A 72,089-nucleotide genomic window follows, 5' to 3' on the forward strand; every position below is an offset into this window, starting at 1 on the left:
CACAGACATACAGGCGCACATATACAGGAAAATCACCACATTGGCATGAACTGAAGAAAAGGGAGTTCAGAATACTTTTCATAAATGCATTAGGTGACTGACGTGAAGGTGCTGTGTGTAGGATTCAGGGGAATATAATATGAATATAAGTATGTTTTCTTTGTGTATAATTACCTTAAAATTAGAATGGATGTGTTTTCGTTATCTTAAGACCCAGACACATCAAACTGATAAAAAAAAAATAGTGGCAGCAAAAGCCCCCTGCTGTATCGCCTGACGTCGCCTTTGTCTCAGCCAAAAAGTTGCACAAGAACACACCACAAAGACTTCAGCCGACAGCCATTCAGCACGTACATTCTGTGCTTGCATGAGAGAAAATAACTCTCCACACCAGCAGACAGCAGTAGTCTGTTGTGTCTGTCGGTAATCATTATTCAACAAAGGAAACCATTAAATCGTCTTTATGCTAGTTGGCTAGCTAATTAGCACATTAACAACACATCCAGTGTTGAAAGAACACAGCATATTTACCGTGTGACAGTGAACAATAACATAAACCACCACGAAAAGTTTCTCCTAAGGAGCTCATTGGCTAAAGAAAGATAATCTTAATGTATATTACAAGTTTGTTTTGATGCCCTCTTGACCGTAGCTGTTTACTTTCCTCACTTACGTTTCTCTTCTTTTACGCGGAGCTAAACTGCCAATCCGATTGGTCATTTTTATTCACCAACGGGTTTTGTTGTTGCTGACACTGATTCAACATGCTGAATTGACGAAAAAAAGCTGACGAGATCCTCAGTGCTAGATGCCACTAAATCCCCCTAAATCTTAGACACTGTTAAAAAGCACAATACAGAAATGGATGGACATTAACATTAACTTTGAAATCAACTTTTTGAATTGGCATTTGTCCAGTGCCGTGAAACGTGACTGTCATGCGATTTGTATGATAATGTCAAGAAGAGAAATGGCTTCATGAGGATGTAGAATAGCTGAGTTGTGTCTTGTTTTGACAAAGAAATCAAGAATGACAAAAAAAGAGCTGGACATTTTATCTAAAGTTCTCATACAGCAACATCCTGGAGGTTAACTGCTGGGTCTATCAGGTGGAAACTAATATATCAAGGGAAATATGTCATCACAATAGTGTGATATGTTGTCTTATCATACAGTGTAACAAGAATGCGAAGCAGATGTGAGTGAGACAATAACAGACGAACCAGTTACAATCAGAACTGACAGCAGTGTATGCATTATTTTGAAATTCAACCAGAGGGAATTCTTGATTTAATGCAGTTAATTTTTTTTTGCCAAGTACCGTAGGTTTTTCACATTAAATACTTGTGAAAGGCATCTGAAAACAGCACAAGAAAAGTAATGTTGCTCCAGGTTTCAAAGGGTTTAAAAATGTAGCTTTTTTATTGTTGTATAATAGCAAACATAGTAGGAGAACATAAAAATAAAAGCAAGTATTGAAAAAGTCAAGAAGCATAAATGTAGAAAGAAAAAAAAAAAACACAATATAAATGTGAAAAAATACCATAAAAATATGTACAATATATCAGTTGTAAAGTGAACGAGGCAGTTTTAGAAACAAAGTTTTGAGCAGATGTGTGAAATATCATCCAAGGGATGTACAAAAGTTCACGGTATGAGGTATAAATGAGTAATAAATATAGATAACATTATACCAGTGTTACCACTTTGTTTAAAGGTACTCTCGGTCAAAAGGTGGTCAGCTATATTTTTAAAATGTTTCCTGGTATCTGAACAATGATGCTTATTATATTTAAGGTTAAAGGTTGGACTTGTTTGGCAAGCAAAAGATTCCACTAAAACAAGAACAGCTTGAGATGGGTGTACACGGTGGCATCCAAATAAAGAAGTGCATCGTGTGTGTGTGTGTGTGTGTGTGTGTGTGTGTGTTCACAGGATGTTGACCTCTGTGGCCTCTGTTTTAGCCAGGAAAAGGTTCAAGGAATGGCCACCAGGACTTGGGGTTACTTTTAACACACAGTCACACACTAGTTGTTTCCTTCAGTCACAGGATACAAACACCGCAGAGGCAGCTGACCTGACACCAGTCCAAACAGCTTTTGAAATGTTATTCACTGTCTTTATTTTTGATAGCTTTAACCAGAATACTTTACAATTACATGTTATAAATTGTTTGACTGCAACTCTGCTTAAATGGGCAGCTGCCCGTCTTGGCGAGGCAACCAAAATGCCAGAAAAAAGGTTGGCACCGTGCAATTTAGTAAACAATGGATACGCTACGTTCAACAACACCGTGGTTAACATGGAGTAAGCTTTAGGCACAAAAACCACTTGACTATGGAAAGACAAAGATCATGTTTAGGTTTTTAAAATGTGGTCTGGGTGGCACAGTCACGGCTGGAGAGGTTGTCAGTGTCTCTGTAAGAAAAAGACAACTGCTTTTTGTGGCTTTATCTCCAGAAATGCAGAGATGTCTCTGTAAAAACAAATCCTTTTAGTGGCCTTAACCAGGCAGGAGACACAGCAGTGTCTCTATAAAAAAGTAACCGGTTATTATTGCACTATCCCCGCTGGAGAATCGGCTACAATTTGCCAAAGAAACACCATGTTTAGTGGCTGAAAAGCTGTTGAAAGAAGCAGCAACAACTTAATCACAAATGGTGTTGTTGTGTGTTAGTCTCAAACAGTGGTCTGCAGCCTGGCAAGTGTCTCGCCATCCACCATCCTCTCCAGCTCTTTATGACAGGTCAGTTCATACTATGTCACTTCAGAAATGTCGATATGAAACATATGAAATGTACAACTGTATTCATGGTTTGCAGAAACATACAGTGCCTGGTGACTGGGCTGTATGAGGTAGTGCTTATAAAGGAGATTTATAATCTCAATGAGGCCTTTCTTGGTTAAATAAATTGTAAATAAAAATTAAAAAGGATCTGATACCTGCACTCAGGTCAAAAAACTTTATAATTATTTATTGTTAGCTTTTTAGCTAGGTTCAAATCTGTAACATCTCTCAATTTAAACTTAATTTTCTTCCTAAAGTCACTTCACGATTTGATTAAATTTAGAGTTAATTTGAATGAACCCTGGTAGACACTTAACAGTAACAGTCATGTTGTTGTCACTGTTGAAATGTAAAGTACAGTCAGCTGTACTGAGCGAAGTGTGAGTGAAATAAATGTGTGTTTTGTTTGTTATCGTGCCTTGCTCTCACACCTTCTGTCACCATGGCGACAAGGGGGGCAATTAACAGTAAGGTGTCACCGCTCGGCCGACCTTGTGACCACTCCACCCTCGAGCACGCACACACTCATCAAAGCGGTGATGTGATGTGACTCAGTGAGAGTCACAAGTGGATGTGTCAGTGTACTCGACTTCTGGCTTGAGCCAGGTTCACTCTCCAGCAGAGGGTCCTCCTCGGTTTGGTGCGGGAACATGTCCTTGACCCTGCAATACCAACTCAGATTGGTTGTTTGAGCTGCTTGCACAGAGGGGATAAATCTGGGGGGTTAGTATGACCTTAACACAAGTAAATGTCCTTCTGCTGAAGCTCATGGCTGATCGGTGAAAAGAAGCAGCTGATGACGATTAAATGTCACAGAGGAAGAATGTCTGCCCACAGGCCCTCTCACGTTGGACTGCATGGCCTTGGAAATCAGCAGGACTGTAGATTTTTAAAAATGAGGGGAAAACATGAGGAAAAAGCCACTATAACTTTGGAATTTTGGTTTCAAAACAAAGAGGAACGTCTTTCTAACTCTAACAACAATACAGGCCTTCAATGCTAAAGGCGCGCTTTTGGCATCTTTGAGACACACAGGGGATTTACAGGTGGATGAATCAAACAAAACTACACTTTCACTGAGGAGACCACAGTTTATGTCCAACGTGAAATCAAAAGTCAGTAGTCACGTTTACATGCAGCTTGAGAAAATTGAATTATTGGCTTAGTCCGACTGAAACCAGACTTTTTTTTTAAGATATTTTTTTGGGCATTTTTGTGCCTTTAATTGATAGGACAGGTGAGCATGGGGGGGGGGGTGACATGCAGCAAAGGGCCACAGGCTGGAGTCGAACCCAACAGCCTTGTACATGGGGCACCTGCTCTACCACTAAGCCACCGACGCCCCGAAACCGGACTTTTAAATGCATGTAAACAGCTTAGTCCGACTGAAATTGGACGATTCGTAGCTCGACAAACACACCTAGATAATTCCATTGAAAATCAAACTATTGCTGCATGTATCCACTTAGTCCAACTGGAGTCGGACTCTTCGTTCTGCGCATGCACCACCTTTTCTTTTGCGGGCTTTCACCTGGAAGAAGAAGGAGATGATGTTGCAGCAGTCCAGTAACTCCCAGAAAAGCAAACAAACAAACACCATGGCGACCAAGAAGCAGAGAACGCACTTCTGGATTGACGAGGAAACTACATTCGTGCTCCAACAGCTAAAGGAGCTAAACATTTTGAAGTTTATGGATGGAAGGAACATGCGAAATGCAGATTTATTTTAAAAAGTTTCTGAACAAGAACTGGAACTAGTTCAATACGGACTATATTAAAAAGGACACAGCACAGCCTATTGAGGCGGAGTCTTGGTCTTGGTCAGAAATTCAATTTTCTCTTCTGTATGGATACTCAGACGAGAAGTCCGACTTGACTGATTAGCCAAGCGATGAGCTTAGCTCGACTACTGCGTGCATGTAAAAGTACTGACTGTTGTTTTAACGTAACGCTATGTTCTGTGTGAAACCAAAAGTCACTGTTGTTTTTACATAATGTTATGGAATTTTGTTTACGGTCAACATGCACTGACGTCACTCACATGATGTATTTACATAACGTTACGTTACGTTACTTTTGTCACTGGATCACATTATATCAACGTTGTTGTGAAAAAATCATGCGTTTTCCACAAAAATATTTGTATAGAATAGAAAAGGCGCTGAAATCCCTTAAGGAGGTGTGTCCTGTGTGTCTATGATGTCCATTATGGGTGTTTTTTGATAACTTTCTCTTGTTCCCTCCTTTATAACAACTTAACCCTCTTTGATGTGTGATGTAGTTTATAACTAAAAAAGCTAATAACAGGATATACAGCTGAGATTATTTTGTATTATTTAATCTTTTTAACCCATGGTTGCAAGATGACGTTAGCTTGTGTTTACTACAAACTCATGACAGTGACATATTGGTGTGTATTTGGGTGTGTGCGTGCTTGAGAGCATCATCCCCACCCAGTTTTCTCAGATACCAGTTCCCTCGTGTGTCCGGATGTATACGTATAATCCTGATGTATAGCTTCCTTGTGCCTGCCTCTCCACCACACAGACACACACAACTATCACACACATTCACTGCACGCAAACACACACAAACGTTCATATGTCACTGTTGACAGACGTCCCCACATCTGTTACCACGGACAAACCAGCTCAAGATACACTGTGTTTCACCCTGAAAAGATAAGAAACCAACCAAAACAAGAGACACACACGTTTCAGCTGACTCTGACTCCAAATTCTTTCTCCTCTCTCTGGTCTGTTTCCAGTCTCTCTCCATCGTTCTGTCTCCACAATTTCTCCACAATTTCCAGGAAAGACTAAAATACTCTTGTCCTGTTACTTTTTCCTATTTTCTATTTGTTTTTCCTATTACTAATTTTGGTTTTATGATCTTGGATCAGTTCCTGAACACTCACCACTACAATGCCAACGCTCACACGCACATACCAAACAAAACAAAGTTGCCCGCACGCTCTATGATTGCTATTAATAAGATAAGATAAGCAGAGAGATAGTGAAAACAGGAAGCATAAATAGAAAAGAAAAAAAAAGTATAATACAAGTACTTATTGATAAAAAGAAACACACAGGTTGGTGTAAGTAAATAAGTAAATTGTACAAACCAAGGAGAAATATAATGAGAAAACGGTAAACACAAAGCAATATAATAAGTAAGCAGCAAAAATAAGCAAAATATTCTTTAAAATTAATATTTAAAATGAAAAATCTGAAAAAGTGAAGGATTATGTTTTCACTAAATCACTAACAGCTGCAAATCCAGCTTGTTTTTTCACTAATTGAATCATTAAGACCTGAAAATCTGCCTCCGAAACTTTAATTCCTCTGGGTTCTCTCTGTTAGGTGGCCTTTCTGATATAAATAAAACAAATACAAAATTAAAGCTGACTCTTGCAAGACTAATCAACATATGTGTGGGTGTATGTTGGTGTGAGTGTGTGTAAGTGTCAAGGTGGGACAGACAGGAAATGGCGACAAGAACAGAACTTCCTGTGTGAGAGGAGAGAGTGCTGCATCTTCCCTGCATGTTTGTATCTGTATATATTTAAGGGGTCTCACAGTCCGAGGGGATGCTTTGACTTCCTGTCACATGCGCGCGCGCACACACAAACACACACACACACACACACACACACACACACACAGGGAACTCCCTAGATAATACAATAATGTCTCATATTTCATGCTGTTTCCTGTAATTTTTTAACTGTGTATCACTTTATGGTCGGTGTCAGTGACTCTTGATAATAATGTGCTGCCCTTTATGTACATAACAGAACATTTTAAAGGACCACTGCACAACACACGCTCACAATGCATTTAAAGCAGACTCACTGTAACATTGATAGAAAACTTCCCAACAATGAACCCCTGAGGTTTAGCACAAGTAAATTCACCTTTTCCCTTTAAGATACACCATATTTTTGATTAGTTGGAGCATCTCATTGATACTCTCTTGAAATAAAGAAACAACGTTTGCTCTGCTATCAGCTCTATTGTGCAGCTTCTTGGCTGCATCAGAGTTAGCTGTAAGCTAATTTACATCTGCGATCCCTGTGCAGGAAGCAGAGATTAACATCTCTGTCAGGAAAATCAAAACTGTAATATAAAAACACAATTATAAGACAGTATATTTTCACCATCACCAACATCAGCAGCAGCAAGCTTTCACAACATCAAGACACATTAAGTTTTTGTGTGCATGATAGGTACATGCTGAGGTGTAATGTCCACTAGGGATGGGAGTGGACATGCCCCCCTCTTTTTCAAAACTGTATTTGATTTCAAAATCCTATTATTTTTGAACTACAAAGATCGCGCTTAATATGCTACTGTTTGGCCAGCCAGCAGATTCTGACTAGGAGTGTGAATTGCTGCTTGTTTTGCTCTGATATACCCCACAAAAAACAAACAAACAAACAAAAAAAACATCAGCATATTTAGTACTATAATTGGGAATCACCAGAGTATTCACAATATGTTATTATCACGATACTTAAATCACGATACAGTATTATTGAGATTTTAGATATGTTGTGATATGCCGAGTATTGTGTTAAAATATATTGTGATATATCACGATTTATTACCTTCTTTCAACTGTAAATTATGTCCCCAAAAGAAAACCTTGTCAACATCTGTTTTATCTGATAAGATAAAGGTTTCAGTCTGTTTAAATGTATTTAGTGGACTGAAAAATCAATTTATCATATTATTCTAAGAGGCCACCAAAAGTTTGAAAGTGATTTGTATTTGTAATATTAATAACTTATATAATAAAACATTGATACTTGGCACTGTGTGACGAAAAATATCACGATACTGTGCTGTATTGATATTTCCCCCACCCCTATTTAGTACTATCCTGGCAGGATTTAGCATGATGTTTCTTTGATTTTGTTTTTGGTTACCGTAGTCCCTAAATGAATGCAGAAATGCAGGACATGGGATTTATATATTTATTACTTTGCTTGGGGAGGAACCCCAGATCCCCCATTTAATAGTGTCTTCCCCACCACTTCTCAAACTTAAGTTACACCCTTGGATACGAGATTTGGTTGATTTTAGCCATGATTTCATCTTGAACTTAAAATCAGTGACGTTGCAGCACTCTATTATGTAACTTGGTACTGAGCTCCAAAAGTTAGTTGCTCTAATAGAGAAGGATGATCTGCCAAACTCAGTGGGTCTGCGTTGTCTGCGTCACACAGTCACCTCATTTGCTCTTCTCTTAACACACAGTGTACAGACTGTTCATAGTTGACAACAAACTCATCGTGTGTCTGAAATTAAAATCCATTCTTTACATATGATGGAACTTATTTGCACCCCACATCATAGATAACAGTTTACTTGTCCCGTGTGAAACTCATGACTTGAACATAGAAATATTTCAGGCAGTTTAGGCTTCCAGTGTGAGTTTAGTCTAATAATGTCATTAAAATAATTTACAATTTATTGAATATTAAAACAAGTTAATATTCTTGTCACACAAGGCATCATCTTATTTGAGTGGAAAATACAAACTCTCAAACACAGTGCAGAAAAAAAAAAAACGCAAATATAGCGAGGCGAAATGCAAAACGAGAGTGAATGGGGCGGCAGTAGCTTCGTCCATAGGCACTTGCAATGGGAACTGGAGGGACGTCAGCTCAAGTCCCCCATCCACAGCCATTTTTAAGCATTTTTCTGTTGTTATAGCGCCACCCAGTTGCCAATTAGAGTTAAATTTCTCCAGTCACCTTGAGGCGTCCTGTTCTACATATCTACCAAGTTTAGTAAAAATCGATATGGTGGTTAGGCCTAGATAAGAAATGAGCTCTCTAGCGCCCCCATTTTGTTTGATGGGGTCAATAATGGAGGGGTCCCCTCAGATTATGTGTGGTCATATGCCTACAAAGTTGCGTGGTGATGGGTGAAACCCTTGAGATGTTATACACCTTTATGTGATGAGCCACGCCCTCCGCAATATTCATTGCCTTATAGAAGCTCAGTTTTAGAAAGTTTTCCAACTTTTGCCAAGAGGGAACTTTAGGTATTGGTCCCTAGATTATGTTCACAGAGTTTCATGCAGATCGGTCAAACTTCCTAGGAAGAGATTGATTTTAAGTGTTTTTCGAAAAATTCAAAATGGCGGAAAAATCTATATAACTGGAAGTTATGGGTTCTTGAGGCAAATTTGTTCCTCATGAGGAGAGGCATCTCTGTGCAAAGTTTCATGTCTCTACGACATACCCCATTGAGATATGCCCATTCAAAGTTTGCAATTTCAATCGGTTGCTATAGCGCCCCCCTTTGGCCAATTGATGTAATATTGCTTCATTCGCATCCTCCCATGACCCTCTACCACTGTGCCAAATTTCACATGGATTGACCACATCAGTGAGGAGAAAAACATGGAACAGACACAGAGACACACCCACAGACAGACAGAGTTTTCGTCATTACATAGTAAGATATCTTCTTGGCTTTTACTTTCTCTTTCGCTCGCGAGCGTGTTTACAAACAGTAACCAACAATCCTGCATACCATACCTTTAACTGTTTGCAGAATGGTTCTTATTCTCACAGTTTAATTAAGTATCACAGCTGACCAGGATTAAGGAATTCAGCTTTCTGAAAATAGAGTCACTAACCACTTTGATGGCTTTGAACACAAACAAAACAAGGCCAAACGAAAAGTTGAGTAAATTAATTTTTATTACACTGTTGGAACTGTTGTTTATGTTGACAGAAAAGCAGTGAAGTACAGATTTAGCAATGCATAAACCATCTTAAAACAGAAAAAATACCATAACGCCAGTGTTTCCACTTAATGTTTTCACCAGTACACAGGACTTCAAGTTGCAATCTGTCAGGGTATGAAAACAACTTGTGAAGCTCAAGGACTTTGTTTTGCAGAGAATACCACATTCAACAAGCATCTTTTTTTTTTATATTTACTCTGTTGATCCTGATCTGGCTCACTGATGAAATGTGAACAAGTGATGCATAAAGCACCCAAGATACTGTGGATGATTTCCCAATCTGTGTTCATGGAATGCAAACAGTCTTTTTTTATGTACAGTAGATTCACAGTAATTGCACAGAAACGAACAGGGAGGGGCACGCATGGGGGAAAACTGGAAATATTTCAGTTAAGTCAATTGTGTATACTGAATACTGCCCCACTCATAAAACACAGTGAACATTTCTTTTCATATGGGAACCCAAATTTACTTAGTTTGGTGTTTCATATTAAGATCAAGACTTACCAACCACAAACATAGTCCTAACGTGAAGTATAAATACATATATACTGGCATATCGCTACAGTAAATCAGATTATATTCATTACATGTATACAATTTAAAAACATAAAATGGAAAGCCAGATTTTCATTTGAACAATATGTCGATTAGTGTTTTGTTATCATCACAAAAGAAGCAAACAGCTGCGTGTTCACTCTGGACTGCCAGATTAGGTTAGATTAGATCACTTTGACAAGGTGAACAATGACTGAATCACACGTTCATCCGCTGACCCAGTCGCCTGTGAGATGCTTAAGACTTGATACATATATACGTTACAAATAATAACACTGATACATGTGGTCATATGCGTACATAGAATAGTCAGGATGTGCCCACACAGAACCGTGAACGTCTGCACATTCAACAATCAAATTCCAGAAAATACATTTATACTGAGAATGTCCGCACACTCGTTTGTACGGACAGTACTCGTTATATAGTTCCATGTTATAGTCACAGTATTTCCATACATGTTAAAGGAATACTTCAACCTTAAAATGATCATTCGTGTATCAGTTACTCAGCTTGTGTTACTTTGAGTTTGTGAAGAGAACTTTGATTTTCTCACATGCCTCCATGGTGAACGAAGAATCCAAAAAACTGAGAAAATTCTTGATAAGTTTAAGTCATAGGGGTCCAAGTTAAAACAACAGCAAAATTACATCAAAATATCTGTTTGCAAACTCTCACACAACTCATGCAGTATAATCCAGGTCTCATTTATGCAGTCGTATGCTCAGTGCTTCCCAAATAGACAACCCTTTCCGAGGGGGAACTGTACTGAAAGTGAAACATTTCTATGCTCTCCTCAAAGCCAAACTCCATTGACAAAACCCATAGTTTTACCTCACTGAGCACAGGAGCTGCTGGTCTACCACTGCTTAGATCAGTTAGTTTGTTTGTGTTATTGTGTGACTTTTGTGTTTTAAGTAATACGTCAGATTCACCAAAGTCACACAATAACACAAACAAACCAACTGATGGAGGCAGCTATAGACCAGCAGCTCCAGTGTTCAGTGAGGTAAAATTACTGTTTTTGTTGATGGAGTGTGGCTTTGAAGAGAACATTGAATTTGACTTTCAGTTCACTTCCCCATCCGATAGGGCTGTCTGTTTGTGAAGTACTGAGCATACAACTTCATAAATGAGGCTTGTATTATACTGCATGAGTTGTGTGAGTTTGTAGAGGGATGTTTTGATATAGTTTTGCTGTTGTGGAATGTGGTCACCTTAGACTTTGATTGGATTCTTTGTTCACTGGAGGCATGCAAGGAAAAACAAAGTTGTCTTCACAAATTCAACATAATGCAGGGTAAGTGACTGATATACAAATGGTAATTTGGGGGGATGAAGTATTCCTTTAATGAAATTTAGAATTATGTAAAAATCATAAAAAGGGACAAGCCACTTGTGATCCTTAGTTTTTCCCACGCTTGTTTCCCATCAGAGAAACTTTTTTCCTGCTTCTTTGCCATAGGCCAATCCAGGTGCTACAGCAAATGATGGCGATGTCATTGACACAAATATCAACATCTGCATAACACATTTAAAATTATAAAAAGTTGATGTGGGTCATTTTCTTTTTATAATGCACTCCTCTGGTTACAAATCACATTACCAGAATTGTTTTCATTTTCTGTGTGTGTGCGCTTCTACACATTTTGTGTGTATTCTCAAGCCACTCATCAGGAAATCCTTGTAGCTGTTTAATATGTCGCCATGAAACAAAAGCCAGAATACTCAGCCGTGCCAGGAGACCAAAAATAACACAGGAGCTCGAGGAGCAACAACTATGAAATGGTTTTGGCCACTGTGTGGAATAACGCAGTCAAATATGAGTTTTCTGTATTGACTACAGATGATAATACAATTATATTTTGCAGTTTCATATCCCAATCTTCCCTCTCCTTGAATGATCCTTCCAAGAAAATCTATTTCTGTTTGTCTTCACATTGTCACATCGCTCCCATTTTCCTCCAGTCGTTTGGATCACCTTACATTTGCTGTACTCCAGTGTTTCTTGTTGTAGATTTTTAAGTTGATTTTCTTTACCTATTACCATATCATCTGCCCTAACATCTTTAACACCTATCCTACCTACCAGCTCCCAATATATCAGCCTTAAAGTGATAGTTAAGATCTTTTGAAGTGGGGTTGTATGGAGTACTTATCTGGTCAGTGTATTACACACAGTAGTTGTCAGTCAGCACGCTCCCAAGTTGGAAAAGCAGGCTGGAATCCAACATGGAAACTAAGGGAGCAACCACACTGAGATGAAACGCTAGAAACGAGACGCCAGTAAAACCATTGTTTTTCTATGATACGGTGCGTCTGACTGGCATTTAAGCGTCTTTTTAGATGGCCGTTTTTCTGGCGTCTTTTTAGACGCGCGTTTTTGTAGACGCTTCTTTTTAGACGCACGTAGACGCTGAAAAGTTTAAATATTTTCAACTTTTTGAGCGTCAGACGCCAGTAGCTAGCATGCATTGAATAAGCGCTTCCAGCGTTTCAAGCGTCTTTGAAGCGTCCTCGTCTCTAGTGTCTCATTTCTGTGTGATCACCCCCTAAGCAATGTACTACTGTGGACGTGGGCATTAGCAGAAAGTATCTTAGCCACCTAAAAATATTTATCATTTTGAGAGTATGCTATAGTTAGAATATTTTCATCGCTTTACCTCGCCTTCAGACAGGAATTTAATTTTACTAACTGATCAAGGCAGCAGCAGACTAGCAGCTCAGTTTTCAGCAAGCCCAAATTACTGTTTGTTCAGTAGAGTCTGGTGGCTTTGATGAGAGGATAGATGGGAATTTGAAGCTGTTAATGGCATCTCTGTGAGGACGGGCTCCCTGATGGAAAGGTAGAGCCGTGGAAACACTCTCAGTGTAGTGTACACTTAAAATGTTAGATTTTTTTAGTTGGGACTTTTTTAAGTGGCTAAAATACATTTTGCTGCTGCCCTCATCCAAAGCAGCACATAGCTTAGTGCCTGTGACGGACTCCAGCCTGCTTCTCCAAAACTGGGTGTGTGTCAATCAACATCTACTGTATGTAATACACTGACTATGGATGAGTACCTCATACAACTTCACTTTAAAATATCCCTTTGAACACTGTACTAAAGACTTCACTTTAATGGGAGGACTCATAGAGATCCAGTTCCCTGGTACATGCCACTTCAGCACTGCTGAAATGTAGCATTTGAATCCACATGCCAACAGTCGAGCTGCGTTCATTCATTTTTATTTGAATGTAACTAAATATTTTGTTCTAATATTTGCCTCTTGAAGCTAAGGAAAGACTGCAGATGGGGGGTGACATCAGCAGAGCGGGACTGAGATTTGGAAATGGGTCTAATTTGTTCAAATTCTCTTCATTTGTATTTTTTTGCTATAATGCTATAGGAATATTCCTATTTTAATTGGGATACTTTTCTCTGGGTGGAGGGCATATGTCTACTTACAGGCTTTGGGACAGGGGGTTACGTTTACTCTGGTATTTTCCTCTTGGAAGGAGGCACCAGGTGTGCGGGCAGCTCTGATGGCAGTTCATGTCCCTCTAGTTTCACTTTTATCAGGTGGTTGGCCAACGCAAACTCCTCGTCATCAAGCATCCCGTCCTTATCGATGTCTGCCAGCTTCCAGATCTTTCCTAGCACCGTATTGGGCAGTTTTGACTTCACCATCTCTTTCTTGGCATTGGCTCCCGTCACCTTCCCATTGACAGGAGACAATGTGTAGAAAATCTCATCATAAGCAGGTTTATCACGTGCAACAACCCACTCTGCTTCATCAATGCCTTCACCCGCCCCTTCGCCATAACCATGGCCAAACGGGCCATCCAGAGTGCCATCAAAGGCACCACCCTTCACAACTGGGTTGGGACGCTGGGTTTCTTCTTGGCGGACCAGGACCATTAAGCTAGCAATGTCGTGGGCCAGCATGTCATCCACTGCCTCCAGGAGTTTGGGTTTCAGAGGCTGGAATTTGTTGAGATCCTGAGCTTGGAGTTGGTCCTGGAAGAGATAATACAGAAAAAAAACAAAACAAGTTTAGGTTTCATCTATCTAATCCTCTATCTCTACATCAACATTCCTTGTCTCTTTCCCGTTTACCTGCATCTTCTTCAGATTAGGAAAATCTCCAGGTGAAATCTGATGCTCTCGTTCGATGCGTTTGTAAATATCTCCCAGACTGGCAATCAGTTCTTTCTTCTTGTTCTCCTTCCCGAACACAGAGGGCATCTCTTTCTTCAGTGCACTGATGATGTAGGCATGGACCTGCATTGTGAGAGTGAAAGATTTACTCAACAGCAAATTTACTGGGACAGCATGTCAGCCTCTATAAAGTTAAAATCCTTAAGATTAACTTAAGGTTGTGGTTAAGTCTCAATAATACAAATATAAGAGTCACTTTTGAAATAACACATTTATTGATCACTTGGGGCAGGAAACACACATTGAGCAGCTATTCTGTCAGAAATACAACAGTAAATCTTGTCTATATATATATATTTTGATGTAGCTATGTTTGTGATTTTCAGTCCAGTGCATGCATACACCATTTCCTGTGATTCTCTCTCTCTCAAGTGTATGGTAACTGAATCCAGCCTGGGAATGTTGGACTTCACCACTGAATGCAAACTACTAAATAGAGAGCTGACTATATACAGCACTGTACCTTGTTGCAGACAGCCGCTGGGGATGCTGTTAATGGCTTCAGTTCTGCATCTATGCTGTCATCAAAGCCACCAGACTCCATTTACAACTAGAATTACCACCCTGTATGTCTGTGCCTCAGTGCACCAGTCAAGTTTCTCTTACAGTTTACACCCATGTCAGTGAAAACATGGATGCTTCACACACATCATTTGACCACAAAATTCTTCTCAGTTTATTCTTAAGTCCAAATGGATGTTTCTGTCAAATTTAAAGACATTTCTCTTTAGGTGTTTGTGAGATGCCGTGTTCACGAGAATGACACAGATGCAATTTCAAATTGACCTTGGCCTTTTACCACAGAAACCTAATTAGTTCATAGTTGAATCCAAGTGAACATTTTTGCCAAGTTTGAAGAAATTCCCTCAAGGTGTTCTTTTGATATCGCGTTCACAAGAATGAGACCAACAAGGTCACAAGGACCTTGGCTTATGACCACAGAAATCTAAACAGTTCATTGTTGAGTCCAAGTAGACATTTATGCCAATTTGAAGAAATCACCTTGAGGTGTTCTTGAGATACTGCGTTCACAAGGATCGGACAGACGGACAACCTGAAAACATACTGCCTCCAGCCATGGCTGTAGCCATTGTGAAATATTTGCAGGAACTTGTTGTGGAGGATTCAGTGACTGCCATAGTTTGCATGCGGTACTTCAAATGTAGTTCCTGCCATCTTGTGACACTTTTTATGTTGTTACAGTAACATTTAGGCTGGCACATGAACAGACACAGTGACTGAAATAATAGTAATAATATTCAAAATAGGACAAGAATAACCCGATGAAATCACACACGTCGTGAAAGACGACCAGGAATGATTGGTCGTCGACCATTGTGTAGTCTGTTGCACAATTTTATGACTCCACAATCGCCTCATCTGACATAGTGATTGTTGGAACAGACAAAAATGTCGTGTAGTGTGAACCCGGCGTGAGACAAAAAAAAAAGTCAACCATTAGCTCTCATGTTGACATCCCCTGTTGATTCAATGTTTTACAGAAACTGATTTAAAATAGGACCCTTAATTATTTACACTGCAACATGCCTGCAGACAAAATCAGATGTCTGCACAAACCATCTTTTAATGCTGCAAAAAGTAAGATTTCTTCAACAAACCATTAAGAATTTCTGAAAAGAATCCTTAAATTGACCAGTTTCACTTAACCATGCTTGTAGGTTCTTTTTGATTTATCATTGTCCTGTTCTTAACCTTCGTTGTTATATATTTTTTTTGGGATGGGACATTTGATAGATGGCTCACATGTAACATCATAAGCAGCAGACTGTTGCAACCCTGGTGTCTAGGGACACTTAATGCTGCTTTAACCAGATTAGTCATCAGTAAATCTCTCAGATTACCTTTGTTGACATTTGTTTTTAATATTCAGCACAAACTTAAAAGTAATGGGAAAACCCTTATTTATTAGGTTGCTGTGGTGATGTGTGTGTGTTTCCCTGTATCGACCCTTTGTCCTTGACGCTCATCACGAAACACACACACACCCTATCGGCTGTCAAACAGGAAAACTGCGCTCAGCTCTCAGTTTGATAAATCTGTGTGTGTTTGAGTGTCTGCACGCGAACATCCTCTGCCTTTCCTCGAACTACAACAGGCAGCATGGCTGTTGCCTCTTATACCTCACTTCCTCTCCGGAGAGGAAACAGGAAGCAATTCACTCAGAGGAAAATAGCCACATTTGTCTGGTTCTATTAGTTCTGTGACAGCGACAAGGTTTTTCTGTCAAGGTTAACAGCTGGACAGGGCGGGGAGGGCGAATGAGTGGTGGGAAGGATAAATAGGAAACTCACATGCAAACACACCTGTGCTTAAATCCTGAACACGTCACTGTCAAATAACATCCCCAGACAAAGCATCACCTCCTGCTCCTGTGAGCTGCAGCGGTGCCATAAGCAGATTCTCCATCACCGAGTATCTGTGTCTTTAACTTGTGCCTTACCTTGGCTAGTCTTGCCCTCTTGATCAGATCATTGAGTTTTCTGAGCGCTGCGTTTCTCGGCAAAGACTGAATGTCCTTGAATAAGTCCTGCTCCTCTGCTTCGAACAGCTTCCTGTTGTCTGGGATCAACAGAGGGTGGGACCAGAATGACCCGATGTAGACGCGGATCACCTGTCAGTGAGGGAAACAGATGGAAAATCAACAGGGGAAAGAACACAAAGAGGCACAACCCAGCTAAAAGCATCTCATTTTTGACAATTTAAGGCAATGAGCAAGAAACGTTATTGATCAGCTTGTCAGTTAATAACCAATTTTACACATACAGTCAGGTCCATAATTATTTGGACAATGATACAGTTGTCGTCATTTTGGCTCTGTACACCACCACAATGGGTTTTAAATGAAACAATGAATACCTGCTTAAAGTGCAGACTCTCAGCTTTCATTTAAGGCTTTTTTCAAAAATGTAGTATGAACCGTGTAGGAATTACAACCATTTCTTCACACAGTCCCCCAACTTTAAGGGCTCATAAGTATTTGGACAAACTAACATAATCATCAATTAAACAGTCAGTTTTAATACTTGGTTGCAAATCCTTTACAGTCAATGACTGCCTGAAGTGTTGGACACATAGGCATCATCAGATGCTGGGTTTCTTCCCTGGTGATGCTCTGCCAGCCCTTTACTGTAGCCGTCTGCACTTCCTGCTTGTGATTTGGGTGTTTTGCCCTCAGTTTTGGCTTCAGCAAGAGAAACACATGCTCAGTTGGATTCAGGTCAGATGATATGACTTGCAGAACATTCCACTTCTTTGCCTTAAAAATGTCTTTGGTTGCTTTTGCAGTATGCTTCAGGTCATTGTCCAACTGCACTGTGAAGCATCGTCCAATGAGTTTTGAAGCATTTGGTTGAATCTGAGCCGATAATGTAGCCCCAAACACTTCAGCTTTCATCCTGCTGCTCTTGTCAGCAGTCACATCATCAATAAATACAAGAGAACCAGTTCCACTGGCAGCCATACATGGCCATGACATAACAGTACCTCCACCATGCTTCACTGATGAGGTGGTGTGCTTTGGATCATGAGCAGTTCCTTCCCTTCTTCCTTCTCTTGTCTTCCCATCATTCTGGTAGTTGATCTTTGTTTTATCTGTCCATAGTATGCTGTTCCACAACTGTACAGGCTTTTTAGATGGTTTTTGACAAACTCTAATCTGGCATTCCATTTTTAAGGCTAACCAATGGTTTGCATCTTGTGATAAACCCTCTGTATTTATTCTAGTGAAGTCTTGTCTTGCTTACAAGAGCAGCAGGATGAAAACTGAAGTGTTTAGGGCACCATTATCTGCTCAGATTCAACCAAATGCTTCAAAACTCATTGGATGATGCTTCACAGTGCAGTTGGACAATGACCTGAAGCATACTGCAAAAGCAACCAAAGACATTTTTAAGGCAAAGAAGTGGAATGTTCTGCAACGGCCAAGTCATATCATCTGACCTGAATCCAACTGAGCATGCGTTTCTCTTGCTGAAGCCAAAACTGAGGGCAAAACACCCAAAACACAAGCAGGAAGTGCAGACGGCTGCAGTAAAGGGCTGGCAGAGCATCACCAGGGAAGAAACCCAGCATCTGATGATGCCTATGTGTCCAACACTTCAGGCAGTCATTGACTGCAAAGGATTTGCAACCAAGTATTAAAACTGACTGTTTAATTGATGATTATGTTAGTTTGTCCAAATACTTATGAGCCCTTAAAGTTGGGGGACTGTGTGAAGAAATGGCTGTAATTCCTACACGGTTCATACTACATTTTTGAAAAAAGCCTTAAATGAAAGCTGAGAGTCTGCACTTTAAGCAGGTATTCATTGTTTCATTTAAAACCCATTGTGGTGGTGTACAGAGCCAAAATGACGACAACTGTATCATTGTCCAAATAATTATGGACCTGACTGTAAGTGTTATTTATATAAGCCTTCAGATGACTACTAGACACCAACTCCAGTTTTTTCTTAAATTAGTCCAGTATTGAGCAAAACCACTGTCGCTGCAAAACAACCAATGTAACCACTTGGGGCATTCAGCACTGTCGATGTACATCCAATAAAAGTGGTTATTTTTGCCACTGACATGGTCCAAATATATCTGTAAGTGTCTGACAACATTATGGAAAGGATCCCTACAGTGGTCGACTTTTTGTTTAAGTGTAAGATTCTTTTTTTTATTAAACCAGAAACAGCCCTAAAATCATTATCACCAAACCCACCAGACTCCATTTCAATACAGTCATTGTAAAATACATTACATTCAAAGTTGACAGAAACAAAATAAAACTCACAAAAACCACCTTGGTCTGTCACTCCACTGTTCCAATAATCACCAACTCTGGTTTGGTTGAAATTAAATCTAAAGTCACCATGTCACATTCACCCAGTCACACCCACAGTCATGCACTGGTGGCTGAGGCTACCATACATGGTGCCACCTGCTACTCCGTAACCATTCACACACACTCACACACCGATGGAACAGCCATCGGGAGCAATTTGGGGTTCAGTATCTTGCTCAAGGATACTTCAACATGCAGACTGGGGGGGGGCGGTGATTGAGGCGCTAATCTTTCAATTAGTGGCCAATCCACTCTACCTCTGGGTGGCTTTGAAGAGCGATTTCTGGGCTGTTTTTGGTTTAACAAAAAGGATCTTACTTTTCACCAAAAAGGTCTATCTCCGTAGGGATCCTTTCCATTATGTTGTCAGACACTTAAAATAACAATCAGAGTCTGTCGGTGGCAAAAACAAACACTTTTAGTTGACTTTAATTGAGGGTGTGAACATGCCCCGAGTTGTTACACCGGTGCCCGTTTCACGGCTGCAGCACTTGCTGAATGCTGGACCAGTTTCAAAAATTGTTGTTCCCATTAAAACATGAGAAAACAGGGTCCACGCATAAAGAGAAGGGCATTATATACACAACAAGCCTGCTCATGCTTGTACCAGTACAGTGTTGACACTACCAGTAAAGCATGAGGGAGCTGTGGTTCCAGTGTTCGGGTATCTTGGCTCATGCTCTGCCTATGTCAGGTTTACCCAGGCTCTGACCTTCTGCCTAAATTTGGATTTTCTGGCAACAAATACGAGTCAAGATGGGGGAAAGCTTTAAACCCACATTCCTCATGTTTACAATACCTCTGGTGTGTTGACTATTTTTCCCAGTGACCACATCAGGGCACCGTACACTCTCATCAACTGCTGCGTCTCTATCTGGTCGGCCTTATTCAGCACAACCCTGGCAAAAAAGTGAGACAAGAGAACAGTGTTGACGTTGATTAAATTGTGAGCTGCTGACAATGTAGTGTTTGTTCTCTAGAATTAATTTTATCTATAAGTCAAGCAACCCCACAGTACCTGATCTTGTCCTCATGGTTCTTCAGGGCTTTTATGACCTCTGAGAACTCATCAGAGATGTCCAATTTGTGGGCATCAAACAGTAAAATGATCCTGTCCACTCGCTCTGCAAACCACTCCAAGACAGCTGCAAAGTCATAGCCTGAGGGGAGGAGAAAGAGGAGAAGGAGGAGAAGGAGAGGATCCACAAAAGTGGTTGGGGTACAAAATAATAGGAAAAGTAAATTAGGATTTCAGATGAGGGACAGGAGGGTTTAGATAAAAAGAGAAAGTGAGGAAAAGAGATAATTAAATTTGTATCCTTTTACTTCCTGTTTCTTTGCTCCCATCCCATATCAGTGTCAAAATAGCATTAAATAGAGGCACATAAAGGAACAGTTAGCCCTAAAATCATCTGACCTGTAGTGCTGTTTATCAGTCTAGATTGTTTTGCTGTGAGTTGCAGAGTGTTGGAGGTATCAGCTGTAGAGATGTCTGCCTTCTCTCCAATAAAATGGAACTAGATGGCACTCAGCTTGTGGTGCTCAAAGTGCCAAAAATACATTTGAAAATCATGATTGTTGTGAGCAGTTTCATGTAGGAACTGTTTTCTCTCTATTGAACTACACCCAACAACCGAATACAATCTACTGCTAGCTCACTTAGCACCACTGAGCTAGCTAACGTTACAGTTCAGCTGAAGCGGACGCCATTAATGTTTACATCTTCTCGTCCATGAGTAAATGCACGTTTCCTTCTGCGTGGTGATAGAAGTTGTGAGAGTGTAGTTTGGTAGAAAGAAAACAGTTCCTACATGAAACTGCTCACAACAAGGTCTGTGTCTCCAACACTCGGCAACTCACACCAAAACAATCAATCAACAAAGTTACTTTCGAGGCACAGGTCAGTCCACTGAGATTTTATTATGATGAACAGTTTGTATAATCCATGACCTGTGCCACGAACCCCAACTGTGATGCAATATTCCCAAAAGGAAACTATTGAAATGGCTTCAGGTCGTAGAGGAGGCAATAAGAAGGACGCCCACATTACAACATGCTGAGAGAAAAGAATGTCTGTTTACAGCTGGACGAGGTCCTGCCAGGGTTCAACTAAGTGGCTTTTTAAAACTAAATAATGAGGGGGGGAAACCAAAAACAATGATATTTTATTGTCTTATTTGGCTTAGATTTTTTGTGAAATGCAATCATGGCAGTAATGAGTGCATACGTGAGTGAATGAATGAGTTAATGCCTCCATAACGTATGAATAAATAAATGAGTGATGAGGTCTGTCAGCAGGAGTACATCATAGCCTCCTTTGACTTTCTTTCCTACTCAAGGACAAAACGGACCCTAGACTGGAGAAATTCCACAGTATATGAGAGGAGAACAAAGAACAAAAGGACAGGATGAAGGATTAGTGAGCTTGAGTTTCCGACCAACACTGAAGGACACATACGAGACACAGAGTCAGTGGTGAACCTGTTACAGCTGATGTTATGGAGTAGAAGGCATTTGCTGTGAATTGGTAGTGGGAGGAAGTTTTATGTTAATACAGGGGATGTCGAATGGATTTTCTGAAGAGCTATGTTTGTGAAAGATTGTCTCTTTATAAATTATAAACCACATCACTAAGCTTTGAAAGTGTTATCACTTTGTATCTAAATCTGACTCACTCTGGTCCGCCTTCCTTGTTTACACAAAGGCAGCCTCACTATACAGACATAGCTGTGATAGAAATCCCACTTTTCACATACTCACTGAAAAGCTGCTATTGCTACTGTGGCTGCACTGCTGCTCCTCCCAGCAGAGGAATAGTTTACACTCATAGTGAATGACTTCCACAGTGGCTACGTATATTTATCCGAATGTTAAACATATTGCTAAGGCTGCCCCCTGATAGTCGACCATAGTCTACCAGAAAGGTGCCATTTGTCGGCAAGATTTCATTGGTTAGTCACAGAGAAAAAACGTGACGCTCTATTAGAAGCTGTGCCTTGTCAGAATAAATCCAAACCTATATGACTGGACCATGTGGGAATTTAATTTGAAAGGACAGACACAGGAAGTGTCCACGCTCAGCAGTCAGACAGGAGTCAGGTTAATTTCCAGGGCTGGTACCTGCGGTTATTCCACAGGCTAGTTAATAACATGTCGGGCAGGAAATCCAAAGTGTGGGATCATTTTGAGAAGGTGAAGGACCAACCCCAGGTGATATGTAAACTCATCTTCATTGGTCGACTACAAACATGACGTATCATCTGAAACGTGGAAGTAGCTACATGCCCATTAGCCCACAGCGTCATTAACAGGCGGCTCGCTCAGTGTGTGACGTGCACTTGTAGATAAAATATAGGCCTATATTAATGAAGCTTCATTAGTACGGTTTTGTGTTTCTCTGTAATGTAGCACAGTGTTAACAATGTTACTGATACTATTCTTTCTCACACCTTCAACTCAAACCACCAAAATATATCATTTAATAATTATATTAATATCGTAAACATGCGGGTGACTAGTCGACTAATGGCCCTAAATGACGACTATTGGTAGACTAGGAAAATTCTTAGTCAGGGGCAGCCCTACATTTTGCTGACATGATGCCTCAAAGGCTCCTAACAATGAAAACCTGGTCATCTTTCAGAACAAAATGTTAAGTGTTCAATAATTCCTCACTGGGATGTGAGCAGGGTTTGGCAGCTGTAGCAATAAGTATGTAAAACATGAAAATTGGTTTCCTTTCTCTCCTGTATGAGCAGAGCTGAGAGGAGATAGAGGGCACACTGCTGCTTGAGCAAAGCTGTGGAGGGTTAAAAGAGAAATAGATACCTTGATATTTTGAATTTTAACGGATTATTCTTCACAGGACGCACTTTTCACATGATGTGGGGAAAAACAAGAATAAGTCTAAAGCTACACTATCACTAGAGCCTGCAATTTTCATAAGACTGTGAAAGCTGAAGATTTTCCTATCTTAGAGCCTCACCACAGAGACACGAAAAATATGAAGTCTGTCCTGACTGTGGGTAAGTAGAGTTAAGGGAATCACAAGTACACAATTAGGGTTCATTTTGTTAGGGGCTCATGAATATCTACAATTAATGTTTCAGTTTTACAACTTGTGTACAAAGCCAGTGTTTTCCACAAATGCATCAAACAACGCCCAGCTGGCTGAAAATGGCAGCCAGCTGTGTACCAAATAGGGTGGTGGATGGTGTTAATTGAACACATGAAGTGGTGTGTTAATTGACCACCACTGTTGTGTTAATTTTAGGGTTATAAGTCTTTTAGAAATCATTGTTTGGAAGGTCTGTAGTCAAAGCTAGATTATCTGCAGAGGTCGACTCCTGCTCCCCCAAACACACCTCATGATTAAAATGGATAAAAACACTGACTATCACGTAAAAAAATCAGGGTTTCTCTGACGTTCTTTGGCGGCCAGAGGATGTAAAGAGGGGCTGAGATGCTGCTAATATTACAGTATCTCTACCTGCTTCTACATGCTCAGCTTTTTTTTTTAGGTTAGGATTCCTTCAGTGTTCAACTTTCAAGAGGTTTTTACTGGGAGTCGAATTATGCATAAAGACTGAATAAAGCAGATTCATATAAAAACGTGTCTCTCCGACACTCTTAGGCTGGCTCAGGACATCCGGGAGGGGCAGGTGGGACTGTGAGGCAAACTGGCACTAATGTTAACTCAGCTTTTTTTTTGTCTCATAACTTAAGATCCAGACGTCTGATGACTAAAATTCTTCATCTGGTTAAAAGATACAGTTCAAAATGACCAAAAGGTGATGGTGACGTGACTGGAAACAGTGAGAAAGTAGTCCCCGGGAAATGTTTTAATGTCCCGCTATCCGGCATTCCTGGAAAACTCTACAAAGCTAACATTTCAACCTGAGGATGATACTAGTTCAGTGGTTCCCATCCTTTTTTGGGTCAAGAACCCCTTAATTTATACACATTAGGTCATGGAGTACCATTTGATAAGAGGTTACTTTAGGGACCTCCGTCTGCAAAGATTTTAGGTTGTTAGAATTCTATCGTTGTCTACTACAGTTAAGGGGAGAGAACGATAGAGGAAGTGAAACCTGTAGTCAGAATAGTCGATTTTATGACTCTTTCACACATTGAGCTAACTTCTACAGTGAATTCAATAATGGAAATTAACATCCCCTATATTCTAGGGATCTCCTGGTAATCCATCAAGGATTCATGGGGAATCTTTTGACCCCTGATTAAGAACTACTACACTAGGGTAAATGCTCTTGGAGTATGAATGTTAGCAAATTGGGAGGACTTACTAAGAAATTTTGTTCCAATTTGTCCACCAAATTATACTGTTTTCTTTTGAGGGAAAGTGGAATTCTTGAATTGATTGTGGCAGAGTGCTCAGAGCTAAAAACTCAGGGATTCCTCCTCTAATGTCACTAAAATACATCCAGTAGTTCTTGAGATCTGTCATGAACAAAAGTGTTGGTCGATGGGGAATTCATGAGATGGTGGCAAAAGACGAAAGGCCAGAGAATCACCAAAAACAAACTGATTTCTCTTCTCAGGATCATGAGTATTAAGTTCACAGCATCTGACAGTAATTCTTGAAATATTCCGCAGAGAAAAACCTGAAATAAGGAAAACTACATTTGACACATCTGACTTAAATGTCCAACTAGCTACCCAACAAAGTAAATTTCGGGACAAAGATATTTTTTCCCCTCAAACCATGTGACAAGAGTCTGGTGAAGAACATCTAACAGTCTATAAATTCTTCAAAATATCACTTTAATTAGCCTTTCTGCTACTGGGTGATGCCCAAGTTTATCTACAATACCTCCATAAGGACATCTATGTAGGCAGCTATAGCCTGACTCCTCATCTGGACACACGCACACAAATAAATAAATACAGACAGTGATGAAAACAATGCAACAGGGTGAAAGAAAAGTGAAGAAAAGAATGAGACACAACATACAGATATACAAACAAATGAAACATGAAAACGTGACATGCAATGGACAAAAGGATGGAACTGAAAGGAAATGAAAATGAACACATTAAGAAAACACTCTCACATGCACTCTGTCCCCAGAGAAAACACAGCTGTGCTGACTCAGAGAAGTTTAACCTGTATTTTTTTTATATCCAACACACAACAGCAGGGTCACACCTCACTGTGCTGTTTATTTGGTTTGACAACACGTTCATGGGACACTTTGACCGAAGAACCAGAAAGTAGAACAGACTGGATGAGGGTCTGCTTCAATTAAAATACTTTCAGCTGTAAACAAAGTGAAATTCTGTCGGTGCTGACAGACTGCCGACTCTTTGTTGTTTCTCAACAGAAGAGCTGCAGAAGGAAACGTTCTCATGACAAACATTAATCCAGACCCAACCCTGCTATGAAGTAATGTGCTGAACTCAGTGACCAGATTATGCTCCTTGTACTTATTTAGCCTTTGAAACTTCATGAATTTGTTCATATATTTTATAATGTCAGCACTATGAATTTCATATTATTGTCCATTCACAATGCTTTTGGCACAACAAAGGAAATACTGCCTCATTATGAAAGCAGGAGAAATCACTTCATAACCATTACTAAAATGGTAATAATGATGCCCATAATGGAGTTCACACCTGAACTCATATTAAAGGATTATCTCTTTTGAGTGCAGATAAATGACAGTGAAGTGTGAAAAAGGTTTCTATTGAATCAGGATCTGCTCTACCTTCAGTACTAATCTACTGATACTGCTGCAGTATTGTGTTCTGACAAAAGCATCATTATAACACAACATATTTAGTGTTCAACAGTAGGAACGAGCATGAATGGCACCCCTTTGTTAAGTTTGTGTTGTTAAAGGGAACCTATTATGCTCATTTTCAGGTTCATGTTTTAATGTTCATAAAACCCTTTATTTTCCTCATACTGTCTGTGCTGGATCACCTGTATTCACCCTCTGTCTAAGATGCTCCATTTTAGCGCCTGTCTCTTTAAGCCTCCGTCCTGAAAAAGCTCAATCTGCTCTAAATGGTCAGTGTTTCCAGGTCTTATGTATCTGTTAAAGCTTCTAAACCATAATCTTCACAACCGGACATGGTCCTACAGAAAAATGATCTGAAATCAGGGAGAAATTAACAACATCAACAACCAAGATTACATGTTTCCCTGAAATTAGCATGAAGCAACATGTAGCCCCGTCCTTGCAGCGAGGGAATAAGTGTTATGGAGTAAAGCGGGACTTTGCATCGTGAAAAATCACTAATAAAAGCTTCTCAACCAAAATCTCTAAAATTGGACGATCCAAAATCAGGGAGAAATTAACAACATCAGTAACCAGGATAACATATTTCCCCAACATTAGCATGTAGCAACCAGTAGCCCTGTCCTTGCAGCAGGCGAATGACTCTTAAAATGACTTTTTACACTTAAAATCAGCAATAAAAGCTTCTAAACCAAAATCTTTACAAGTGGACATGTTCCAGCAGGAATATGATCCAAAATCAGGGAGAAATTAACAACACCAGCAACCAAGATTACATAATTTCCTAATGTTAGCATGTAGCTACATGTAGCAGTGTACATAATGTAAAAACTTGCAGTAGAGAGCAGTAGAGTGCCTGGAGCCAATGACATATCAAGAGATGTCTGTCATCACGGACTGAAAACACTGCAAACAGTATTCATAACGCTCTGAGGCCTGAGGTTTTTGCTCACAGGGATTACTTTTACATACATTTACCTCATAATTTGAATCTTGGCTGCATTTAATACAACCATTCAACATTCTAATATTGTACATATGACAGAAAAAAGGAAAAGCATAATAGGTCCCCTTAATTCCTTCAACATACAAAACCTACTTCTATTTTGTGGCAGTGTGCATTCAGTGATTAATGTACTGTGGTGAAGGCCATTACCAAGAGTTTTGGTAGAAGAGACACAATCAGTATGGGCCGTATTTGGCATAAGAAACCTCTAGACAGTGCAAAATTAAGACTGGAGTACAAACAAGGGGAGAGAGTGGACAGACAGAAGAATGGAGGGAGTAAAAATGGACAGTGAAAGAGTGGGTGAATGTGGGACAGACTAAATTATAGCTGTCTTTCATTATCTGAGATCTTTTGTTCATGTTAGCAGTTGGTATGGCAATACCACCGTTCAGCGCTGGGAATGCCAGCCATGCCAGACACATATCAAACTGTAAGAAAGCCCTGAGGAATTCTTGTGAGCCGTTCACACCTAAACTTCTCTCAGTTCAACACCATGGTTGAGATCTGTTCAGTTCACATCTTAAAATGTAGATAAGAAGTACATTAAGGATTAAAGAGCTTTTTGTTTTTGCTTTACTTGCAAAAAATGTCCAGTTTTATAAAATTCCCATGAGCTGACCTTGGTATTCAGAGATAAGCACCAATGGATAAGCAAAGAGCAGCATGCCCTAGAGATTAATGAGTTTTTGTGTAAACAGATGGGATGAATCAAGAAAAAATGTCATAATTAAATGAAAAGACCATGTAACGCTCTTTAATTTAAACTGGCCCTTAGCTTGCAGATTCTTAAATTTCCATTTAAAGGAGGATACAAGACTTGAAAGAGTGGCTACATGTTACAAGCCATGAGAATTAGACGTCATTAAAAACATCTGTATTTACTCTAACTGCAATAAATGCACACATGCATCACACTCTTTATCTGGTATTTTTGTTGCTTTCATGTTGTAAAATTATTATTATTATTTTTTTTTTTTTTTTTTTAAAAAGTGGTTCCTCCAATATAATCTGAATAAATGTCTCAGCCCCCTAATTCTTTTCACAACAAGACCGTTGTTTTTATGTTGTACCCTCACCACAGTAGGAACGAAGTATAAATAGAATCCTTAAACAGATTTTATGGTTCTCTGGTTACATTTTGTTTTAACTTATTCCCACAAATACTGAAATTTCATTCCGAGCCAAAGCTAAAACATATGTAACTACTTCGACTACACTGCAAGTCCTCTTAAATGTACAACTTTGTTTGTTGACCATAAAAGTTTAAAAGGATAGTCTAGATTTTTTTAAGTGAGGTTTTATAAGATATTTATGCATAGTTAGTTTATAGCTTACAGTAGATGGTGGTCAACACGACCCTTGTTTAGAGAAATAGGCAGTAGTGCCACCATGGAAGCTGAGCAATGTACTGCTGTGGATGAGTCAACAACAAAACTTATTTTAGCCAACTAAAAGTCCGACCTGAAAAAATCAATATCAGTTTAAGGGTGCTTTCAGACCTAGAGTTATCTCCTTTGGTCTGAATCAGGGACTAATTTTGTCACAAAGTTGTATAATTGCCGAGTTGGTTTGTATTCTCACGGCAGCATTTACAAGAGGACCAGATCAGATGCCTTGTGTGAGAAAGCTGCTCTTGATTGGTCAGAATTTCCATGTGGGAAAAATTCAGGAAGTAAACAAAACGTTGAAGAAGAATACACTTGCAAGATAAATGTGACACTTTCTAATGTCACAATGGAGGGACAACTACGCAGGTTGATTTTAGCGCTGCTCATCGTGGACTATATTGCTGTCATTGTTCATTTTAGTCAAACCATACAGTTTGAAAATCTGGACCATCCCTTTAACACACGAACAAGCAAATGTACGTCAAAATGAGTACTGAACTTTACAGTGTTCAAAATGTGTGCATGCATTTGTGTGTGTGTCTTGTGGATGTGTGTATAAGAGAGCACATTCAGAGCTCATCTTTTTGTCGCTGCTTCCTGTTCTTTGAAATGAATGAAGCATAATCCTCCTGATAGCTAAAAGCTAAAATAAACACACACGCGTACACATCCAAAGGAAATGCTGACATTGTGGTTCAGAGTTCAGTGGGACTAGATGGGGGCTGCAGCTGAATGGGTCCAGTGAACGAATACTGACACACACATACACACACACACTCATTACCATAAACAGAGGGAGATAAGAGTGTGTGTGTCTTACCTCGACTGATTCTCTGTTTCTCTCCTGACAGAATTCCTGGTGTGTCAATCACACTGATGCTTTCCAGCACTGGGTTTGGGAGCTGGGCACACACAAACCTAGAACACACACACAAGGAAAGGAAAGAAGGAGAGGAGAGGAGAGGAGAGGAGAGTTAAAAGAAACTGGACAGAAGTGTAAAATGTTTAAACAACAAACATCATCCTACACCAGACCTCTGCCTCCCTCTCTCCTTCTTCTCCTCTATCTCTCCGTCTCCAGCTGTATAAATACTAACAGGTTAGCGGTCGTCCTCACTGTGAACCCCCCTAATCCCCACTGATAGTCAGCGATTCTTCTGTCTCCTTTCAGCAGCGGTGGGCCCTCACAGCAAGGACACTACCGTGAGAGTAAAGCGTTTTTGGCACTTTTTCTTTTTCCAGAAGGATGACTCTGCAAAGACGACTGGCTGTCTGTCTCTCCCTGTCTGTCTCTCACACACAGACAGCCATTAAAAGAGAAAAGCCTGACCAGTGAGCAGAGGGAAATTCAATCACGCAGGAATGTAGAGCTGTAGCGTGGACTCTCTTTCTCACTCTCCCTTTATTTTCCACTAATTTCCCCGTGCGTCCACACACTCCACCTTGGTACACCACTCTGTGTTTTCACTACACACACCTCCACAGGTATCTGACAGCTTCTGCCATCAGTGCATATCATCTGGTGCTTCGTGAAAGTGTGTTTACCTGTTGAGGAAGGCGTTTCCGAACGCGTTCAGCTTTCTGAAGGGCTTCTTGGGGTCAACCACCAAAGCGTTACCGGGGATGACTCCCTCTGTGTCGCCATGCATCACCGCGATGAAGGAATCCGTGGTGGGTTCAGGGCCGATCCGCATTCCGGGAAAATCCTGCTCCAGCAGGTAGCTGTAGGGGAGATGGTATTACATGGCGTTACAGAAAACAAGACGAGATGTTTTTGATAATGATAATAAGTAATAGTGCAGAGGGCATTGTGTAGATAGCATACTATGAGGCGACAAGAGTATATAATACAACTTCATAAGATAACAGCATGTATTACTTTGATTTTTTTAAAGCCCCTCCCCCCACACTTAAAAATGTAATTTTCTTTTGTTTATGTCCCCTAAAATGTCTGACCTTGACTATACTGACTTCTTATCTGTGCAAAGTTTGTTACTTTCCTCTACAGAAGGGGGTGACATCTGTGACCATCTCTAAAATCTCAGTTTCAAGCAAGCTAGATTAGGTACGTAAGCAAATCGCTGTCTAATACTGTTGACCAGGAAGAGACACTAAACCGACAAATAAACCTGAAACCTCCAGCGCAGAGCGGACTTGTCAGTACAGAGAGCAGTTAGCATTAGCATAGTGAAAGTTTTGACAGTAGACATGTTAGAGTGTGCAGTTTCTGGATATAAACAGGACCCATGTGAACACACTGTACCATCAGAGCAGATATTACTAGGGTTTCACAACCATTAACGCTGAGTCAGCCGCTGCCATTTAGCCTACATGCTAACAAGCTAAAAAACAGCATAAACATATAAAAGATGCTAACTAACACTTAGCATTCTGATACGACTGCTAGTCACCGATTTTGGTGCACACCAGACTCCTCATCTGACTCTGACTCTGACTGAGGCTCAAATATGTACGGCTGAATCTCTCCCGTGTTTCCTCGAAAGGTAACGTTGGTTATCTTGCTGTGCACTGCTCTAGCCGTAGCTAGACCTTTCTCCACACCTAATTTTAAGTGAACTTAAAAAGCAAAACCTTCTGGTGGGCAGGGTGGAGGCCAGACCCAGAGTCTCTCGCCCCTTTTTAGAGTTTTTAAAAACTTTTTATGTGGGAAAACCTTGTTAAACAAAATATTAATCACAGCAGAGTATTTTACACACTTAAAACATGTCTTGTCTTAGAGTTAAATTATGTTTCTGTGAATGCATGTACAAGTTCTCCAACCATGGGTTACTGAGTCAACCCCTTACACAACTGCTTGTAGTTGACCTTTCATCATTTCTATCATTCCAATGAGTTGACTGAATCCCCACGGTCAACTTCAGGCAGCAGGGCAGATGTGCGTTACATCTGCAGGCTCTAATTTGAAAGAAGCGCTGCAAGACCTTTTGGTCAGGATGATAAGAAGCTATTCAAAAATCAACAGAAACCAAGTCTGTCTTGAATTAGAAGCTGCTGGAACGAAAAATGGGGGAATTTGACATCATCCTGGGCTGGATAGCTGCTGAGCACAAAGTAAACCACTGCTCCAAATTCAGCAGCATTAAGTTTGAAACAAGTTTGTTTTGTGGTTAGATAAGACAGAGATGGAGGTATTTGGCCAAAAGTGGGGTTAAATGAGCGAAACCCTGTTGCAGGAGAGATGGTGAGGTATTTAAACCCAAGAGCATGGTGACTACTGTCAGGAGAAGATGACAGCATCACACTCTGGGAACGACATGCTAGATAAACAGATAAAAGTGGGCACAATAACAGAGAAGAAAGCATAGCTATCAGCTACAGCTGGAAATTTAGGCCTCACTTAAGTGTTCCTACAGGAAAAGTCCACTTAGAAGCATCAAAATTCTTTTTGGAGTTGCTAAATATGTTTAAAATTAAGAATACTCTGACTGAAGTAGGAAGCTGAGTCTGTACAAGAATTTGGTTGAGCTCTACCATTGCTGAGAAAAGGAGTGGTCATATACACCACCCTGCCAGGCGCTTGTTTTGCTGACAGATGATGAAAAACAGCTGAATGAGGTGAGAAAGGTTAAAACAAGATGGACAACCACATGTTCAAGTTTATGCATGTATGGGTTGTGACTGGGCACATTTTTTTTTTAGCAGACCTATAAACTCAAATTTGTGAATGTTTCCTGCTGCAAATGGGTGTTCGAGTTACAACTGATGCAAACTTTTGACCTCATCTTTAACCGTTGCTATGGCAACACAGCTGACTTAGATCTCATATGTTTGAGGTGTGAAAGGTTGAATGCTTATCTGTTAATTCAGTGACATCACTCATCCCAGCGATGTGGGTGCAGGCCGTAAAAAGGAGATTTAGGCAAAAGATTTACAGCTAAAGGGCCATAAATTCAAGATGTGAGTGTGGGATGTGTATGCATTTTAACTGCTACCAGATGTAAACACAGCTCACTTATACATCTTCTCCACAAACACACACACACCTTGTCAGAGGAGTCAGCAGTGCCTGGTAGAGCCATCTCTCTGCACATGTGTCTGTGTAGCATGTCTGTGGAGAGAGGTTGTGCAATGCGTGTGTACAAGTAGACTGTATGTTTGATATCATAAAGATACTGTGTGTGAATGTGTGTGCAATTCATCATCTCACATCATGCTATTTCATTTATCAGGGCTTGACAGTAATGGTTGCCAGGTTGGTTGTATCAGTGACAGATGCTTTTTAATATATAGGCTATAAAAAATAGGGAGGCTAACAACAAAACATGCACTGAAGAATAAATAAATTTTTAATATTTGCTGCAATAGTGATATTTAAATACTGCCGTTATAGTCAAAACTGGACCAGCCAACGCTGCATGTGTATTGGTGCGTTCACTCGCATGCGCACAAGCATCTGTTTAAGAGCCCTGACCCACCAAGCCGACATTCTGCCGTTGGTCAATGTTGGGCCATTGTTGAGCCTTTGTTGCCCTTTTTTTGTAATTTAACCAGAAAAACCTCTTGAGATTAAAAATCTCTTTCTCAATAGTGTCCTGGTTGAGACAGGCAGCAACAGCCAGACAACGTAGACCAAAAAAAAAAAAAAAAAAACAGAATAAAAATGTACAGCTCTGAAACAAGAAATATAAAACACAAAATAAGATCACTACAAAGAAAAGCCAAAAAGTATGTTAATGTATACAAGAAGCGAATCGTAAAAACGCAAAAAATGGCAACTATACATTACAAAGACGGGCAAAGATACACCGTGACATCGGCATACAAAAATTTGTATACAAAAATCCTGCAACAGTGATTTGAGGAACCAATGAGTGCATCTTTAAGTCCCTCTGCAGAAGATTCCACATAAAAGCAGCTGCATACAAGGCACTCTTGCCAAACTCTATACGTATCCTCGGTACAGACACTAAAAACACGCTCTGAGAATGGAGAGCAGAGCCATTTTCAATTTTTCGCTTAAAGTACACACATAAATATGTTGGAAGTAGGCCAAGAATAGCTTTGTAAACATGAGAACGCCAGTGAAGACTTCTACGAAATTGTAAAGAGAACCAGCTAACCCAAGCATACAGGACACAGTGATGAGTTAGTGGCTTACAGTTGGTAATGAACTGAATGAGTTATATTTGTGCTAGTTGGCCGTAGTCTTTGCGGTGTGTTTAGGTGCCAACTTTTGGCCGAGGCATAGGCAACATGAGGCGACGCAACAGTCGGCCTTTGTTGCCACTGGTTCTTTGATGTTGATCTGGTGTGTCTGAACCTTTAGAGATGATGTCAAAGTAAATTAATTTAGTTTAACTGTGGGGTGAAAAGTTTGGCTCATCGTCAACATCACAAACATGAAAAGTGAGTCAACCGACAAAGAACCAGATAAACCTGAAAGAAAAACGAGATGTAAATTTGTGAAGTCTTGGGAGGGTAAGCATCCTGGCATTTTGGAGCTAGATGGAAAATTATTCTTCAAGGCATGTACGACACACCTTGATAAGTAACGTTTCTAGTTCACTGATTAACTGATAAAACTTCCGATGCAAATTCTGTGAAGTATCAGAGAAAACACAACAGATTTTGTTTGCTTACTGTAATAAAAGCTCTTATTCGTTTGAGTCACATTTTCATTATTAAGCTCCAGTATCTTAATTACACAAAATATAAGGTGACTAAAATGCCCACCACATTTTCACTTTCGACAACCATAAGCTGATGCCTGGTTGCCAGCCTGGTAACCACTTTCAGAAATTTGCGTTGAGCCCTGTTGATCACATTCTGTGCAGTATGTTGTCAGTGGCACTTTTAAGATGATAACTTATCTGTCCAATCCAGCTGATTCAGCGTCCTCTAAAACTTCTAAATTCATTTAATTAATCAAAATCAGCCCCCTGAGAGTTGAAATATGGCTACATCTAGTTTAAACAGCCTTTTTGACATTTTGAAAATGTCAGAAATGGATTCTGCATCTTCAGTAACCCCCAAAACCACTCCAATACTGTCCAAATCCACCAAGCAGTTGCTGAAATATAGTCTACATAGGTGGTTATGCTAATCAGTGCTAGCGATGCTAATTTCCCAACATATTCAAGTTAGCATCCAGGAAATGCTGGGCACACATTCTGTACATTTCTAGCATAAAACTTTGGGGAGCTCAACATTTCCAGGTTCACATAGTTGGCAAGTAGACTCTCTGGAAGGCTCAAGTCTGATTTGAGGTACAGTGACAAATTTAGGCCAGAAAAAGTGTAATTTTCAAGATAGAAAAGTCAACTTGGGCTCAATTTGAAGCCTGTCAACTTGGGCAGTTCTCTAAGTGAGGCAGTGATAGCAAAGTGATGAAACATGATCATTTTAAATTAGAATCTGTCAAATGGACAGTAATTTTTTTGGTTTTTGGGGGATGTTGTGCGTAATATTTTGAAATAAAATGGCAGCAAGCCCCAGAATCTTAATGTGCTACTTTCCCCTTGGTGTCAGGATACTACTTGCCAAATTTCATACTTGTATGGCTATTTATTTATCGTAGCACCCTAATATTTGCATCATTTCGCCAGAAACATGTCCAAAAAAAGGGGTTTTGGGCCCCTTGAGACCACTCGGCCACAAGTTGTGGGTGCTTGTTATCAACTCGTGATTGCCCAAGGTATAGGCTAACGGGAAATAATTGTGGGAAAAAAAGGTAGCAGGACTGGACCTGACTCCCGGCCTATGAGACCTGTGAAATGAAACTGAAAATTCAAAAGGTACATGCTTCACCAACCCATGACCTCACAGTGACATTATATAACGTTTAAAGCACTGACGCACATTAAAATCTACCTGTGAGCACAGAAAATAGAAGACTATGACTAGACTAAATATAGTTCCTGTCATCCCAGCCAATTTGTCCTGTCACCTTGAAGGAGAAGTTGCGTTCTGTGGATGATTCACTCTCTGAAAGACTCAGAGTGTGAAATTTGCAGCAAAAAAGAAAAATCGATAAATTTCAGCCCTGAAATGAAGACAGGCTCAGATTACTGACCTCTGAATAACCGCGAGAGACTACATTACCCTCCACCAACATCTCTCGCCTCTCTGTCCATCTTCTCTTCCTCTGACAGACATTCATTCACATTTTATCACTTTCCTATTTCACACCAAGTCAAACACGATTTAAATAAACATCACTGTTGGAGCTTTTCCGACCTGCACTGCTCCCACATTTAAAGTCTGGGGCCCTGTGATGCGAAATGAAAGAGATGCTGACTGAGGGTTACTCAGCAGTTTGTGCATTCTGCATCTTAGTGTTACAATGCCGGTGGTGTGCCGTGGGGGGGTCAGGCTGCTGACTGGTGGGTGTTGTTGGTGAGAAAGAGAAACAAAAAGACAGGGAGAGAGGGAGAATCAGTGAGAGACAGAGGAGGAAGATGTCTGCACTGCCCTGTCTTGTAGCAGGAAGTCACTAACAGCATCCTCTCTCTGGCTTTCAAAGGCTTACTCCAGTAATCACCCACTATGCTCTGCAAGCCAGTGTGAGTGTGTGTTTATGAGTTTGTGTGTGTGTTTGTGAGGGGCATGTCGTTAGTAGCAGTCCTGCAGTTCAAAAGAGGCCCAACACCCTGCTGCTGATAATCTCCTGCTGTCACACATAAACACATACACCAACACCAGAGCACACAACTCTGTAGAAACACTATTTTTATAGTAAGTTTTATGCTAAATCTGAATTTGTTCATAATAAGGCACCCTTGTCCAGAATAATTTTAAATGGCTGAAGCACTATCGGTCATACCCTGGTAACAAAGAGTACTTAAGGTACTGATAAGCAAGCAAACACTGCTTTTCGCTTTTATCTAAATAAAGATAACTTGTATTAAAGGCACAGTTCACCCTTAAATCAAATATAAAACAGCCAAGATTTTCCAGCTATCTTAGCTGAATTTAGCCTTGACTCGGTTTCATGAAAGCAGAGGCATGGAAGATTTACTCCAGACCTGCTCCAGTCCAGGCTAGATTAATCCTTGTGGCTTATCTGCTGGAAACCAGTGTGTTTTTTCTGTGATTTTATGTTTGTATTTTGCCTTACTGATACTAGCTTGCATTGAAATACCACAGATACATATGACCACTCAGTTAAGTATTCATTCATTTCTGTAACCGCTTATCCTGTTAGGGGTCGCAGGGGGCTGGAGCCTATCCCAGCTGACATTGAGCGAGAGGCAGGGTACACCCTGGACAGGTCGCCAGACTGACGTGCATGTCTTTGGACTGTGGGAGGAAGCTGGAGTACCTGGATAAACCCACACTGACATGGGGAGAACATGCAGCTCTGCACAGAAGGGCTCCCTCACCCCAGGTATGAATACCCCACCCCAGGTTAGAACCAGAAACCCTCTTGCTGTGAGGCAACAGTGCTAACCACTGCTCCACTGTGCCACCCACTAAGTTAAGTACTATTATTATTTTTATAATTATTCCTGTGATAGTCATTGGCACTGTTATATTGTGTTTATGAAGACTGATGTTCATATTGTTGTCAGACAGGCATGCCCAAATCCATCCTGGGGGCCAATTGTGACTTGCGGATGGCTTTGAAACGGCTCTTGGCTTGTCTTCTAAAATATACTCTCAGTGGCCTCCCACACAACTAGGGTTGCGACGGTATTAGATTTTCATGGTATGATAACCGCCTAAGAAAACATCACGGTTTCACGTAATCATAGCATTACTTAATATATATTACTATCAGTGAGAATGACCCTTAAAGGAATGAAAATGGGAGGGTTATTTTTAGTTAAACAAACATTTTATTATTATAATTGGATGTATGTGTAAAAAGTCTCTCCTTTTTGAATTACTAAAATAAAGGGGAGATTCTCCTTCCAGTTGCGTCATTTCTTCAATATCGTAGATAAGCAAATGTACACAGTATGATAACCGTCAACTGTTAAATCACGATAGTATTGCTTGATCAAGCAAGTTCATGTTGCATTTCTCTGTTCACCTTGCGATGACAGAACTATCGTACAGTTTGTAGACATGCACCAACTAGGAACTATGCAGGTGGAACTGATATGCTTTCAGAAAGACATGGTAAACAAGCAAGCAAGCAGTTGGCTAACAGCAGATAACTCCTGCGAGGTGTCCACAGCAAAAAAGCGTGACGTCGACAGCAAGGGCTGCCACTTTCAGGAGCAGTGAAAAGTTGTATAGTTTTAGTTGCATTTGTCTCATTTGTATGTTTTTAATAACCCATATGATGTGAGGCGCAGCTGGCCCCGAGGTCACTTTATCGAATATGGCTCCCATTACAAAGAAGTTTGGACACCCCTGTTTGAGGTTTTATGAATATATTATTACAGATGTTGAAATTATTAAAAGTTGCTTATGAAGTTGCAAAGGTGTTTTCAGTTCAGCCAGTAATGAGGACAGTTTTTCAGCCTTTTCAAATCATGTTTACAGTGCCTTCACCACCTGAGGGTTACCCCAGACAGGGCTTGTGACATCACTGATGCCTGCGCTCATTGTTGAGGTTTTTAAGTGGGTTTTTTGGGCGTTTTGAGCACCACAAGCTGAGTGCCATCTAGTTCCATTATATTAGAGAGAAGGCAGATATCTCTACACTCAATATTTCCAATTCTCAGCAACTCACACCCAAACAGAAGAGCTACAGGTGGGAGGAAAAATGTGTATTTTAGATTCAGGGGTGAACTGTCCCTTCGAGCATTAAAGGCTAATTCTTATCTCCACCAGATGAGGTTTTATGAGCTAGTAGGTCCTTATTACAAACCCTGATGTGTCTTATCATCCATACACACACACATCAGGGAGGACTGCAGTGCCAGGCAGTGTGTGGGTGTGTGTGTTATGTTTGCTGTCATATAAACATTTTATGGATTCAGTAAAGCTTGTAGAGGTGTGGCTTCCTGCAGTTAGGCTGTGGGTGTATTTGTTTGGTTATCCTCCCTTTTTTTCCATATTGCTGATGGTTTACTATCCCATGAGCTCTTCTTCCTCTCTCTTCATAACAAACTGCCTAACTGGTGCAGCTCAGAGAGTGTAAAGTCAGTTTGGGTGTGTCATCCTCTCCCTGTCTATCTTTCTGGTGGCCTCATGTGTTGCGTGTGACTCCCCTTTCCATATGAACCTCTTCATATATGTGTATGTGTGTTGTTCCCCTCACCGTATGAAGCTTGTCTTGCCGGTGGAGTACTGTCCCACCAGTAGGACCATGGGCTTGTTGTCAAAGTCCGCATCCTCCAGAGCCGGGGAGTGGAACTCGTGGAACTTGTAGCTCTCCTCCAGCGGCAGGAGTTTGGTTTTGTAGAGCTTCTTCAGTCCGTCACTGACGGTCTGAAAGACCTCTGGCTCCTTCTTCCTCCGGTCGTCGGTTCCAAGCCAGCTGAACATGGCTGTTGGTTGCTTGTTAGGACTAGTGAAGCCTCTGATGGGTGTAACTGGTCGGAGATGCTGTTTTTGTCACTTTACTGACAGGTTATTGAGCTATCCTGAAAGGTCTGTGAATTTGGTATGTCCTTGAGATTTCCTTACATATACAATGGGAAGAGCTCCAAATTAAAACTATTAAAAAGTCAGATAAGCTGGAACTTAATTAAAAACAAATAACTTCAGATCCACCTTTAAATCCAAACAAAAATGACAGTTGGTGACATATACGCTCTAAAAATAATCTATATTGTTTTCTACAGGTTATGTTTTACTGGAAATATTCTCAAAAACAGATCAAATCTCCTTAAAAGTTTTGTTTTATCTTAAATCAGTCTCAAGATAATATATGTAGATGAAATGAAGTCAGTCTGTCCTTCCACACTGATGGGTGGTGACTGTTGCTGTTAATAATATAAAGGTTTAGTTTCTTATATTCAGCACAGTTGAAGGTTATTTTGTGTCCATTGATATCTACAACAATATTAAAATCCAAATTGTTGTATGTATTATATCAGAAATTAAACCTGACCCTTCAAATACACTCTCATCATCGAGTCCATCGGTCCTCCCCAGTCCAGGCCACTTCTGCTCCAGGGCCACAAAAACACAGCTTTCAATGAGTTTGTTGTTGTTTACCAGTCTATTTCGGTAAACAAACACTACCCAGAAAAAGCCTAAATCATTCCGCTCATGCACAACGTCACGTTACCGCTATTCAGTTTCGTCCAGCAGCTAGCGGAGGAATCCCAAAAATGATGCACCGAGCCGCTGTCACAGCTCGACCCCCGTTATTGTTCACCCGCTCCCGCTCCTCTGCCCACCAAACTACCCGGATCTCCTCCGGAGCTGAAATTATTTCTGTCGTTTCGGTTTTAAAAAATAAGAGTAGCCTGTTTAGCTAGCGGTTATTTTCTGTCACAGCGCGGCGCTGAGTGTAGCAGCAGCTGATGTCCAGCAGCTCAATTTAAATGCCGAGTTGAAGGAAACCCGACCCCGGCGGAAGTGCCCAACGCCTGGCAGCCCGACCCACCGAGGTCCCGCCCAGTGATGCTGGAGCTGAAGCAGAGCAGGAAGACGCCATGATGGTAGAGGGGAGATGGAGGAGCAGCCGTTAGACGACAGCGCGACACCTAACGGTTAATAAGGGGTTTCAACGTTTATCAACAGTCCAACGGTTTGTCATACATATATATTTTATATATTGAAACAATATGACATAACTGCAAGTCAGTGAACTTTACTTTTTCGAGCATTTCCCCCAAACTTGAATAACTGACCCAAAATGGCAGTTCACAGACACCTCGTCATTAGCAGGTAGCCTACATTTACTACTGCACTTGAATACAATTTTTAGGTACTTGTACTTTAACGTTACTTGAATGCTTCTGTTTTATGCTACTGTATACTTGTACCCCACTACACTACATCTTTGAGGGATGTACTGTAGCCTACTTTTAACTCCACTACATTTATTTGACTGTTGTAGATATCAGTCACTTTGTGGATTGAGATTAGTGACAGCAGTAATTATAAAATATACAATTAAAGAATAAAATGGAAAATTAGCCCACTTTTACCAGCTGTAACATGAAAGTGACACTGACATATAAATGCACAATTTATTTTATTTTATTTTATTTTATATTTTTATTTTTTACATAACATTTCCTGACATGGGACCCGATATAAGCCTACAAAATAAATAAATAAATAAATAAACAAAAATAAATTAAACACAAAAAAGTACAATAAATAATAATCATAATAATGCACTAATATATATAATCAGATTATTTCATATTCTGAAAGGAAACATTCTGAATGAGTACTTATACTTTTGGTACTTTAAGTATATTTTCATTCTAAAACTTTTGTACTTTACTGTACTGTAATTTTGAATGCAGTACTTTCAGCCTACTTGTTGCCGCTTGTCAGTGGTGGAAAGTAGTACTTATACTTTAGTTAAGTGTTAAGTGTTTCCATTTTGTGCAAAATTTACTCCAAATTTACTCAGTTTCTTTTTAGAATATTTTTTGGGGGCATTTTAGCCTTTAATTGATAGGACAGTCAAGCCTGAAGGGGGGAGAGAGAGAGAGGTAGTGACATGCAGCAAAGGGCCACGGGCTGGAGTCAAACCCAGGCCGCTGCAGCAACAGCCTTGTACATGGGGCACCTGCTCTATCCACCAAGCCACTGACGCACCAAATTTACTCAATTTCAGAGACAATTTAGCCATCCTGTGCGGAGTTTGCATGTTCTCCCCGTGTCAGCGTGGGTTTCCTCCAGGTACTCCAGCTTCCTCCCACAGTCCAAAGACATGCAGGTTAATTGGTGACTAAATTGTCCATAGGTGTGAATGTGAGTGTGAATGGTTGTCTGTCTCTATGTGTCAGCCCTGTGATAGTCTGGCTACCTGTCCAGGGTGTACCCCGCCTCTCGCCCAGTGTCAGCTGGGATAGGCTCCAAGCGGTTACAGAAAACTAATTAGTGAACTTTTGTACTTTTCTTTGAGTAAAACTTTGAATGCATTACTTGTAACAGAGTATTTCTATACTGTTATATTGTTAAAGTAAGAAGTGGCCCACATTTACTCAAGTTCATAAGTAGCCTACTTATACGTAAATGCAGTAGAGTAAAAGTACCACAATTGTCGCTAAAATTGAGTAAATTTGAAGTAAATTTTGCACAAAATGGAAACAGTACATTAAAGTTAAAATTACTAGTTTAAGATCAGGGTTTTACATGGCGAACATAGCGTAAAAATGTCATGCATTTAGATGAACCACTCATCAGTTTATAATGTGGGTAGCACAAGTTTCACCTCGACTTGCTACAACAGTAAAATGCTACTCAAACATGAATGTGTTATTGTTAAAGATGAATTAATGTGACATTTTACATATCATATAATACTCACGGGTATTTTTAAGCATAACAAGTACTTTTACTTCTAAAACTTTGAGTATAAAATACTTGCAGACTTTTACTTAAGTAAGATTTTCATGCAGGGCTTTGCTTTTATAGTGTTGATCTCTATAGCAGTGATAACAATTACTCTGAGGCAGTCAGTATTGAATGAATTTTGATGTGAAAGGAAGCGTCCTTGCACTTGCCTTTACAGAAAATATAATGATAGCTGTTTAAACTTTGACCAGCAGATGTCTCTGTTCACCCTTTTGTTGCCTCTCATAGAAGCAGGTGTCAGGAATGAAAGTTAAAGTTTAACCTAGTGCTGTACACATTTCCTCAAATATATGAATGTTTTGAAGCTGTAGCTTCTGTTAAAGCTGGTAAGCACAGTACAAACCTTTGGTGAGAAAAGGAAAAAAGTCACCAAGTTCACTTTATTGTCGTTTGTTTGAATATACAACATTTCTGTCTTGCAACGTATAAAACTATAACAAAAATATCTCTGACTTTTCTCCCAGAGTAAAACCATTTAAAATGGGTTCAACTTCATGCACATCATCAAACTTATCTTCACATTGCAGATAACCTGAGTTGTGTAAATACATAAAACTGAAACTAAATGCATCTTTGGAGTTTCGTAGCTCCCCCATACCTTTGGGTACTTGCCAGTTAACAGGAAGAGATTTTATGATAATTAACTGCAGTAATTCCCCGGATTACCCCATGACAGAGCACAGTGCCCGTAACTGCGTTGTGAAGACGATTAAAATCAAAGCGTCCTTCATGTACAATTTAGAGTGTTTATACATTAATGCGGGTAGAACAACAAACAGAGAGATAAGAACGAGGGACAACACTGACAATTAATTTTCTCCATTATTACGTGATGAAACATGATCGACATGGTGTACTTCTGAATAACAAAGCTTGTGTTAAAGGAATGCAGAAGTGTCAGTCACATAACTTCTAGAAGAGACAGCATAAAATAAGATGAGCATCTAAACCTCTCAGCTCGAAACAAGCAAGAACATGTAGCTTACAGAAATAAAACAAAGATAATGCTCTGATATGCTGAAAAGAAAGAAGATGATTGCAAATTAATGTTGATTTTCTTAGTAAAAAAAAGCACAGATATGATAGACACATACTGTGGGTCAGGCAGCTTCGTTATTTATAAAATCTCTGTGTTAGGTAGAAAAAGAAAAAAGAGTTAAGTGCTTTTGACTTCATCATATATGAACATATTCATCACAAAGATACATATCTTATTAATCAGAACAACAGTATTTCCTTCATATAATAATATTCAGCCTTGGTGGATTTGTATTACAGTGATTCTGCAATCACTGACCGAGAAAATGGGGAATTACTTACATCATGATTCAGCCCAATTTACCACAAACATTCAATAAACATATACGGTCCCAAGGTGTTTCAACGAGAACGGGTTAGTGCTTCACCTGGAACTAAAACAGGAACAAAGTAGAGCCATAAAAAACCTGCAACCCACAACTACCTCCACTAGACAGCATTATCAAGTAAACATGAACATGTACAATTATAGAAGATCAACAGTTAACTGTTGTCACAAAGAGTATCAAAACATTACTGCTAAGTGAAAGGAAACACCAAAGTAGGGCTGGGTAGTATATCAATATTATATCAGTATCATCATATGAGACTAGATGTCGTCTCAGTGTTGGATATCATAATAGAAGTGTCGTCTTTTCTTGGTTTTAAAGGCTTCATTACAGTAAGGGGATGTAATTTAATGAACTCACTAGACTGTTCTAGTAAGTCTACACTCAAGTAAATGATTTGGTCTATTTTGTCCGGTTTACATATTGAATTACATATAAAAATTTCCATCTAACTGAGACAACTAAGTCTAACATATACCAAAGAATACCTTTTATATCATTAAATTAAAACTGAGATGAATAGACTATGAGATTATGTAACCATATCTCATAGAATTTATTTTATTTACCGTAAAACAGTTTATATATTTACTGTTAATTTCTGTGTGCTTCAGATATTTTGATGTTCATCAACAAATTTGAAAAACACAGAATTTATGAACGTTATTACATAAAATGTATTAAAGTAAATAAGGTTAATTCTATGCTATATAGTTACATAAATACTCATAGTCTCTTTGTCTCAGTTTATTTGATTAAATTACATGAATAGTATTTTTTTGGTTTATGTTAGAATTACTTGACTCAATAGGATGGAAGTTTCTGAAATATGTAAACCTGACAAAAGGCAGATAATCACATTACTGATGATTATTTATCAAAAAACGTATTGTGTTCTGTGAGAGTACCAATAGTCAATATTGTCGAAATATCAATATTGAGATATATGGTCAAAAACATTTTGAAATTTTATTTTCTACATATCGACCAGTACTACATTAAAGTGAGATTCGTTTATCAGGGTTTTTGTACTACCACTTAGTCACTGGAACTCACAAAGACTTTGCTTTCTATCCACAAAAAAATCTGTAATTTATTTTTTGACAATGGTTTTGGAAGATCAATATTTGTTGAGCTGAGATCTGATGAGAGTTGACCATGGTGTACATGGTTTACATTTGTATAACACAGTGTTTAATCAGGAAGAATACTTTGCCACAGGATGACAATTATCTGAGTAAGCCACATATGTACAGGTCACAAGCAAGTCTCAAGTCTTAACCTTGAAGTCTCAAGCAAGTCCTAAATTACTGTGGTAAGAATCAAGCAAGTCAAGTCAGGCAAGGACAAGTCAAGTCATATAAGACTCTAATTATCTGGTCAAATGTTAGACTTCTAGCTAATGTCTGACCAGTCAATAAGCTAATAAGTTAGCGAAAAAGCTTTCTTACCTTTTTACTACTGTCATCTACAACATAATATTTGAATTCTTATGGCCCTGACACATCAAGCCAATGGTTGGCTGGTAGTCAGTGTTGAGCCGTTGGTGAGCATCTGTCTGTTTTTGCGGTGTGTCCTGCGCTGTTGCCATTTGTCATTTTTTTTTAGCCAATTCAACATGTTGAATGAAATAGAAACAACCTTGTAAGATTGTTTTTTTTTAGCCACTGAGCTCTTTAGCAGAAACAGTTTGTAATTGTTTGTCTTATCGTTTACTAGCACACAGTAAATATGCTCTGTTCTTTCAACATTAGATTGTGTTGTTAATGTGCTAACTCGCTAACTAGCATCTTAAATCTGTCCTGTTGGTCTCCTGGTTTCCCATTTTGAATGACGAACACAGACTACCATTGCCTGCTGGCGTGGAGAGTCCTCTCTCACAAGTGTACAACGTACCTGCTAGTTGGCCATTGGCTGTAGTCTTTGTGATGTGTTCAGGTGCAACTTTTTGGCTGAGACAGGTAACGTTAGGGGACGCAACACTTGGCTTTCGTCACCACTAGTTCTTTGATGTCAGTTTGGTGTGTCTTGGCCTTTATATCCCAATTCATTTTTGACAACCCCCCTCCATGATAGTCGCCCTGTGTGTTGGCCTCTGCTGGTCTGCCACATCTTAGTAGATTGCTAGGTTTGCACGCATTGCACTAGAAATCACCCAATCATGTTTCAAAAACAAAATGTAACTACTCAGTATCTACAAAATGCAAATATTTAATTAAAAAAGTCTCAAGTCATGAATACCAAGTCAAAGTAAACGTCAAGTGTTTTATCAGTGTTGGTCGAGCAAATCTCAAGTCCTTGACTTTGTAACTCGAGTCAGACTCAAGTCATGTGACTCGATTCCCCTGTCTCTGGTTATCTCTAAGAATGTTGACTTCATATCAAGCACAAATATATACAGAAGATATTGATTAGTGTACTAAATTTTGATCAGAATCAAGGTGAGCACAGATAATTTCCTTCAGATTTGATCACAGTGTGATTTCTTCATAAGCATTCACATTGGTTAGTTCTGATAATATTAATAAAGCAGCACTATTCACAGGTATAAAAATACTCTGACTACAGTACTAAGTGCTCCTTGAAATTAGATTTTGTATAATGATACTTTCATTTCATGTTAAATTTAAGTGGACATTTTAAGTGCAGAGGAAGAGCTTTTTTGTTATAACGGGGTAAATACGTTGATGAATATCATCTACTCATCCATCGAGATTACCAAGTTCCATCTAGTAAACAAATCATCCACCTCCAACCCTGTTCCCCCACCTCTCTCCTTCGCTCTCTCTGCCTCTGCCTTCTCCTCTGACCCTTGTCTTACAAACACATTTTCCAGCCTCAGTTTGCCCTTCATCGAATTCACCTCCTCCTCCTCTCCTTCCATCCCGTTCTCCCTCCCTTTCTCTGCCTGCATCAACCTATCCAAACCGTCCCTCTTGCTGTACTCAAACGCCATCTCTGGCAACACTAGTTTCCCAGTCTGGGGATCCCAATCAACACAAATAGGTCCCTCCTCTTCCTCGTTATCATCTTGCTCTATTTCCTGTGCTGTAGCCAGTTTCACAGCACCATAGTCATCAGGGAAAGAAGCTGATTGGCCAGCGTAGGAGGAAGCCATGTTTGTGATATTCTGACAGGCATAAGCAGAAAGAAGGGGTAGTGCTTCACTCCCATTTCTTTCCTCCACACCTCCATCTATCTCTCCATCTGTTCTCACTCTTACCTCTGCATCCATCTCTTCCTCCACTCCTTCCTCATTTGTTTGTAGATTTAAAGGAATGCAGAAGAGGCCAGTTTGTGGGGTTGTGTTTAGAAATAAACCTGTAAACTCTCTTTCCTCCTCCTCCTCTCCATCCACCTCTAACGGAGGTGCTCCCTGAAAAGACAGTAATGGTGGTAACACCGGCTGCGACCATGCATGTGCTTGCAAAAGTGTGCTCGTCTCTGTCTGTGTGTGTCCGGGGAATAGGCTGTCCTCAACTTCCCAGTCTTTCTTCTCTGAATTTTCTCCTGCTGTGCATTTCTTGTGTTCACCTTTCAGATTATTCCCATTTTCTCGGCTGATTTCCATTTTAGGACCAACACCAACAAACCCATAGTCGATGGACAAATTATCCCAGGGTTCCTCTGGGGCTGGTGGTGTTTCAGGCCTCTGGGAGGCGTATCCTGGTGGGGGTAGTGCACAGTGTCGTGGCCGCTTGGCACATGCAGGGACTGATATGCTGCTTTCTGGTGGCAGCTCTTTGATGATGGTGATGAGGATGAGGTTGGGTTTCTCAGGTGGGAATGTCAGAGGGGGAGGATGAAAAGCAGGTGGGTCCTGGAGGTTGAAGGAAAATGAGTATACTATTAGAAGATCGACCATTAACTTTTGAAACAATTTTTAAGTAAACTTCTGACATTTTGAGATGCCATACAATAGTCAAAACTGTTATTTAATTATCACATACCAATTAGTCCCTCAAACAAAATGGACTGTTCCCCCCCAAATCGAGAATACACTTCCAAGCTCCCCTGTGCGCAATGATTAGAACTTCGATGTAGTCAAAAAAATCAGGCCTGACCCTACATGAACACACATAGTTTGTGTCCAAACCCAACCAGATGCCAAACCAGTGAAACACACAAGCAGTTTTGGGCCTGAGGCCCATTTCAAACACTTGAATTTTTACTGTAAAGAAAAACTACAATTACTGCTTTGTGGTTGTATGCCTCCGTGAACCAGTCAAGTTACACTTACAGTTCACATCCATTTCTGAAAACATGGATGCCTCACACACATCTTCCCCCCCAGCAGCACAGGAGATCTATACAATCAGCACAGCTTCAAGGTGGACACCCAAGATTAGTGTCACCAATTCAGTATCTGACCAAATGTCTCCCCCTCTGTTCCTGAGATGTGACGTTGAGTAAGGGCTAGGGAAGCGTTTTTTTGCAGAACAATATGATGTCACAGTGAAGCTGACCTTTGACCTTTTAGACATAAAATGTCATAATTTTATCCTATTGGACATTTGTGTGAAATTTGGTCATAATTAGTGTATGAATTCTTGAGTTATGGCCAAAAAACATGTTTTGTGAGGTCACAGTGACGTTGACGTTTGACCACCAAATTCTAATCAGTTCATGTACCAGATCTGAGGTAACTCCTTCAAGGTGTTCTTGAGATAGCGTGTTCACAAGAATAGGATGATCGGACGGACAACCCAAAAACAAACAAATAAACAAAAACAAATGCTCAAAATTACATTAAATTTGAATGCATATTCTGACATTCAACAATTAAAATACCAGCAATCAGTGAAAGTTCTACATCCTGCTGGTAGAACAGTGGGTGGTCAAAGGTTAAAAATCCAAGTAGACATGTTTTCACAACATTAAGGACAAAAACTAGTTCAGTTGCTGGTGTGTGTTTTAAGTGTGTATGTGTGTGTTTGCATTACCAGTATATATGGGCTCTTCTGTCCTTTCCCCGACAGGTAGCGATAGAGAAGGTATCCAACCACCACCAGCACACAGATGCACACAGCTGGAACAACAATTCCCACAATCACCCACCGCAGCTGGCCAATCAAAGGGTCTAGAGGGAGACAAGGGTAAGAAACATTAAAGGGATAGTCTGGATTTTTTGAAGTGGGTTTGTATTAGGTACTTATGTAGCTTATGTTACTGACAGTTGATGACGGTCGGTGCACCCCTAATTTGGAGAAGCAACCAGAAGTGCCGACTCGGAAGCTAAGCAATGTACTGCTTTAGATGGGTCACCAGCAAAACATATTTTAGCCACCTAAAACAGTCACACCTAAAAAAAGATCAATAATACATAAAATGTACACTATATTTAAAATATTTTCACTGCTTTATCTTGACACAGGCAGCCCCTTCCAACGAGGAGGCCATTAACGGCTTTAGTTCCCTATCTATGGTTGTGTCAAAGCCACCAGACTCAGACGCTTAACAAGGGAGCTGCTGGTCAACTGCTTCCTTGATCAGTTAGTGTGTTTGTGCTATTGTGTAACTCTGGTGAATCTGAATGAACCCTTTGAAACACCAAAGTTGCACAATTACATAAACAAATCCATTGAGGCAGTGGCAGACCAGCAGCTCCTGTTTTCAGTGATGTTATATTATTGTTTTTCTCAGTCTGGTGGCTTTGAGGGCATTGATATAATGGCTTCAGTTCTTCATTGGAAATCACTTTGTGTGGTAAGGTAAAGCTGTGAACATATTCTAAATAACTCACCATCCACTTAATTAGGTACACCTGTTCAGCTGCCCGTTAACGCAAAAGCAAATCGGCCAATCACATGGCAGCAACTCAATACATGTAGGCATGTAGACATGGTCAAGACGACCTGGTGAAGTTCAAACTGAGCATCAGAATGGGGAAGAAAGGTGATTTAAGTGACTTTGAACGTGGCGTGGTTGTTGGTGCCAGACGGGCTGGTTTGAGTATTTACTGGGATTTTCACACACAACCATCTCTAGGGTTTACAGAGGATGGTCCCAGCAAGAGAAAATATCCAGTGTTGATGCCAGAGGTCAGAGGAGAATGGACAGACTGGTTCAAGATGATAGAAAGGCAACAGTAACTCAAATAACCACTGGTTACAACCAAGGTCTGCAGAAGACCATCTCTGAACCAACAGCACATCCAACCTTGAAGCAGATGGGCTACAGCAGCAGAAGACCACACCAGGTGCCACTCCTGTCAGCTAACAACAGGAAACTGAGGCTACAGTTCACACAGGCTCACCAAAACTGGACAATAGAAGATTGGAAAAACATTGCCTGGTCTGATGAGTCTGGATTTCTGCTGCCACATTCAGATGGTAGGGTCAGAATTTGGTGTAAACAACATGAAAGCATGGATCCATCCTGCCTTGTATCAACGGTTCAGGCTGCTGGTGATGCTGCTTTGGGCCCCTTAGTACCATCTGAGCATGGTTTAAACACCACAGCCTACCTGAGTATTGTTGCTGACCGTGTCCATCCCTTTATGACCACAGTGTACCCATCTTCTGATGGCTACTTCCAGCAGGATAACGCACCATGTCACAAAGCTCAAATCATCTCAAACTGGCTTCTGGAACATGACAATGAGTTCACTGTACTCCAATGGCCTCCACAGTCACCAGATCTCCGGTGAGTGTATAGCATACACTTAAACAACTGATATTGTTTTTTTAAGGTAACTAAAATATGTTTTATTGCTGACCCCTCTCAAAGGAGTGCATTGTTTAGCTTATGTGATGGCACTCTTACCTGCTTCTCCAAACTGGGGGCGTGCCAACTGATATCTACTGTATTAAATACACTGACAGTGGATAAGTACTAAGGATAGACCGATACATCGGCCGGCCGATATATCGGGCCGATATTTGAGTTTTTTACTTGTATCGGCATCGGCCGATACGCGCGTGGGTTTGCAGATTTATTTTTCCCTGGCATGATTTACAGACAGGCATCCACGGGCAGCTCTGTGTTGCCGGAAGATCCTGCAGCGCACATGCAGCGAATCCTACTGTGTACAGTAGTTGTTGTTCAGCTTAAATATTTGTTTATTTTATAAAGACATTACTGGAAGATTTAAGAGCACTGAACTCTTTTTTTTATTTGAATGTATAATAATAATAATAATATTCTACCTGTTCTACCTCAACTTTCCATCTTGTTTTAGTATTTTTTACTGTTCAATAAATGTTTCTTATTTTAAACTTGAGACCTGTAATATTTGTTATCATTGTGTCATTTTTTTGATGTAAATTGAGGGAGCAAAAGCAGTATCGGCCCCAAATATCAGCTCAAGAAAATCGGCAGTCCATAATCGGTCATCGGCTAAGGGTGATGGAAAAAAATCGGTATCGGCATCGGCCCTAAAAAATCCATATCGGTCTATCCCTAATAAGTACCTCATATACCCCACTTCAAAAGATTTTTTTCCTTTAATACATACATACAGTACATATGCTTAAAGGTATTCACTAATAGAAGACGTCTCAAGCACAAACATCAGTCTCTCTTCTCTCATCTATATCATGTTTGGTCACATTCTGTTCTACCTGTCAAACAGGGAACAAAATATTCTCTTATACACACAGTGTGGTTGTACCTTCAGGCGTCATTATGCACTGCCATCCTGAGGGCTGGCATATGGCAGGCATGGAGACGAACCTTGTCTTGGCAGAGAAGCAGTACTTTGTATTGTAGTCCATCAGGCGATATTTGTACGAACTGGAGACCACTGGGAAATGGTGCTACAAAAAAATAAACACATTTAGATTAATTAGTGCTATAGGAGAACTTGATGGGACAGTGCCAGAACTTTTAAATATACTCACCGTCTGGCCTTGACCGGTATTGTAGATGGAGAGGTTGTAAATCATCTGGGGGTAAACTGTTGCCATGGAAACTGCTTTGGTGTGGTTATTAGGCAGATATCTCATTGGACCTTTCAGAGTGATGATGGCGTTGTTTTCCTCTAGTTCCACAGAAACCAGCGGAGGACCAAAACTCGCTATACAGATATACAAAATATGTTAGGTAGATTTTAAATACTTAGAGTTGAAATATCGACTATGTCACCAAAGTTATCAGCCGTCCTATGTGCGTGTCTGTTCGTATTAACGTCTCAGAATGTCACTTCAACTTACTGTCTGTCTTTGGATCGAATCTCCTCCCTGTCAAGGCCCATTTGGATGACGCTCTCCGGCTCACAGCACGCACCCTGGCATAGTATCCATGCTCCAGATCCCATGTCTCATTGCTCAGATCACACCAGCTCCGCACTATTTCTGTACACCGCCGCACCGGCCTCCACTGCACCCGTCTTCCTTTGCTGCCCTCAACACTGTCCCCGTAGCTGGGAAACATAGACGAGAAAAAAGTGAAGACGCGGACAGCACTCCAGTTTGACTTTTTAATATTGCCAGATGGATGTTTCGGGCAAGACGCCCTTCTTCAGTGAATATTCTGGCAATACCACAAACAGTATACACAGGTGGGGTTAACTATAGGTGACTTCAACAGGGTGGAAACCCAGACGAGACCACAAACTGGGACAGTAGAAATGGAGGGAGTGAGCTTAAAACACACTCCTTTTGTTGTGCAGCTTCCCCTTAAGCACAAAACTTCAGCTCACACAAGCTGTATGTTAGATCTAGTTACGTTTTTCTTTTGTGTCTGCATTCTTCTCTTTTCTTGGCTTCTTGTTGTTTCTAAGTTCCTTTGAGACTTGCAGAAGAAAAGCTTATATAACTACATTAACCTCAGCTTCAACCAGGGGCGCCTTTACTCTCAAAACAGCGTGCACAGTTTTGCTAAGGTTTCCAGGTCCAATGACAAGTTTCTTTTAAACGGTGTGCTGGGAAATGGGGTTCGAGGTATGTTTTTTCTCATTTGGTGGGTGTTGCCTAATCAACAGCAACCATGCAAGTAAAGCCATTTGAACTGAAATGAATTAAACCCCACCGTACGAAAGGCAGTGCACTTGCATAACACAACAGGGTGTTCAACGCACCAACATTTTTGTTTGAATAAATGTTTTTGCTGTGTTTTGTCAGGGCTGAATGCATCCCAAGTAAAGTCCAAGGTAGTAACAGAACCAATGCACCTAAAAAGAAAGAATTATAGTGGCTTCCAGTAGGTCACTACGTTGTTGCTTGTCAATGGGATCTAATTTGCGCATGCTGTAGGCATCAGCTGTTCCGCTCATTCATTGAGTCCACATGTCTCTCTTGCTTTTCGTGCTTTTATTACTTACATTCAACACAACTTGTATCCAGAGACCGTCAAGCAGAGTTAGGTCGCTAAATCGCATTGTTTACCACTTCACTGTCTTCTTCCCTGATGCCGTGACCACGGTCTAGAAACAGTGTGCTTCCCAGGCATGCAACACACCTGGCTGCTTTTCCCTGCCCACCTAAAGAATGCCCAATTTGTATGTGACAGTGTTCACAGGTGGTATTACAGGAAGACAAACAAAAGCAAACACAAGGAAAATTGTCTCTTACAGTTCCTTTAGTGTGTAATCACCTGAAAATAAAAATCGTTACGTTAGAATGAGCCGTCTATGTCTAGATAGGGAGCAGATCCTCATCTATGCACATCACCATGTTTCCAAACCAAACACTGGCTCTAGATAGGGCCATTTACATTTTCACATTGGCCCCTCCACGACAACAGCATCATAAACACTTGCTTTATCCAGTGTTTTTATCCGTTTAAATCACCTGGTCTGTTGCTTTTGGAGAGGACGAGACCTCTGTGAATAATTCAGCTCCTGGTTAAAACTGTCCTGAACGTCTGGATCTTATGTTATCAGAGAAGAAAGGTGAGCGCAGCAGATGCAAGGCTAACAGCCTGTTTCTGACATGCCAAACAGTGTTGGAGAAACACTGATTTGCAACATGAATCTGATTTATTCAGTGTTTTTACCTGCTTAGATCACTGGGTGTGTTTGTTTTGCAGGAGGAGACCTCTGCAAATAATTAGGCTCGTGGTAAAAACCTCCTGAACAAGGAACACTGAAACTTCTCCCAGTTAGAACCTCCTCAGTGTTCCTTGTTCAGGAACAAGGAACACTGAGGAGGTTCTAACTGGGAGAAGTTTCAGCTGGTTGTATTCTGCAATCCTGACCCCTATATCCTCCTAAGACCCAGCAATTCATTTTTGTCCTCTGTGGGGGACATGAGTCTGAGACCTCTAAATTAAACATCATTTATGCAATCTAATTGAGTCCCACTATACTGTCAAGAGGACATCCTGGGCTTTCTAATGATGCCACAGATTTCAGAAATGTACAATATTTTTAACCCTGTCAAAACACAACTTTTATTCAATGTCCTTTGTAGGGGACAGCGGGACTTGCTAACTTCTGTTTTTAACCAATTTCCATACTTCCGAAATTGTGAAGTGTATCAAATGTAACATGTTTTTGTGTGTTTCAAAGACAAAAAACTGCTTCCTGTTATACCATGCATGATCTGTTTCTACCATTTTTTTTCCCCGTTAAAGGGTTTTTTTGGGGGAGTTTTTCCTTATCTGCTGCGAGGGTCCCAAGGACAGAGGGATGTCATATGCTGTAAAGCCCTGTGAGGCAAATTGTGATTTGTGATATTGGGCTTTATAAATAAAATTGATTGAAATTGATTGATCTGTTGTTAGTGCTGTGTGTGATGTGAAACTCTAAACTCAGCTTTAGGTGACTATCAAGTGTGCAGAATGCAGTTAACTTAAAAAGCTCCACAATGAGATGTTACTTCTTAAAATTATGTTTTAGTGTTCAGATGTGTTTCCTTCATCTAACTGGTTTTTTTTTTAAACATTTTTTATTGAATGCATTTAACTGTTTTAAATGCTCATGAAATGAAAAGAAATTGGATTAATCTGTTTTAAGTGTTCAGGAAATGAAAAGAAATGTAATTTATCTGTTAGAAAAAAACGAAATTTTACACCAAGCAAGACCCGATGTCCACTGTAAGGGACATTTGATAAAAAATAAATAAATAACATTCATGATTTTTTTTTTGGCTGTAACATGTTTCTTTCAACTACAATACTTAAACTATCTAAAAAAAATCTAAATATCAAAACCTTTTTTCTTCCGGGTCTCAGGAGGATATGCCACTAAAATCCCCTGAATCTTACACACTGGACCTTTACGTATTTGCATCTTGAGGCCAATTACTTTGCTCCCGGGACCACTTAAGTTGAACAAACAAATTTGATTGTTCTCTTTTTTAAATCTAAAATTTAAAATCTTTACTTACATAGCATACTGCACTGTATAGTGCGTGTCATTCGGCGTGTCGTTTCCTGGAAGCCATTGCAACATATTCCTCAGGTTGACTGAGGTGAAGATCACATTGATGGGGCTGGGAGGAGAGGAGGAGACTGAGGGGAAAGAGAACGAGAATGACAAATGGCTCATTAAATATAAAGTCATGTTTGTTACTACATTTTCTTTAACCAGTTTCTGCTCATGTAGTGCAGTGTTGTTTTGGAGCAGATTTTTTTGGCACTGTTGTTGACTGACTCTTAATCTTCCTCTTGTATTTTACAGTATCACAAAAGTACCTGTTAATCCCTCACATTGTTGTGCAGCTGTTCTACAGGTGGCTGCTCATAAAACACAATAAAATACAACCAGAGTATCTGAATTGATTTAACTTCTCTATGTACATATTATAAAAAGGTGTGCATGGGTCACACACTGATGAAATCTGGTTTCATCCTGAGAACCAGTTTTGTAGGTTACAGACATCTGAATAAATTGAACTTAAATGCCACACTACATACTTCAGTGCCAAATACAGTACACACCCATGTGACCCATTATTGGTCATACTTTACAGAGGCCGTGACACACACGCACACAAACAGTACAGGAGAAGTTAATCATAGCCTTTACAACTGTGTGCGTAGTAACACTTACTGTTTGAGACTTTATGTTTACTTTACATGAATAAATGACTTTTATGTGTAAAGCATGTAACAACACCTTTCCAGCACAGGTGCATAAAACACAATAAATGCACGTGTTTGCTGATAATATTTGCATGAAGCAGGTTGTAATGATGAAACAGTTTCGTAGCTTATTTACTTTGGGTAAACACCATAAAACTACCTGGACAAAAAGAGAGCCGAGTAAATCAGATCTGCTCCACAGTTAGATTCAGATCAGTCTCTGATGTAATGAATCTGCACAATATCTCAACTTGTGTCCTATTAAAAGCCTAAAAAGTAACTTTATAATAGTTTAGTACACAGTTCATATAACGTTAGCTGTTACTTGTAGTCATGGGGATTGGTAAATAATTAATAAAGTAAGACAGAAAAGTAGTCGTCATGTTAGTTGAATGCAGTCCTACCTGTGCAGTGTAGAGCCAACAGGTTCAGAAACAACACCACGGTCCACATATCTGTACGGAGCGCTCATATTTTCACAAGTTGACATGAAACACCAACATCTCCGACCCTCCGGCACCGGCCTTTGGGCTCCGCTGGCTCCGTCACCTCCTGGGACAGATCACCTGTCAACGGGCCGATGTTTCCCCGTACGATTAAAATAAATCACCTGTTAAAGACACTCATGCTGGAGGAGGAAATAAACGAGAGTCGGAGCGGTTGGTATCAGTGACAGAGGAGCGGTAAAGCCGAGACGACTTTAAACAGCCCCTTGCGACAGGTTTCCGTGTAAGAGGAAGGAATGTGACCTCACTTGTTTGTGCACATTACACCTGCGCAGGTGTGTGTGTGTGTGTGTGTGTGTGTGTGTGTTACGTGATATTACTAAGCCCTGCTCCCGCTGCTGTAGAGTGTAATCTAATTCTGTAATAAAGACAACACTGTGTATAAAACAAACAAAACTCTGAATTAAAATCACGCATTACAAAATATACTTAGGCTACTTAAAGGTACATCACCAAATCTCATCAAGTAAAATGACCCCTATATTGTTAGATTATTATTGAATTATAATCAGTGTGTGATTATTACGGATTTTTACTCCCATTCCTCGTTATTTTTATTCAGTGTAGACACGTTTATCTCACCTTGAGCTTTTAGGGAGTGTTCGTTATTTATGAGGGGCGAAGGAGTGGTGCATAAAGGGGGATGCATGTCAAACATTTTTTATTGTATTATTGTATTGGGGATGGTGTTTTGTTTTTTGTTTTTTAGCTTAAGGGGAGGGGCATACAATTTTAAATGTTTCTATTGATTTTACCGCATATTTTTTTCAAAATGGCCAAAATTACACCATTTGTCATAGCCTTAGAAATAAAAAAAAAAAAAAAGAAATTATTTGTTGGATTTTCAAATTTCCAATGATCCTTGGACACATTGTGTGACACACTGTGGCATTGTGCTGTGTGATAAAACTGAATATATGCAATATTCATGCTGTCTAATCAGCATCTTGATATGCCACACCTGTGAGGTGGGATGGATTATCTCGGCAAAGGAGAAGTGCTCACTAACACAGATTTAGACAGATTTGTGAACAATATTTGAGGGAAATGGTCTTTTGTGTGTATAGAAAATGTTTTAGATCTTTGAGTTCAGCTCATGAAAAATGGGAGCAAAAACAAAAGTGTTGCATTTATATTTTTGTTCAGTGTATATGTATACATATACATATTTTGTCAAAATTGCTTTATTCTACGTCTCATTTAAAATGTGGCCAAAAATAAGCCATTTGCACGAACTGACCAGTATCAACTCTACGATTTCTTCTTCAGCTTTCAACTTTTAACTTTAAAACATCAAAGGATATGTTTCAAAAATCTATAACTAATTTAGGGTCAAGGGAGGGTCATGTATTTTCCACCACTCACTCACTCACACACTCAAGGAGACCCAAGAAAAAATAAATGTAGCTTCAAGGAGAGAAAGAACAGTCCCATAGGATAAATCTTTGTGTAAGCTTTTAGCTTCCTACAACTCCAGCAGAAGGTTTTGTTTACTTTAAGTTAATGTATATCTGAGATAAGATAAGACAGACTTTATTGTCCTGAAAGAAATTTGTCTTGGATACATGTAGTTCTTGCCGTTAAAAGATACAAAAAAGTTCCTACATACAGTTCCTACATACAGTACAGGCCAAAAGTTTGGACACACCTTCTCATTCAATGCGTTTTCTTTATTTTCATGACTATTTACATTGTAGATTCTCACTGAAGGCATCAAAACTATGAATGAACACATGTGGAGTTATGTACTTAACAAAAAAAGGTGAAATAACTGAAAACATGTTTTGTATTCTAGTTTCTTCAAAATAGCCACCCTTTGCTCTGATTACTGCTTTGCACACTCTTGGCATTCTCTCCATGAGCTTCAAGAGGTAGTCACCTGAAATGGTTTTCCAACAGTCTTGAAGGAGTTCCCAGAGGTGTTTAGCACTTGTTGGCCCCTTTGCCTTCACTCTGCGGTCCAGCTCACCCCAAACCATCTCGACTGGGTTCAGGTCCGGTGACTGTGGAGGCCAGGTCATCTGCCGCAGCACTCCATCACTCTCCTTCTTGGTCAAATAGCCCTTACACAGCCTGGAGGTGTGTTTGGGGTCATTGTCCTGTTGAAAAATAAATGATCGTCCAACTAAACGCAAACCGGATGGGATGGCATGTCGCAGCAGGATGCTGTGGTAGCCATGCTGGTTCAGTGTGCCTTCAATTTTGAATAAATCCCCAACAGTGTCACCAGCAAAACACCCCCACACCATCACACCTCCTCCTCCATGCTTCACAGTGGGAACCAGGCATGTGGAATCCATCCGTTCACCTTTTCTGCGTCTCACAGAGACACGGCGGTTGGAACCAAAGATCTCAAATTTGGACTCATCAGACCAAAGCATAGATTTCCACTGGTCTAATGTCCATTCCTTGTGTTTCTTGGCCCAAACGAATCTCTTCTGCTTGTTGCCTCTCCTTAGCAGTGGTTTCCTAGCAGCTATTTGACCATGAAGGCCTGATTCGCGCAGTCTCCTCTTAACAGTTGTTCTAGAGATGGGTCTGCTGCTAGAACTCTGTGTGGCATTCATCTGGTCTCTGATCTGAGCTGCTGTTAACTTGCCATTTCTGAGGCTGGTGACTCAGATGAACTTATCCTCAGAAGCAGAGGTGACTCTTGGTCTTTCTTTCCTGGGTCGGTCCTCATGTGTGCCAGTTTCGTTGTAGCGCTTGATGGTTTTGCGACTCCACTTGGGGACACATTTAAAGTTTTTGCAATTTTCCGGACTGACTGACCTTCATTTCTTAAAGTAATGATGGCCACTCGTTTTTCTTTAGTTAGCTGATTGGTTCTTGCCATAATATGAATTTTAACAGTTGTCCAATAGGGCTGTCGGCTGTGTATTAACCTGACTTCTGCACAACACAACTGATGGTCCCAACCCCATTGATAAAGCAAGAAATTCCACTAATTAACCCTGATAAGGCACACCTGTGAAGTGGAAACCATTTCAGGTGACTACCTCTTGAAGCTCATGGAGAGAATGCCAAGAGTGTGCAAAGCAGTAATCAGAGCAAAGGGTGGCTATTTTGAAGAAACTAGAATATAAAACATGTTTTCAGTTATTTCACCTTTTTTTGTTAAGTACATAACTCCACATGTGTTCATTCATAGTTTTGATGCCTTCAGTGAGAATCTACAATGTAAATAGTCATGAAAATAAAGAAAACGCATTGAATGAGAAGGTGTGTCCAAACTTTTGGCCTGTACTGTATATGCAGTCCATACACAGAGCTGTCGCTGTTCACAATCCCACACACTCAGTACACACAGTACATGTACAGACAGCCATCAGCCAACAAATTGCATGCTTATGCAACAGTTATGTTGAAAAAAAAATGTGTATCTATATGTATCTATCCATAGATATAGATATATATACACACACACACATATTTACATAGAAGTACACGTTGTATGGTTAAGCTACAGTTCCCATTTATGGTTTAATGGACAAGGGAACAAAAGAGTTTTTAAGTGGTTAAACCTGCACTGGGCGACTCTAAAGCGTCTACCTGAAAGGAGAAGTTGGCACCTATACCTCTACCTATATGTATATGTATATAAGGGTGTGTCTGTATCATGGTCTGTGTACATCTGAATATCTTCTTTGTGTAGCCTGATTTTATTTTAAAAAAATTCACATTCACCAGAGTAAGTACGCCAGGCATCGTTAAATATAGATTATATAAAGTAATGTTGAGTGTGAGCGGTATGGTATATATTTTTGAAAACGTATATTATTCTTATCGTAGGTTATAATTCCCGACGACAAACTGAAGCGGAACTGTGCAGCTTGTGTCTCCGGTGTGACTCCGGATTGTTTTTGCGGTTGCACGTCTCGCGGCGCTTTCATTCTAGTGCCTGTTAGCAGTTAGCTTGTCGGTAGCATTGTGTGCGGCTCCTGGAAGGAGGAACCTGACTGATTTGTGTGATGGTTCGCTAAAAAATTAACACTTTTTAAAGCAAACATGGCGCTGTCGATGGAGACGCAGCTCCAGAGCATCTTTGAGGATGTTGTGGTAATGTGCATCTTTATTAACCGGGGTTAAAGCTAACATTAGTTAGCATGTCACACAGCGTTAGCCTCTGCCGTTATGTGCTCACTCATGAACCTGCTGTGGAAATGAATGATTTCAGTAACATAGCTAGAAAGTGTTTGCTTGTAAATGCAGTTAAGTTACAGCTAAGCATAAATATGTAAACCAACAGCTAAGATTTAAATGTTTTAATCGCTAATGTGACGTTTACATTGCTAAACAATTGGATGTGTAAGACTTTCTGCAATGTGTATTCAGTTTGTTAATTAGCTGCAGCTTTGTGAATGCGCTTACTTGCATGTTCACCTTTACAATGTACCACGTAGAAATGGACATGTGAAAAGTTTGTTTCATTTTCAAAGCGCTTGAGAATTTTTTTGTGGTGCGAAATTAATAGTATTGTTGCTTCAAAACAACAAGTTTGTTGGGGGTTAATTGCCAATATACGCTTTATTTCACCGCAGACATTTTAACGTTATGGTAGAAACAGCACAGGTGTGATCAATCACATTGATGATAGCTGCACTCCACTGAGGGGAGGTGCTTGCATCGTGCATGCAGGCTCAGTTGCAGAGTTTACTGGGACACTAAATTGAACATGTTATCAGTGTCACCTGTGTTCTCCCTAACATGACAAGTCAAAATGTTTGCTGTGAAAATAGTCCAGTAACAGTGATAAGAAGAATCAAGAGAGGGGAATAGTACTAGATAAAGGAAGTATGGTTTTCCCTACAGTTATGTTTAAATAAAATACACTCACCCTAATCTCTACTAACATCAGTGTTACTCTGTAGCAAATTCTGACTTCCCCTGTAAAGAGGCAGCAGAGCATTGTTATTGGCATAACTATGATCAAGAGGAATTGTAGATAAAGCTACATCACATTTATAATGGTATTTGTATTGAAGGGTAACTGCAAATCATACAGATTTACAGTTGAAACAATACTGTTCCTTCCATTTTTTCTTTCTTAACAAACAACTAACATTGCTAGAAAGTGTTTGCTTGTAAATGCAGTTAAGTTATAGCTAAGCATAACTATGTAAACCAACAGCTAAGATTTAAATGTTTTAATCGCTAATGTGACGTTTTAAATTCCTAAACAACTGGATGGTGTTAGACTTTCTGCAGTGTGTATTCAGCTTGTTAATTAGCTGCACCTTTGTGAATGCGCTTACTTGCATGTTCACCTTTACAATGTACCACATAGTCATGGATGTGAAAAATTTGTTTCATTTTCAAAGCAAGTGAGATTTTGGTGTGATGGTAACATCAGCACAGTAAGGACCAAACTAGTGAATGTGTTTGCTACCAGATTTGACCCAGACCTAGATGCAGAGACTTTATGTGTTTATCTTAAGGAGAAACTAGGGCATGAAGTGAATTGTCTAAACCGTAGATTCAGCTCATTCAGAGTTTCTGCTGAATGTAAGGAGGTAAATGAAATGTATAACCCAGATTTGTGGCCTGATGGAGCATAAGTTCGGCGGTACTATGAGCTGCGTAAGATGACCATAGCTGCTTAAAATACTTATGATGCCGCTAAAGGTCTGGGTCTGCCTACAGTTTCTTTTAACAGGTTCCTAAAGCCATGAACAACGACTGTTCAGGTTCTGTCCTCCAACTGTCGTGGCCTGCGTTTGGGCCAGAGTGCAGGAGATCGAGCTTGCCGCAGAGTTGTTGACAGTCTGCTAGAACACTGTGATACACTGTGTCGTCAGGAGACCTTTTTGTCAAAACAGGACCTTGGACAGTTGAGCTCCTTAAATCCTGACTTCCATGGAGCTGGGGAGTCTACAATCGACCTCAGCACAGGAATAGTCAAGGGCAGGATACCCGGGGGTGTAGCTATTCTCTGGCGGAAACAGCTAGATCCGCTGATAGATGTGATCAGAGTTGGTGTCGATTGGTGCATTGCAATACGGTACACACAGAATAATAGGGAATTAGTGATTATGAATGTATACACACCCTATGAGTGTTATCAGAGTGAGGATGATTATTTGAATAAGCTGGTCTTTTGAGTAACAGTTTGTAAGAGTGAACAGCAATAATGTACAATTGCATAATATTTCTCTCCTGTTCAGGTGGGTATGTTTGAAGGCATAAATATTTTCTCATTTTCATTTTTCTCCTTCTCTCCTCAGAAAACTGAGATGATCGAAGAGGCGTTTGCTGGGTAAGATTCCTCCACACACAGGGTCCACACCATTACCATACTGGCGTACACCTGCAGTGTGACGAGTAGACCAAGTGCACACTATTTGACAGTTAACGAGCTGGTTTGTCACACTGGGAGGCCGTTTACACGTACACGGTGATTTTGATAAACGGAGACATCTTCCTTCGTTTGTGCCCTTCGTTTACACGCAAACGGAGATTTCTCCTCTGAAAACGAGTCTTTCTAAAAACTCCGGCCAGAGTGGAGATTTTGGAAAACTCCGGTTGCGCGTTTGCATGTAAACTGAGATAAACGCAGATAAACGGAGTTATAGGCAGCCCACGTCACAGTATGCGTCGGAACTTGCGCCTGTGTAAAAAGTGCGACCTATGTTGCTATGGTGACAATGGATACATGGAAGGCTTGAGCTTCTCGTTACACTGCCACCTACAGGTTTGGCATGCTCTTGTGTATATATACACGGGTAAGTGTAAACGAAGATCTTTTTGAAAACGGAGACGGTGAAATGTCCGTTTATGAAAATAGCCGGCAACGTGTAAACGGCCTCTGGATCCGCTGCTAAATTTCAGCGGCATTTATGTCACCACGACCCATACAGACACAAACAAGTCAGAGGACATTGATAAGACAGAGAACAGCTTTATGTCTTTCAGGCTTACATAAAATTAGGTTCTGAACGTTACTGTTCATGCAAGCAATTTATATGACAACTAGAAAAGCTACTGTGGCTTTTGCCCTGTAGGCTGCCTTTTTTTTTGTCAACTGACAATTACTTGGTTGCTGCCGCTGTCTGACAGATCCATTACACTCCATTTAAACAGCTTGTAGAGAAAAAGGTGTACAGAAGAAGGTGTATGTTGATAAGTTACACACTTTATAATAACAAAGAAAACAATACGTTAACATGCACAGTGTAAAATGAGATGTTGCAGGCTAAAATATCAATTGTGTTGTTGTTTCAGGATGTTTATGGACACTCCAGAGGATGAGAGGACTAAACTGATCAGTTGTCTCGGAGCCTTCAGACAATACTGGGGGACACTACCACAGGTGTCTAAATACACAGTGACACACACATGCCTGCACAGTAGATGATAAATGGATTGTGTTGTCAATTCCCTCCATGTCTCTCTGCAGGAGTCTCATGAACAGTGTGTGCAGTGGATAGTACGGTTCATACACAGCCAGCACAGTCCCAAAAGGATCTCCTTCCTCCACGACTGCCTAGCAATGGCTGTGGAAACCAATCTGTTACCACCCAGGTACGCACACACACGCTCACACACACTTAACAAAGGCCTACAGTATGCATGAATTTACACTCTGTTATCCAGTTAATTTGTTTTATGTTTGCCAACCAACCAGACTCAATTTAAATAAACTGGAACATTGTCATTGTGAAACACGCTTCATTCAAAGTTGATAGAAACAAAATAAAACTCACAAAAAAATGTCTTGGTTCCTCTTTCCACTATTCCAACAATCACCAACTTTGGTTTGGTTGAAATAAACCTTTAAATGTGAAAATATGCTGGCTCTATGCATGCCTAAATTACAGTTTAGTCTGGAGTCTGGTGAGTTTGGCGATGGTGATTTCGGGGCTGTTTCTGGTCAAACAAAAAGGTCAATCTCTGTTGGGATCCTTTCCATAATGTTGTCAGACACTTAGAGTAATAATGTGAGCCTGTCAGTAGGGATAGGAATCGTGAATCAAATTGTCCAGTCCATTGAAATCAAGCCTCCCAGTTTATCAATTCCTTTTGTCAATGCTGGCATGTCTTTTTTAATAGTTGCACAAAACAGTAACATCAAACTTATGCATCTACACTGCTGGAAACAAAGCAAAAACAAGTCATGGTGGAGAGGAGAAAACGTTCCAAAGCATGGCTTCATTTGCTGAAGAAAGATGACAACAGGCTACCTGTTATATCTGTGAAATGATTCTTTTAAGTAAGGGCAGTTTACTGAAACAAATTTCTAGGAAACACAGGTTTAAATTCCAGGAAATTCAATGTTTTTGACTCTCTCTGCATGAGTGCCTCTTCTTCCCAGCCGAGCAGCACGTCTGTTACAGAGAGTAAATGATTGATTGATGAATAATTAATCCAAAGTACATGTTATTTTACTGCTCAGTCCTCAAACAGAATACTCTGCCTTCTGTCCCAGGCCTGGCAAAGAAACAAGAAATGAACCTTATTCTCAACTTCATCTAAATTATACAACAAACAAATTCTGTCCTCATCTGGGGTGGCGTTAACCCTTCCAGTCTCTGAGGCTAATGGTAACGTTCTTGAGTGCAACTGTGCACACAGGGATCTTTGTCTTTTGTTTAGATTATACTTCACATGAGGTTCCACATTGTTGCTAATATTCTATGTTATAGTAATAAGAGCACCATGCAGGCAGGCTGTGCTTGACTAAGAAAACTTCAATGAAAATGAACGTTGTACAAATATGTTTTTATTTAATCTATTTAGATCATGTTTAAAACATTTCTGCTGAAGCTGATACCAGCGCATACCTTTTTTTTTTTTTCCAAACAGAAAATTAATAAGGAGTCGATGAAGAATCGGGCTGATAAGCAGACTCGATAATGCCATTGGAAGCAATAAAAGCTTATCAATTCCCATCCCTACGCCAGTACTAAAAACAAACACTTTTAGGGCCTGTACACCGTACGACGGTTGGAAAACGTGAGGTCGGGCGCTGGGCGCTACTCTTGTGCCTACTCTGTGCCAACTTTAAAGAGTGCGGAGGCAGTTTGCGCCTGACATTGCTGAGCAACCATAACAAGCACCATATCACAGCCTACATCCCAGAAATCCTGAGTTCTTCAGTGTGTATTACGCCTAAAATTTTGTCCGTGAAACAGATGTAAAGCTCTGGGCAGCTCTGCACTAGAATAATCAACTTCTCCATATTTCCCACACACTTAATATTTACGGATGAAATGAAAGCCGTCTGCTGGCTGTGATTGGCTGTTCCTTTTACTTGACATACGGTGACGGTACTTGACATAAATTTTTCCATTTACTCACTGAGACACAAAAACAATGATAGAATAGGGTTCAGGGTGAAAAATACTGAAATTATTTGACTCTTTAAAGTTGTGAAATAATACAAACACACTTTTTGTACTCTTATTTATGACTATGTCTGTCAGTTGTCTTAATCATCCATCTAATGAATCTTTGTCTGTCTGAAGGATGGTGTGTGTAGCTCTGATAAGCTCGGACAGTTTGGAATGGGAGAGGACTCAGTTGTGGGCGTTAACTTTCAAACTGATTCGCAAGATCATTGGAGGGGTGGACTACAAGGTCTCACACACACTCACTCACACACTCACACAAGCACAGCTGAGACAAATTATTGACAAACTCAATGATAAGAAGCTCTTGAATAAAACATTTTCAGATATCCATTGCCCTAATAGGCATCCTTACAGATGTCAAATGCTATTTTCCATCACTGGATGTGTTTTCATGTAATGTGTGTGTGTGTGTGTGTGTTTCAGGGTGTTCGAGACTTGTTAAAAGCCGTGCTGGATAAAATTCAAACCATTCCCACCACTGTCAGCTCAGCTATCGTCCAACAGCTTCTGGCTGCCAGAGAGGTCTGTCTTTAACTTATTAAATGCCATTATTTGTGATTTATCTTTTGCTCTGATGGCTTGTTGGCTTGTAGCACACCACATCTATGGATTTAATGCTGTGTGTGCTCCAGGTGGTAGAGTACATCCTGGACAGAAATGCCTGCCTCCTGCCAGCCTATTTCGCCGTCACAGAAATCAGAAAGCTGTATCCAGAGGGACAGCTGTCACACTGGGTAAGCTCATGTTTCGTGTGTATGTGTGCAGCTGTGTCATGTGTATCTAACAAATCTTTCAATTTCATTTTCTTTATTTCATTTGGTCTCTGCAGCTTCTTGGCAGTTTGATATCAGATTTTGTGGACAGTTTTAGACCCACTGCCAGAATCAACTCTATCTGTGGTAAGAGACACATAAACACACCCACGCCGGAAGCTGACAAAATATTGATCACACAGATACCAAGTTTTCAGTTTAGCTGTGCTCAAGGGTTCTTGTGTTTGGCAAAGTCGTTGTCATGCTTCGCCGAGGCTTTAATGAAGTCCAGTCCTTCTTGAAACCAAAGTGTCACCTAAAGGGGAAATCTGATCTGAAGGGGGAAAGCTGAAAATGTAGACACAAGACACACAAATAGAGCTGATCAATGCCACAGATTTATGATTTAAAGTCGTTGAGTGAAGTACACAGTTCAACTTGTTTACTGTATGTGCAGTGTGATTGTTCAGTAATTCATGGTGTGAATGTGTCCACAGGTCGGTGCAGCTTGTTACCAGTAGTAAATAACAGTGGGGCCATCTGTAACTCCTGGAAATTAGACCCCACCACTCTTCGCTTCCCTCTGAGAGGCATGCTGCCGTTTGACAAGGTATCATATCATCATGTGCACTACACAAACATTTACACACATGGTTATCATGACACGAGAATTAAAACTTTGATATACTAGTAGTTAGGGGTGTGCCATATCATCTCATTCATGATATTACCGGTATATTTTTTATGATTTGAAAAATTCATATCGTGATACTCGCGATATTTCGGCTTGTTGATATATTGACGTCACTCTGTTACCCACGGCAACAACAAGCATGGCTGAAGGCGAAATTATTACGGACTCCGTGGTTCGTAAAAGAGGAGCAGCTTCAGTAGTGTGGAATAAACTGCGGCGTCCTGAATGTTTTATGAACAGCCCCGGACTTCTTAGACTCTTTTAGTGACTTGCAGCTCAGAGGGAACTCATTCAGCGGCTCCTCTGGCAGCAGCACAGCGTCTCTCCCTGTCCTCTCTCACAAGCTTCTCCAAATCCATGATTCAATTTCATTTTCAATGTAAACCTTTTTTAATCAGCACTGTAGACTATGCTGTTGTTAGATGTTCGAGTCGTGATGCGTAAAGATTAACAGATCATAGGTTTTGTTCCTTGACAACTGTTTACAATATCATATTCTCCTTTATAAAGATAGGCTGCACAGTATCAAGTGAGATATAACCACCGTATTTTTTTTGGATGTATCACACTAAGGCCGTATGGTGAAATCTGAGAAATTTATTTAACCAGTCAACTGAGAACAAAAAGAACAGCCACCAGAAAGCAGAACTGTGCTCTACAGCAACAGGATGAGTTTAAGCAATCATATCCTTGCTTCACAAACTGCTGTTTGACTGTTGATGTGTTTCTTGTTTACATATTTCACTGAGAAGATGAATGTTGCCGCACCACTGATTTCCGTGAAGCAGGAGGATTTTCCAGTTCCATAATTGTTATTCTGTCACTTCCGACAGGGGCCATAGTGTCCCAAAAAGTACAGCTGCAGGCTAATAGTAAACTACACTATGTCATCTTTTAAGTGGTTTTTTTTTTCTTAGGGCACGTGCAAGTAGGCGGTGGTTTTGATTGATTTTCGATTTAGAGTTGAAATTGTTACACCCCTATAAGCCACAAAAAAGGGGATCATTTTTCACTCTATTTTTTAAATTACCCGCACACAGTGTTGGTACAGAACAAGTCACTGGGTGCATGCCTCCAGGCACGTTATGGGTTTGCTGCTTTAGAGAATGTGGTAACAGCCCATACACTGCATAAAATCACTATATATCACTTTAACTCACAGCATTCACTTGTCTTTATCTGGACACATTTTCCCCACAAATGCAACATACTAATGTTTTAAGCACGAGCCTATAGCATTTAACATTGTATAAATTAGCCTCGTAGATAGCGATCTTTTCCTCTTCTCATATAAAACCAGGGACAACAGCAACATTTAACAAAGGTAACGTAACATAATTCTGCTCCATAACAACTCAAAAGGTTCACTGACAAAACAACTGTCTCACACTAAAAATGTTTTCCAAACAAATACAACATGCTAACGTTATTAGCACAAGCCTTTTACATTTTAGCCTGGTGAATAGTGAAAATTTCCTCTGCTCATATGAAGCGTATGAAGCTAGGATTCGTTTCCACTGAGGGAAATGGTTGCAGCTTACAAAAACAGACAGGAGGTCTGCGTCGCCACAACGTGTAGGTACGTTCCTGGGGAGGTGCACGTCAAGCTACAGCACTAAAAAGTGTTGATGGAGAACTTGTGAGTGAGTGAGTGAGTGGGCCGGAGCTGTGCGGAGAGTGTGAGAGAGGAGAGATGCACGCTGGTGTGTGTCACATAACGCAACTTGACCCTATATTGATATAAATGATGTTGTCTAAATTTCTATCGTTATATCGCCCACCCCTAGCAGGAACTCAGTACTGAAGCTCCACTTCTTGATCACTACTGTGCAGACTCTGGCTCCAAATGTTGAAGATGGCAGTGGCCTTATTTTGGCTTCATTTTTGTACAGTGGGAGGAAGTAGTGATGAGTTGTCCATCATTATATACAGAGTATGGTGCAGCCTTGGGTTGAAAATCTGATTGTAGATCTATGTTTTGTAACTTCGTACTTCCAATACTGTCAAATGTATAAGTAAAGAAGGGCGTATGTTTTTTAACTTGTGGTACTGAAGAAATATTCATACTTTTGACAACCTTATTAATCACACGCGCACACAAAAACAGTAATAAAATGTTATGCTTTGTTGTGTTTTTCTGTATGTAGGACCTGTTCGAGCCACAGACGGGCCTGCTGCGCTATGTGTTAGAGCAGCCATACTCAAGAGAAATGGTGTGCAACATGTTAGGACTCAACAAGCAGGTATGACAACCTCTTCTACGTTTTGCTCCTTTGATTCTGAACCACCTGTCCTCACTTTTCCTGTCACTTTGACTCTCTTTATTGACTACCCCCTTTCTTTTTAATTTTTACCACCCACCTCTCTGCTCCCGTTTCCCCCTACCTGCTCCTGCTGTTCCTTTTTCCCGTTGTCCGTGTTTTTCCTTGTTGTTCTTTTTCTTTTTGACTTATTCCTCTACCTCGTCCTGTTACCCTCTTTCTGTTCGTTTTTACCTGGTTCTTTTCTTTATATTCCTTTCTGTTTTATTTCCTGTTCCTCCTCTCCACCCTCATCTCTTTTGACACCCCTCTCCTCCCTTGTTGCCCTGGTAACACAGCTATATAAGACCATATGTTAAGCAAGCCAATGCTGTGAGCTTGACCCATAATGCACTGGTGTTAGTTTTCCCTGTTGGGTTCATGCAGTTTCAACTCAGTCCAGCTCACTGAGCATCACAGACACAGTTTGACCAGCTAAGCAGTAATCATAACCAGAAATCTTTGAACAAATTACCCAGAATCCAGTTTGTCTGTTTGAATTGGCTGAGTTGATGCTAACTGTGCTGAACGGACAGCGAACAACCTAGCTCCTTAGTCACCACTTTCTCTCTCTGTCTCTCCTTTTTTCCCCTTTCTGTTTCTTTCTCCTTCTTTCTTTGTTTCTCCCTCTTCCCTCTCTCTGTCTATCTTTCTCTTGTCCTCTGGTTGTGTGTTGTGTTTGTCTGTCTCTCTGCCATGCGCTCTCTAGACTCTGAACATTGCCCAGGTATGTCGTTGTTCCTCTTCCTGGTCACCTGACCTGCCAACTAACCAGCCCATTGGACGCTTAGCTTTTTTTTTTTTTTTTTTTTTTTTTGACAAAAAAAAATGGGAAACTGGACCAAAAAAAAGAAAGAAAACTTGAGATGTGGTGAAGAGAAATGCTACAGAGCTTGAGATTGTCACAGCAGGGCTTCATAGAGATTGCCAAATAAATACAGAGCAGGTGCACAGAGAGACAAGCAGGTAGATAAAGGATGATAGAGAGGCGGCAGCAGGCTGATCGATGGACAGACAGGCAGTTTGTGTATGGATCATTAACCATGGATGGTTTGTTCAAATAGTAAGGTTGTGTGCAAATTAAATTTTCTGTTTGCTCCCTTATCTCTGCGTTTATCAGGATGAGTATACAATACAATACAATAAAATTGTATTGTTTGAAGCCACAGATGGCGATGGCCAGCATTGAGTATCTGTATATCAGACAACATTCTGGGCAAAACAAGTAGTAAGTGATCCCTCCCTAAATAGAATTGCCTTCTTATTATAATGGTGCAGGATTTAATTAAAGAAAATAAGCCAAAACTAACTGGTCATCACAACAAATCCTTGCAGGGAGGGAATAGTAAGTCAGCTCTGTTAGTGTTTTACTGCTTGGATTTATACTCTGTAATGCTTTAGAAACATTGGATTTGCTTGTTATGTTAATGTTTATTATCTCTACTTTATCTACTGATATTGTTATATGTGTAATTCTTTGTTTTCGTTGTTATTTGCGGTGTTGTGGATCTTTTGAAATGGGGTTGTATGAGGCAGTTATCCATCAAAGAAGCAGACAGGAGTACTATCACAGAAGCTAAGCAATGTACCACTGTGGACCTAATAAAATCAATAATAGTTTAAAAGTGTACGCTATATTTAGAGTATTGTCACTCCTTCACCTTGATGCCGACAGCCCGCTCCAACAAGGAAGCTGTCAATGCCTTAAGTTCCCAATCTGTGCTCTTGTCAAAGCCACCAGACTCCATTGACAAAAACAGTAATTTTAGCGTTGACCACACGAACTGCTGCTGCCTCTATCAGTTAGTTTGTCTGTGTTATTATGTGACTTTGGTGAATCCAAACTAACCATTTAAAACAACAAAGTGACATCATAACACAAACAAAGCACCTCTTGTGTTAAGTATGTTAAATTTGTGTTTTTCTAAATGGAGTCTGGCTTTGAAGAGAACAATATGAAGGCCACAGTTCCCTGTTCCCGTGTCTGGCTGACAGCAATGAAACGTGCTGAAATTATTCTAAATATACTATACTCTTGAACCTGCTTCTGTGGCGATGCTTCTGTCTGTTTTTCAAAACTGGAGGCGCAACCACCGCCATCTACTGTATGTAACACACTGACTGTGGATAAATGCCTCATACAACCCCACATCAATAGATCCAAATTACCTCTTTAACGTCAGCTGAGCTAACTGACACCATCATACAGTTTTTATTCCAGACTGAGACCGCCAGAGTCTCTGAACTGTAGTTTTTGTCATCAGAAAACAGTGTATTCAGTCCCAGCCTGGTCTGTGGTTCCAGAGTTTTTCTGATTTAAACCCTGCTGTTGACATTTCAAGTCCTGCTGCACTGCATGTATGAATGTAGTCTGGTCCTTGCCTGTTGTTAGCAGGGTCCTCTTGTGTCTGACCTTTTGCTGCTTTCTGTTGTGCTGACCTGGGCAAAATCACTCGATTTAGACTGAACAGTGGTCTTGACTCGTCATTATGCTTTGCAATTGAAGTACACTACAATAGCCACAGGAAGACCAGCTCTACGTCCCTGTCAGCAAGTCTACAGTGTATTTATTTTAGGTCAGGATCTCATTGATTTTCTGATTGTCATGTCTTCTACTTTGACTCTAAGCAAACTTTTTATGCAGCAGTAAATTAGTGAACCTTATTCCTACGTATGCAGCCTGTGCTGTCCAGTTAATTAAATGCATTTAGAACATGATAAAGGGTCCTTAAATTAGCAGTATGTAATTTGTTATGTTCATGCTCTGCTAACTTCATTTTTCATTCCTTTATAAACCTATCCACTTTCTAAAGAGTACCTCTTTTGTCCTCTCTTTCCAAGTTATAGATGGAGTGATATTTTTGTAATTACAAAGTTTGAGCAGCAGCGCACAGGCTTAACTCACAAGTGCACAGGCAGCTTAAAAACTAGAAGACATGGCAAAGTGTGGATAACAAAGCTAAATGCTCCCTATGGCAGTTCTTTGTTCTGTGTTTTTGGCGAGTGTTTTGCCCAGGTTGGCTGATTCTGATTGGCTGTCTGAGTGGATGACTGAATTCTGACCTGTGTTGTGTGATGTTCAGTGGTTGACACGTGGTTTCTTGTGATTTCTTTTTTTCCCTTCCGGTTTATACCTTATGCATTGTTTTTTTGTAGCAACAGCTTCTCTGCCCATTTATTTTAAACTAGACTTTAATTTGCGGATCAATTATAGACATGATTGAAGAGGTCCTAAATGGAAAGGTTAAACTGGTGTCACTTTGTCAAGCATCTATGCCGTTCAATCATTATAGTTTGTTAAAGGAGCTGTATGTTACATTCAGAGCATTAGTATGGCAGCAAATCAGTATTTCCTGGAGTAGTGGCAGAAAATGAAATCACGCCCACTCTATGTGTGGTGTTACCTGAGATTCTCTATTCATTGTT

The 72,089-nt window shown here is 40.2% G+C and overlaps 3 protein-coding genes across 4 annotated transcripts in view; 1 reads left to right on the plus strand and 2 right to left on the minus strand.

The window, feature by feature from the left end:
• Nucleotides 1-9,488: 9,488 nt before the first annotated feature.
• ehd3 (EH-domain containing 3) lies at nt 9,489-39,766 on the minus strand. The gene is made up of 8 exons (XM_033648316.2): nt 38,498-39,766; nt 29,869-30,045; nt 29,144-29,241; nt 20,181-20,322; nt 19,962-20,061; nt 16,775-16,945; nt 14,212-14,376; nt 9,489-14,112 (listed from the first exon to the last, which is right to left on the minus strand). The coding sequence occupies exons 1-8, from the start codon at nt 38,722-38,724 to the stop codon at nt 13,585-13,587; spliced, it is 1,608 nt and encodes a 535-aa protein (XP_033504207.1). The 5' UTR covers nt 38,725-39,766; the 3' UTR covers nt 9,489-13,584.
• A 2,305-nt stretch (nt 39,767-42,071) lies between these two features.
• il20ra (interleukin 20 receptor, alpha) lies at nt 42,072-55,808 on the minus strand. The gene is made up of 7 exons (XM_033648315.2): nt 55,466-55,808; nt 54,365-54,488; nt 51,248-51,456; nt 50,936-51,111; nt 50,707-50,851; nt 48,038-48,174; nt 42,072-46,914 (listed from the first exon to the last, which is right to left on the minus strand). Exons 1-7 carry the CDS (start codon nt 55,512-55,514, stop codon nt 45,793-45,795), a joined length of 1,962 nt encoding a protein of 653 aa, XP_033504206.1. The 5' UTR covers nt 55,515-55,808; the 3' UTR covers nt 42,072-45,792.
• A 3,632-nt stretch (nt 55,809-59,440) lies between these two features.
• The window catches only part of med23 (mediator complex subunit 23), a 33,338-nt gene continuing 20,689 nt past the window's right edge, over nt 59,441-72,089 (plus strand). Inside the window, exons 1-11 of one of the 2 annotated variants that reach the window (XM_033648303.2) lie at nt 59,441-59,626; nt 61,792-61,823; nt 62,789-62,876; nt 62,964-63,088; nt 65,032-65,143; nt 65,341-65,439; nt 65,550-65,651; nt 65,747-65,816; nt 66,167-66,279; nt 68,511-68,606; nt 69,373-69,390. In XM_033648303.2, coding sequence (XP_033504194.2) covers nt 59,576-59,626; nt 61,792-61,823; nt 62,789-62,876; nt 62,964-63,088; nt 65,032-65,143; nt 65,341-65,439; nt 65,550-65,651; nt 65,747-65,816; nt 66,167-66,279; nt 68,511-68,606; nt 69,373-69,390 — 906 coding nt within the window. In that variant the 5' untranslated portion in view covers nt 59,441-59,575. The remainder of the gene's footprint in view (nt 59,627-61,791; nt 61,824-62,788; nt 62,877-62,963; nt 63,089-65,031; nt 65,144-65,340; nt 65,440-65,549; nt 65,652-65,746; nt 65,817-66,166; nt 66,280-68,510; nt 68,607-69,372; nt 69,391-72,089) is intronic. The other variant, XM_033648304.2, reaches the window with a different exon arrangement.

This window comes from Epinephelus lanceolatus, chromosome 13 (assembly GCF_041903045.1).
Source record: "Epinephelus lanceolatus isolate andai-2023 chromosome 13, ASM4190304v1, whole genome shotgun sequence".
Classification (NCBI taxonomy): Eukaryota; Metazoa; Chordata; class Actinopteri; order Perciformes; family Serranidae; genus Epinephelus; species Epinephelus lanceolatus.

Coding starts and splice junctions, on each gene's coding strand:
- ehd3 (XM_033648316.2), bottom strand. CDS start 38,724: ATGTTCAGCTGGCTTGGAACCGACGACCGGAGGAAGAAGGAGCCAGAG. Junction 30,046..38,497: donor GGCAAGACAAGCTTCATACG/GTGAGGGGAACA, acceptor TCTCCCCTACAG/CTACCTGCTGGAGCAGGATT. Junction 20,062..20,180: donor AACCATGAGGACAAGATCAG/GTACTGTGGGGT, acceptor CTTTTTTGCCAG/GGTTGTGCTGAATAAGGCCG.
- il20ra (XM_033648315.2), bottom strand. CDS start 55,514: ATGTGGACCGTGGTGTTGTTTCTGAACCTGTTGGCTCTACACTGCACA. Junction 48,175..50,706: donor GTGCATAATGACGCCTGAAG/GTACAACCACAC, acceptor GTCTCCCTCTAG/ACCCTTTGATTGGCCAGCTG. Junction 46,915..48,037: donor AGAAGAGCCCATATATACTG/GTAATGCAAACA, acceptor TTCAACCTCCAG/GACCCACCTGCTTTTCATCC.